At 36.6% G+C, this 72,089-nt stretch overlaps 2 protein-coding genes across 2 annotated transcripts; both read left to right on the top strand.

The window, feature by feature from the left end:
- Positions 1 to 13,577: 13,577 nt before the first annotated feature.
- Positions 13,578 to 17,196, top strand: LOC145802171 (uncharacterized). Its single transcript, XM_082894839.1, has 5 exons — positions 13,578 to 13,882; positions 13,979 to 14,955; positions 15,241 to 15,533; positions 16,026 to 16,263; positions 16,712 to 17,196. The coding sequence occupies exons 1-5, from the start codon at positions 13,578 to 13,580 to the stop codon at positions 17,194 to 17,196; spliced, it is 2,298 nt and encodes a 765-aa protein (XP_082750965.1).
- A 27,957-nt stretch (positions 17,197 to 45,153) lies between these two features.
- LOC145803071 (lignin-forming anionic peroxidase-like) lies at positions 45,154 to 47,447 on the top strand. The gene is made up of 4 exons (XM_082896422.1): positions 45,154 to 45,342; positions 45,674 to 45,865; positions 46,062 to 46,227; positions 46,653 to 47,447. The coding sequence occupies exons 1-4, from the start codon at positions 45,154 to 45,156 to the stop codon at positions 47,021 to 47,023; spliced, it is 918 nt and encodes a 305-aa protein (XP_082752548.1). The 3' UTR covers positions 47,024 to 47,447.
- Positions 47,448 to 72,089: the final 24,642 nt, after the last annotated feature.

The following is a 72,089-nucleotide window of genomic DNA, read 5'->3' as shown; positions in this document are numbered from 1 at the left end:
CAAAAACGGTGCACGGGAACGTAAGGAAGCAGTTCAAAGGTGCACAGATCTGAGCCAGTGAAGCCAATCATGAAGAAAGTTCAGAGCAAAGAAACTAAGTCTGTAGAGACTATGCCAGTGAAGAAGAGAGTTTCTTTTGCTCCCGTGTTAGAGACATTTTGCAATGCACTCCAATAAGGGGGTGCGAGCACTATGCACGGAGTTGCATAGTGGTAACTTGTACAGACCGGTGGAAGTTGTCTTGGCAGAAGGGCTAACTGTCAAACATCAGTACGGACGTACAAGTGAGACAGAACCGAACATCAGGGATTGCAGCACAGACAACGGGCGTATGAGATCGCTGGGAAGTTGTTCTGAAGTGCAGAAAGCAAAGGCTGGTTGTTCAGAAATAAGCTCCGAGCAAGGAAAATTGAGGATGTTGATGTGTCAAACTCTGAAGTTTTCTAGTTGCTCCCGTGTTCATCATGCAAGGAGTTGCACGGTAATGCATGACAGTCAAGGGCATCCCAGCAGGGGGTGCAGGACATCCAATCAGGGGGTGTCGGATATCTTGGTTGCGCAAGTTCAAGCATAGCAGGTATAGACATCCGAGACAGAAGCGTGGAAGAGATCTGTGAGAGATAGGAGCAGAGGCTCTCTCCAAATCAGAGAGTGGTGTGAGTTAAGTTGAGGATGTAAGATTCCCTCCTCCTCTTATATCTCTGGTGTATTATCTCTAGCTTCAGGGGTGCAAGCATCTCAGTGAGGAGATGCAGACTATGCTGAAGACATCCGAGATAGGAAGCGTGGAAGAGATCTGTGGGAGATAGGAGCAGAGGCTCTCTCCAAATCAGAGAGTGGTGTGAGTTGAGTTGAGGATGTAGGATTCCCTCCTCCTCTTATATCTCTAGTGTATTATCTCTAGCTTCAGGGGGTGCAAGCATCTCAGTGAGGAGATGCAGACTATGCTGAAGACATCCGAGATAGGAAGCGTGGAAGAAATCTGTAGGAGATAGGAGCAGCAGTTCTCTCCAAATCAGAGAGTGGTGTGAGTTGAGTTGAGGATGTAGTATTCCCTCCTCCTCTTGTATCTCTGGTGTATTATCTCTAGCCTTCAACGGATGCGGCGTCTCAGTGAGGAGATGCAAACTGTGTTAAATTTGGGCGTGACAGGATTAGCAGCAATGTGTGTTGTGGATCACCTCACATGGGTTGAGGAGGTGATTTGTGGGATATCATCACCCCATGTGAGGGGTGATTCTCCATGTGCTGCAAGAGTTGGCAATGTGCAAAGCCAACACACATGAGCTGGCCATGTTAGGAAGCCAACGCAAGAAGAACCTTTAGCCATGTGAAGAAGGAGTTGGCACAAGCTGGCCATGTGCTGGCCAGCCCCTCCATCCACCATTCTGAAGTGTATAAATGAAGATGGGTGAGAGGAGAACAGTGAAAGAGAGCAGAGCAAGCCACAGAGAGTGAGATATGTGAGGCGGAGAGACCGTCTCCCTCGGTGTGAGCGAGGGAGACGGGTGAGTGGGTAAGTGAGGAGAGTGTGAGCTCCTCCTCTATTGTAATCTTTCTGTAATATCTCCATTGTTATAGTGATAACCGGCTACTCTCCCGTGGACGTAGGCATTGAGGCCGAACCACGTTAAATATTGTGTCTCCTTGAGTGTGGGTGTGTTTTTCTACATAGAATAATTTCTATAAGGTCTTGGGCGGGATCCCAGATCCCAACAGTCCACATAGAAGCATAGAAATGATTGTGTTTTTAATAGTTCCCAGCCAAATTTTGAGGAACTATGTGAGGTTGTCAAAGCAAGAATTTCTTTGCGGGCCCAATTCTCCCCAGCTAAAATGGAGTTCTCTATCAATGATGTAGTCTTCAATTTTCCTCAGGTTCAATACTGTATTAGGAATGGGAGTTGAGCTAACCATCTGTTGGGTAGAACATAGTATGGCTGCTGTTGGTGTGTTTGTTGCTGCTGGGTGTTTGATTCTCGGCTGCCCAGCTACGCTCAGGCTCTTGGCGGATAGGCTTATTTTTTGTACAGCAAAAATGGTGCATGAGCATATGTAAGGCCTGGTTTCTGAGGTATGATCTAGTCTACTTAAACAGATGGATTGAGGTCTGTTTTATCCTTGTGTAAGATCTGTTCTGTTTCTTCTAACTGTTATATTTGTCCTGTTTCTAGGATTATTTGGATTTCATATGGATTGAGGTCTTGCTGTTCTTTTGCTTCTTCAATGGTAGCTCATTGATCTTGTTTTTGCTGGAGCTGGTTATTGTTGATCTACTTTGTGAGCAGAAGCTGTTGTTGCTTGATCTGTAAACTGTTTTTCTGATTAGATGGAGTACAAAAGAGCTGTGGTGTTGAGTCTGTTTTGGTGTTGAGTACTGTGTCAGGAATGGTTGTTACTGGCAGAAGGCGGTTAATCTATTTTTATTGGCCTGCTCTGCAGAGGTGCTTCTGTGCTGGTGTGGATTGGTGCTGGTGTTGCTTACTTGTTTGGTGTTGTTGGTTGCTCTCTGGTTTGGTGCTAGTGTGCTGACTTTGAAGCTCTATGTGACATTATGAACATGAGATCTGGTTTATAATATACAACTTCTGTATGCAGCATTGATGTTCCAACTTATTGTAGTGAATATATGAATTGATGGTTGATCTGATTTTCGTATTTGAATTGATGCAATAGGTGTTAGATCTAGTTTCGGGGATGAATCTGATTCTGGTATCTGAAGTGAATTGATGGCTGATGTGCATTCATGATTTGGACTGAGGCCTTGTTTGTTTTTCTGATTATGAATGTAGAATGGTCTTGTTTTGCATTCATGAACTGTGATGAGTCTGCACTGTTGCACTAATGTTTTGGAGGATGAATCTGCACTAATGTGATGCTTTGTTTTTCTGTTGGTAATCTGCATCTATGCTCTCCTGCTCTTGCTGGTGGGCTGTTGGTGGTAGTTGGTGGTTGTTTTTGTTTTTTTTTGTTTCTTTGGTTTGTTGCTCACCAACTCTGAGGGAGCTAACAAATGATAGAATGGACTTTTTGGTATCAACATAGTTGGGATGATTTAGGCCATTCTGATGCTTTTGCACTTGCCTTTCTTTATTGATGTATTTTGTTTTGTACTTTGTATTATGCTTTACATCAATAAAGTTTCTTTATTTTGCCCATCAAAAAAAAAATGACGACCTTGACTTCAACTTGCAGAGCTGGTGACAGAACCTCTCGAAGTATGGGTGGTGAATCAGCTAGTCTTGTCTCCACTACCATTAACTTTGACTCTCCTCTTTGCTAAGCCGACCGACCTCCCCCTTCAAAACCCCATCCCTTTACATTACATAAACCACTAAGCACTGGCTACAGACTCACCCTTCTCTCTCTCTCTCTCTCCCTCTCTCTCCAGCATTTCCATTTTTCTCATGCAAAACTCTCTTTCACCTTCAAAAATGGCAAGCAGAGCACTTTCGCTGCCTCCGGCATCCCTAGTCTATTGCTTGACTCAAGCGACGGTTGGAAAGACGATAAAGAAGAGGACGAAACAAAGGCAAGGTCACGTTGTTATAAAAAACTTAGGGAATTTGGTTCAAGTAGTTCGCAAGGACATTGAGTTCTTGACAAATCTAATCAGTAATGGCGCCGATTAGGCGAACCAAGCTCCTCGCATCCCTCAGCTCTCTAAAGAGGGACTAAATTTACGAAAATCGATGTATTCAACATCCAATATGATTTGTTTACCAAGCACAATTGACGGACCTAGGAACTACCTGAACCAAATGCCACATTATTAGACGTCGATGTTTGTAGAGACTGGATTTGGAGAGAAGAAAAGTGTGAAGAGAGAGAAATTCAACAGATCATGGAATTGGGCATGGGGGGAAATGATGTATATGTTTCTCGTTTTTCAATTAATTTTCATCAGATAAAACAAAAGATCAGATCTGTTTCAACAGATAAAAAAAATTAAATTGCTATATATTTTAACAAGTAAAAAAAATTGTACAGATAAAAATTGAATTGATAGAGAAAAGAATTGAAAAGATAGATATAAATTTAAACAGATAGGTTCGCAAAAAATTGAACAGATAAAAAAAATTCAACAAATAGGTTAAGGGAAAAAATTATAAACAAAATGTCCTTCAAAACTAAAAAAAAAAAACTTCTCACCGAACTATTTCACAATATGTGGACCTCTCACTGACAAAAAAATATCCACTGGACCTAATGTCGTATACCCTCTTCAAATTGATTTGTTGACAATTTTCTCTTTTCTAAAAACATTTTTGCTTTTAGTGAATTTTTTTTTTCAAATTTTTATTAAAATTTTTTACTTTTTAAATCTGTCTAACATAGGATCTAAAATGTAAGGGAAATATTTTTAAAAATCCAAATATATATATATATATATAAAACAAAAAGCCAATCTGAAAAACACCCTTAATTACAGGTCAATGCTAAAGTGTAAAATATTAGTTGCTAAAAATATTCATTTCCTCACAAAAAGTAGGTTTTTAAATTTCAGTAGAAGAATTTTGGCCAAGAGCATGTTTTTTTTTTTTTTTTTTTTTGGGTGCACAGTACTTTACCTCCTATGATTTGGCCTATGTGTAATTTATCTTTCTAACATTTAGAAATGACCACATAACCCATCTTATGTTTTGTAGATTGAAGTGTACCGTTAGTCCATTAGCGATTTAAAAAAAAAAGACTAAAATACCCATGCATTTTCGTCATTTATTTAGAACATAGAGTGCATTTTAATTCCCATGTGTCATTTTATCTCCTTAAAATTTGTAAATAAGCATATAACACTCTTAGTCTTTTTTTGGGTGAATATAACCCTCTTAGTTTGTCATGTGTTTCACACGTACTGTTAACTTAGACGAAACGTTTAACGATACATTTCGGTCCATAAACCATGTGGGAGTTATGTGATCATTTTCAAATATTATCAGGTAAACCGCAAATAAATCAAATCAGATGAGGTAAAGTGAAGTTTGTCCCCATTTTTTATAAGAAATATGTACCTTGCTAAACATACCTTCAAGGTTTTTTTTTTTTATTTTTTTTGGTAATTTTTCCTATAAATATATTTTTGAAGAATATATACCTCCAAAAAAAAGTTTACAATGCTAGTTCAAAATTGCTAATGTATATTGGGTAAAGCTTAAAGCATACTTCTTCAAAGTCGGCTTCAAAATAAAGAACAAAAGATTATAATAAATGCAAAACCTTCAATGCTTTGGATTCACATCAATTAACCAAATTTGACTTCATCAGAATTCTATCCAAAAGTTAGAATAACTGCAAAAGGATTGATTATATTTTTAGTTTTCAAAGTTTATGTTTTGTGTCATTTAAATTTCAGATGTTTAAATTATGTCAATTTAATTTTTAATGTATATAAAGTGTTTCAATTAAATTCATAATGTATATAAACTTTGGATTGAACCTTCGTTGAGCCGGACCGGGCCAATACAGCATAATATAAAGGACTTTGTATTAACTAAATCAAAATCATGTTTTAAAAATTAAACCAAACATTACCAAACTTCTCTATTTTTGGTCTCTCTCTCGGTTCTCTACTGTTGCTGCTGTGATGTTGAATTGAATGAGAAAAGTCTCTTTTTCTTCCTTTTTGTCTTGCAGGTACAAAAGCTAAGCTTGCAAGAGACGCTTTACAAACTATAAATGAAATAAATAAAAAAAGGATTTTGATAGGCCATCTGGTTTTTTTTTTTTTTTGAACATGAAAAAAAGAGCTCTATGGTGTCATCATGGCCCGTTGGGCCTTAGCCCCGGGGTAGCTGATTGCCAGCTCGGAATTAACTCCCACCAAGTGAGAGATCCACCACCAGGGCACCAATGGAAGGCAACCATACGCCGCAGCAGAGGACAGGATTCGAAAGGAGTATGAGCGTATTCTCAAGAGAGATTTTAAACGCCCCTCCTAAGAATCGACCCTGGCTCTCGTCTAGGGAATGTGCTGCATCCTCCACTAGGCCACCAACCCTGGTGGTCTAAGGATGCTTTAAATTATCTAAACTAATCTCACTATCATAAAAAATTATAAATGTTATATTGTTAGAGACCAAATTACCCTTTTCTTAATTCCTTCTATTTTAATATTTTTATACTTTTAATAATGAATTTTTTTTTAATTTTTTTTTATTATAAAGGTGAATGCCCTTTTATTTTTAAATAACATTTCCTGGGATTTTTTTTAAAAAAATTTAAATGCCTTTTATTTTTTATAATTTTTAAATTTATTTTTCTTACACTGTATAGTTTAATTATAATTGAAAATAAAGGACATTTAAAAAAATCACGAAATGTTATTTAAAAGTAAAATTCCTTTGCTGATTAATATTATGAATTTTTTTATATATTTTTTATAATTTTTAGATTAATTTTCCTTACACCATATAATTTAATTATGATTGAATTTTAAAAATTAAAAACAAAAAAGACACGAAATGTCATTTACAAAAATAAAGGGCATTCATTTTCATGATTACAAAAATGTTTAAAAAATTTCATTATGAAAAGTATATAAAAATATATGCAATTAAAGAAAAATGTAGTTTGGTCTCAAACAATATACTTCATCCGTCCCAAAATATTATTCCATTTAAGAAATTTAACTTTTTTTGATAGTATAATTATTATATTTTAAAAATATTAACTTTTCAAAATTACCCTTTAGACGGTACATTTTTTTATAAACATCAGTTGTACTTTTTGTGTTTATGAATTTAAAACAATGGCAAAATAGAAAAATTATGTTATTTCAGTCCTTAATTTTTGAAAATTGACTAATATTTTGTGACAATAAAAAATAGAATAAAAAACTAATATTTGAGACAAACGAAGTAATATATCTATAACCTTTTTAATTTTATATGATAGTGAGATTAGTTAAAATTAATATATTCTTAACAAGTGCCCTTAAAGAACTTATTAGTAAAACCTATAAATAAATGAACATTTGACTCCAAAAGAGTCTTTGAGGGGAACCCTAATTGAGGGAACCACCAAACACTTTTTGGGGACCAAAATGTGATTAACCCATTGTGAAATTTAGAAATTTTAATTTTTTTTTTTAAATTTGAATAATAATGCATTTTCTTTTTAATTTAGTTGGAAAGTTCTAATTTCTAAAAATGTTGATCAGATGCGGTCAAAAATCATAAAAGAATAAAAGGAAAAATTAATTTAAGGTCCCTCTCTCATTTTTAGTAATAGAAGAAATCCACAATATTATTTTATGATGTCTTTGATTCCTCAACCCCACACTCATATATCACAGAGAAATTTGACTTTCTCACATCAAACCTCACTTCACTCCCTTCAATGGCCACTGTCACCACCACCACCACAAATACCATCATCGTCGGAGTCAATTTCATCGCCGTTGAAGTCGCCGCCAATGTAGATCAGCTCAGATCTCTGTCTCTCAATGCTGGAAAATGATGTCGACACAATGAAATGTGTTTCGATTGCTGGTGCTAATCTACAAATCCGTACGTAGGGTGATTTCGACTGTTAGATGCTTACATCGATTGCAGAAGGTTGGAGATTTATAATAGTACAATCTAATGAAAAAAAAAAAAAAAAAAAACACTCCTTAAATTGTTTCAACAATGCAAGAAGTTTTTGTAATGATGTTTTTATGACTTTGTTGAATTAGTTTTTTTGGCCTTGGATACTAATGAAACTTTGAAATTCTGAAATCACCTGTCTATGTCTATAATTTTTTGGGAATATTATTGTGAAAGTTTTTTTAAGTTAATTTTTGGTGAGAAAATTTTCCAGTGTCCTTTTTTTGTTTCGTATCTGGTTTGCCATTGGAGTGTGAAAAAAGAACCTTCGGCTTCGATGGGTAAGACTTTTTTATTTTACCTTGTTTTTTTTTCCCCTGTTTTTACAGATTAATGAGCATGTGCAAAGGGACAACATGAACCACAAATACTTGAAACAAGGTGATTTCGGCGAGACTAACAGAGACTTTCCCTGGGTAATTTTCTCTGCATTATTTAATTTTTTCTATATTGTTCAATTTTCTTTGATTTGAACTCAGAGAAATTTCAATTTTCTTTGGGTAATTTTCTTTACATTTCTCTAGTTTGAACTCAAAGAAATTTCAATTTTCTCGAGTTTGAAGCTAGAGAAATTTTCGGGAAGTCCAAAATTTTTCTGCAGAGAATTTCTCTGGGAATAATTTCTCTGGATTAAAATCTCTCTGAATCAATGTTGAGGGACCGTAGATATTATGAAAATATTGAATGTTTTTTATGTTATAAAATCTTAATGCTAGGAACCTTAAAAAAAATCCTCAAAATAAAAATTAATTTCCCAAATTTGGTCTAAAAAGGAGAATTATGTAAAAAATATAAAAAAGATATCCAAAAAAAAAAAAAAAAAAAATCGGTTTGGAGAAGTTCACAAAAATCGAAGAATGTCCATGTTCTTAGAATTTTCACCAGTCAAACTAGAATACGAAGTGGTTTATATTGTTGTCCTGATCTTACATTTCAACTTCAGAAAATTCCCAGCATGTTTTTCCAACAAACAAATATTAATAATGAAAACCCAACCAACTAATCTATTACCTTATTTTTTTTTTGAATTATACTTTTCATACTTCAACTTTCATTTGAAATTTACATTAAATTCTTCATTTTTTCAGTTGCAACAATTAAGTCTTTAGATTTCAACTCAAGGTTTAATGTTAGAGTGCTGCTATTAGCACCTCATAAATTATTTTGAAGTTCTCAATTTTTAGCTTTTTTTATTACAATAATAACCTCAAATAAAATTACTAGAAAGGACATCATTAATTTTAAGACATCCCATCTCACAATTAAATCTATATACCCATTACATCATGAATTGGGATTTATGAGAGTACCCACCTCCATCACCACTCATCCATCTTTCCCAAATCCCACCTTCAAAACCTACACAATCTTAAAACCTTGAAAATCTTTTGGCGGCAATATTCCGGCGGTAACGGTGGCAACTATTTGATTACCTACACTTCTTCGGCAATGACAATGAGTTAAAATTTTTCTGACAACCACAACTTCGTAAGATGAGAGGAGTACAACAATAAAAACTTAGATAAAATTCATAGCTTTGATGTTGTTCTTAGTTCAGAAGATATTGGCCTTATAAGAGTAAGTTTCTTGAAAAAAATAGTAAAAATAATAAAATTTGCTCGACATTTTTTCGAGACTGAACTCCCGAACATATGATTGAAATTAGGAAACACAGACCCCGAACATTGTTTATTTGTTCGAGAACTGGTAACCGAACATTTATTATTTGTTTGGAAACAAGTAATCGAACATTATTCATAGGTTCAAACCTGTTTTACTGAGAAAACTAAACCAATTATTATAATTTTTTTTCCGCAAGAGAAGATTATTATGAGAAAACTAAGAAATTATGTATATATATATATATAGAGAGAGAGAGAGAAAGAGAGAGAGAGAAAGAGCATACCAACTATGACAATAGTAGATGAGGCAGCAGAGACAGTAATCACATTGCTTCTTCTTCTTCGTGGGCTTTGTTACCATTTTTTTTGTGGTGTGGGGGGCATTCAATGGGTGTAAGTTTTCACAAGGTTAATTTTGGTATTCTTTGAGGAGGGAATTTTTTTTTTTAAGGATTTCAAAATTTATAAGTGGGGTTCCAAATAAATTCATAGGATGTTAATAGCACCACTCTTAATGTTATCCTACTCTCACCCAACATTTAAAATTTAAGTAAAAAATTAAAAATTTTCATTAATTACACTATTAACCCATGTAATTAGACTTAAGTTTTACTTTGGCTTCTAATGTTTTAAAATGAAGAGTTCGGTTCTTATATTTTAAATCCAGTTTCAGTCTCTCTTTCCTTATGCACAAGTCCTCCATGATGTGTGTTTAGGGTCTAATCATTGTCCTCTAATTCTAAATTGTTGCATATCGCCAAAATCCTAAATGTTTCAAATTTGAGTCTATGTGGGCAACTAGCCCGAAATGTGTTCTAACCATCCAACAGGCTTGAGAGGGTGTTTAGATGGGGTCTCCAATGTTCCAACTCACTCAACGACTCAAGAGTTTGCAAGCGGGGACTACAAAAAATGAGCAAATAGGAGTTTAGGAATGGGCAGGTTCAATTGGCAGCTCTACAATATCAGCTAGCTAGCTATAGTTCTGGGGCTACAACCGTCTGCGGAAAGTTTGGCCAAGTAGTCACAGTTAGTCCGAAATCGAGGTAGTGTTGCTTAGGGAAGAAATGTATCTTCACCAACGTTCTAGGCTTCGTTGGTTACAATTCGGGGATAAAAACTCAGTTTTCTTCCATGCGACTATTACCCAGAGACAACAAAGAAATCAACTGCTAAAACTGCAAACGGAAGATGGATTGTGGTTATCCTAAGAGAAGGAAATTGACAAGCATCTTTTTAAGTAATTTTCTTCAAGACACAATGCCAACCCGAGAAAGCTCTTGATGTCCTAGATCTCGTTATTTCAAATGATATGAATGAAGGCTTGGTTCACGAAGTTTCAGATATGGAGATTAAGGGTGCAGTCTTTCAGCTTGGCTCTCTAAAGGCATCTAGATTGAATGGTGTCCTGGGGTTTTTTTATTAGCAATATTGGAATGTCGTGGGTATTGATGTGTGCAACGTAGTAAGGAGTTTCTTTGGAAGGCCTTTATGTTGAAAGAGATAAACCACACTACTCTTGTAATAACCCGACCCTCGTATGTGATTCTGAGATATTTTAAATCTTTGATTATGCCCTTTCAAATGCTTACTGTGAAACTTCATGGGAAATTAAGTTTAAGTATGTATATTTTATGAATTGAACTTGGATCTGTTAGGTAAGGATAGTATCTATGACAATTAGAAACGGAAATTGAGGGCCTTAGAGGCTTAATAATCCGAAAGTGATTACACAATTGGAATCAGCATAATTTTTAAGTAATATTGAGCATTTTTGTGAAATTTCAATTTGGGACAATTAAACGATTAATTTTTGTCCTATTTCCTCCATATATATATATATATGTATGTGTGTGTTCCTTGACCACTTGATAAAACAAAAACAACTTCCTAACTCAATACATGGCTCCGGAGAGAAAAGCTTAGAGGAGAGAAAGGTTGAAGGGTAGAAGGTGGGGAATTGAGAAACTTTAGCACAAGGTATGTAGATGTTATATTAATTAACTCCTACAACTCTCCTTCTTCTTCTATAGTGAGAGGTATACTCAAAATCATGGCGCTCAAGGGTTGGAATTGTGGTTCTAAGGGTGTGTAAGAAGTTAATGTGAATGTTTTGACTTAATTTAAAATAGCTATGACTCAATTGAGTTGCTTGACTTTTATTATTTGACATGGCTTTGTGTATATGTGTCTATATATGTGTGTAAAGTTAGGAATCTCATGAAATGGGGAGTGTTTATGAGTGTGGATTAATGATTTAACTTATATTCAAATGAAGTATGTATTTTGATGCTTATTCACATGCATTTGAGTCTTTACATTAGCAATTTATAGTTAAGTTTTGAGGCCCTAAACATATCTGCAAAAGGATGGAATTGTGCAGAATTTTCGGACCTTTTTGTGCAGAATCGCCGCACGTGCGGGGTCCAAGGCCGCACGTGCAGGAGCCCCAGCCGCACGTGCGGGAAAAATGGCAAATTTTGGAGTTCAACACTGCTAAAAAGGCACGTGCGGGGCATCACTGCCGCACGTGCGGGAGGTTTTGCCGCACGTGCGGGAATCCTAGCCGCACGTGCGGCTCAGGCTGGGAAACACGGGTCGCTCCGTTTTGCGTGTTGGACCCTCTAATATTGTCACAACCTGCAATTGATATTGTTATGATGTTCGTTAAATTAATCGAAGAAAAATGAGTCAAGAATTGATTTAACAAGAAAGAGGGAAACTAATGTGTATCTTGTGCATGTCTAGGACACGTTTCAAGAGGATCAAGTGCCCCGCCGCAACACAGTGAGTAATAGTACTAGATGTACTTTAATCTCGCTAAGTATTATTGTTATTAACATTGTACTTAATATATATGCCACGTGGAAAGAAATGTGAGGTTATAAAATTAAGAAACAGTGTGAAGTTATGAAAGTACCAAAAGAACTTATGAAGTCATAAAATTGAGACCCAGTGTGAACTATGGAAACATCGAAAGAACTTGTGAAATGTGAATCCATGAGGTCGAGAGCCAACTTGTGAAATATGGATTTAAGAGGCCGAGGGCCAAATTGTGAAACTATGATTCTAAGTTATGGAATTATGAAGCCATGGGCTAAGTTGTGAACGTGTGAACCCATTAGACCAAGGGCCAATCTGTGAGACTGTGAACTGATAAAGTTATTCGGTAAATGTGTACAAATTCAGACTCGCTACATGATCTCCGCATTACTTACTCTTTTATATGTATTACAATGTTAATAATGTATCGAAGCACTTAAATACTATTGTTCACTGAGCCTGGCTCACTCTATGTTATGACTATTTCTGTAGGTAACCAAGCTGGAGGTCGGTCCTAGCCGGCCACCGTCACACTTTTGTCAGCCTAAGCATAGCCAGGCCCTTGGTCGCAGCCGTTCTTTTATGTAATGTTTTGCTAGATCATGGCGTATACTTTCGTTATTGGCTTAGGGGGTAATGTATATAATATTTTTGTTCTATGCCCAATCTTGGGGCTGGTTCTGTATATGCTTATGTATGTATATATATATATATATATCTAGTTCTCAAATGTGTGATCCTTATATCTATTCGTCTTATGCGATATTTGTGATCCTGGCATGATAGTGGTAGCTCAATAGATGTCATACTTTCTTATATTATCTTTGTCGGCAATGCTTCCGTTCAGGCCCCTATGTTATATATATTTATACCAGGTTTAGTGTCTACTTCCGCACAGGTCATGCCCGATCTTTTAGGGGCCGGGTTGGGGCGTGGCAGAGTGGTATCAGAGCACGAGTTGCTATCTCACACACGAATCCATTGAGCCTTAGGATGTCTAGAAAAGACTTAGGCATCATGCATGACATCCTAGAACGTATGAGAGATCAATGGCAACGTTTAGTGTACTCTACTAATGCTAACAATTTGAATTATGTTTATTGGATATACTTGAATGATATGCCGGTTATGGTGAGAACAAGGGCAGAAGATCCAGAAGATGCTACTGCAGCACGGTTAGACCGAATGGAAAGAATGATGATGGAAATGGCGGAGACCTTAAGGCAACAACAGCAACAACCGCAACCGCCACTGCCACCGGTACCTCCACCTGCAGTACAAGACTTCCGTGTTAAGGACCGAACCATTACACTCACAAAGGAGTTTAAAAAGATGAAACCACTGTCATTTAAGGGAGGAATAGAGCCGATGAAAGCTGAAGCATGGGTGCTGGGAATAGAGAAATTGTTCGAAGTATTTCCATGTACTGAAGTCCAGAAAGTGAAACTTGCCGCCTTTACTCTTGAAGACGAGGCGTGAAGATGGTGGATGCTTACGAGAACGTTGCATCGGGACTTAACATGGGATAGATTTTTGGAGTTGTTCTATGATAAGTACTTCCCCCAAAGTAGGCGAGATAAAAAAAGTGACTGAATTTGAGACCCTTAGACAAGGAAGTAAGACTGTTGTTGAATATGAAGCCCAATTTGCAGAACTAGCTTGGTTTGTGCCTCATATGGTGGATACGGACTATAAGAAGGCACGGAAATTTGAAGGGGGATTACGGAGTGCTATTTTAGACCGGGTCAATATGTTAAAGCTACCTACATATGTTTATGTATTAGAAAGGGCCGTTATAGCAGAAGGAAATCTTACTGTGCAGAATCGGATTTCCGAGTGGAAAGGGAAGAGGTAGAACAATCAATGGTCAAAGGGAGCAGTTACGCCACCACATAAGGAGCTTAATTCAGGGAACTCTAGCACCACCACCCCTGCTCAAAACTCCAGTCCTGTGTGTCCAGACTATGGAAGGCTGCATCGTGGGACTTGCCACTGGAAGACTGGAGCTTGTTTTAAGTGTGGTAAAACGGGTCATTTGGTAAGGGATTGCCCACAGTGGACTCAACAAAAGGGCACTAGGACTGCCACTAGTTCCGCGAGATCTACACCAACCCCTAACGCAAAGGCAGCCGCTAAACCTACGAATAATCAAGATACTGCAAGGCAAGGTAGGGTGTTCGCATTAGTTCCAGGTGATGTACAAAACGCGGCAACAGTGGTGTCAGGTACATTTATTGTTCATGGTCATTCTGGGCATGTATTGTTTGATTCTGGCTCCACCCACTCTTTTGTGTCGAAATTATTTGCTCCTAATTTAGACAAAACTGAGGAGAATTTGTCTTATATGTTGTGTGTGTCTTCTCCTTTGGGAGATTCTATGCTCTGTGCTTCTGTGTACTTAGCTTGTGAACTTCAACTTGGGGATATTCGGGTGTATGCTAATCTATTACCTCTCGACATGACCTATTTTGATGTTATTCTGGGAATGGATTGGCTGAGTGATTATGGTGCAATTATAAACTGCTTGACTAAGCAAATCAATTTCTACCCTCCGGGCCAAGCAGAGTCTATTGTTCAGGGACAGGAAGTAACTTCGCCACCTTATCTGATTTCGGCAATAAAGGCTTGTAAGTTGATTCAAAAAGGGTGTTGGGGGTATTTATGTAGTATTTTGGAGGGGCAAGTGATGAATGGGGATATTGACGTGATTCCAGTGGTTCGTGAATTTCTGGATGTTTTTCCCGAAGAATTGCCAGGACAATTGGTAGACCGTGAAATTGAGTTTATCATTGATGTGGCGCCAGGAACTCAACCTATCTCCAAGACTCCGTATAGGATGTCGCCAGCTGAAATGAAAGAATTAAAGATTCAATTACAGGATTTGCTTGATAAAGGATTTATCCATCCGAGTGTATCTCCTTGGGGTGCGCCAGTTTTATTTGTGAAAAAGAAGGACAGAACACTTCGGCTATGTATCGATTATAGGGAACTCAATAAAGTAACAATCAAAAACAAGTACCCCTTACCACGGATTGATGATCTATTTGACCAGCTACAAGGGGCACAAGTTTTCTCAAAAATTGACCTACGGTCTGGATACCATCAATTGAAGGTTAAAGCTGATGATGTGGAGAAGACAGCTTTTCGCACTCGGTACGGCCATTACGAATTTCTAGTTATGCCCTTTGGAGTTACTAATGCACCAGCAGCATTTATGGATTTAATGAATCGTGTTTTTAAACCTTACCTGGACGAGTTTGTGGTGGTCTTCATCGATGATATTCTTATATACTCAAAGAGTGCAGAGGCTCACGAGGATCATCTTCGCCTAATCCTTCAAACACTCCGGGAGAAGAAATTGTATGCAAAGCTAAAGAAATGTGAATTCTGGCTACAAGAGGTGGCATTTCTGGGGCATGTAGTAACCAAGGAGGGAGTCTCTGTTGATCCGCACAAAATTGAGGTGATTGTGAATTGGCCAACTCCTACCAACGTAACTGAGGTGCGTAGTTTCATGGGATTAGCTGGGTATTACAGAAGGTTTGTTCAAAATTTCTCCAAAATCGCTGTGCCGCTTACACAATTGACTCGAAAGGGAGTTGCGTTTGAATGGTCAGAGGGACGGGAATCTGCTTTCCAAGAATTGAAAACAAAGTTGACTACAGCACCAGTTCTGGCCTTACCATCCGGTACCGAAGGGTTTATCATTTACAGTGATGCTTCACACAAAGGGCTTGGTTGTGTACTTATACAAAATGGACGCGTTATCGCTTATGCCTCCCGACAACTAAAACCCCACGAGAGGAATTATCCCACACACGACCTAGAGTTAGCGGCAGTAGTTTTTGCTTTGAAAATATGGCGGCACTATCTCTATGGCACGACCTGCGAAGTCTACACCGATCACAAAAGTCTCAAGTACCTTTTTACCCAGAAGGAATTGAATATGCGGCAGCGGCGATGGTTAGAGTTAATTAAAGATTATGACTTACAGATCCATTACCATCCTGGTAAAGCCAACACACTTGCAGACACACTTAGTCGGAAGAATACGAGAGATTTGGCAAACCTATTGACGGAGAAAAAGGAGCTGAAGATTGAATTAGATAAAATGAATGTGACCCTTGTAGTACGTGGACAGGAGGCAGTACTAGCAGCATTAATGGCTCAACCGACTTTATTGGAAGAGATTAAGTTACATCAAATGGAGGATGACATTCTAAGGAAGATATGTAATGAGTTAGAGATGAAACCAAAACTGGGGTTCAACTTTATGGATTCGGTGCTTAAGTTTCAAAACCGAATATGTGTCCCCAATGTGCTGGAACTTAAACGAAAATTGATGGAAGAAGCACATGCCTCGAGATTTTCAATACATCCGGGAAGTACTAAGATGTACCGGGATTTGAAGCAAAATTTTTGGTGGCCAGGTATGAAAAAAAAAAATCGCAGAGTTTGTTTCTAAGTGTTTGCAATGTCAGCAAGTAAAAGCGGAACATCAAAGACCAGCAGGCTTATTACAACCCCTTCCAATTCCGGAATGGAAATGGGAACGTTTGACCATGGATTTTGTCATGGGGTTACCACGGACACCTCGAGGCATGAATTCGATATGGGTCATTGTAGACCGGTTAACTAAGTCTGCTCATTTCTTGCCAGTGAAAACTCAATATAATGCAGATAAGCTTGCAATACTTTATGTAAATGAAATTGTAAGACTTCACGGCGTTCCAGTTTCAATTGTGTCGAATAGGGACCCCAAGTTCGTTTCGAGATTTTGGCAAAGTCTGCAAGAAGCCATGGATACGGAACTTAAGTTCAGCACAGCCTTTCACCCTCAGACCGACGGTCAATCCGAGAGAATGATACAGACTCTAGAAGATATGCTCCGAATGTGTGTGCTAGATTTTCAAGGAAGTTGGGAAACCTATCTACCGTTGATAGAATTTGCATACAACAATAGTTACCATTCGAGTATCGAAATGGCACCTTATGAAGCTCTATATGGAAGACCATGTCGTTCCCCGGTATGTTGGGCCGAAGTTGGAGATAGAGCATTGCTAGGACCTGAAATTGTGCAATTAACGACTGAAAAGGTTAAAATTATCCGGGAAAGATTGAAAACGGCTCAAAGAAAACAGAAGAGTTATGCGGATAACCGATGAAGGGATTTGGAATTTGAGGTGGATAGTCATGTGTTCGTGAAAATCACCCCATTGAAAGGACATCCGAGATTTGGAAAAAGAGGTAAGTTAACACACCGGTATGTTGGTCCCTTTCAAATTCTGGAAAGAGTAAGCCCGGTAGCTTACCGAGTGGCCCTCCCACCGAACATGAGTCAAGTACACAACGTATTCCATGTCTCTATGCTTCGAGGATACCTGCCCGATCCATCTCATGTCATAGATCACCACTACATTGTGTTAGACGACAAACTAAACTATGAAGAAAAACCACTTCGAATTTTAGATCGACAAGTAAAGCAGTTACGCAATCGAGAAATCTCAATGGTAAAAGTAGAGTGGCAAGAACATTACGGGACCGAGGCAACTTGGGAAAAGGAGGAGGAAATGCAACATCAATACCCGCATTTGTTTCCGTTTTAAGGTAAAAGCAAGTTTGAGGGACCAAACTTATTTAAGGGGGGGAGAGTGTAATAACCCGACCCTCGTATGTGATTCTGAGATATTTTAAATCTTTGATTATGCCCTTTCAAATGCTTACTGTGAAACTTCATGGGAAATTAAGTTTAAGTATGTATATTTTATGAATTGAACTTGTATCTGTTAGGTAAGGATAGTATCTGTGACAATTAGAAACAAAAATTGAGGGCCTTAGAGGCTTAATAATCCGAAAGTGATTACGCAATTGGAATCAGCATAATTTTTAAGTAATATTGAGCATTTTTGTGAAATTTCAATTTGGGACGATTAAACGATTAATTTTTGTCCTATTCCCTCCTTATATTTATATATGTATGTGTGTGTTCCTTGACCACATGATAAAACAAAAACAACTTCCTAACTCAATACATGGCTCCGGAGAGAAAAGCTTAGAGGAGAGAAAGGTTGAAGGGTAGAAGGTAGGGAATTGAGAAACTTTAGCACAAGGTATGTAGATGTTATATTAATTAACTCCTACAACTCTCCTTCTTCTTCTATAGTGAGAGGTATACTCAAAATCATGGCACTCAAGGGTTGGAATTGTGGTTCTAAGGGTGTGTAAGAAGTTAATGTGAATGTTTTGACTTAATTTAAAATAGCTATGACTCAATTGAGTTGCTTGACTTTTATTATTTGACATGGCTTTGTGTATATGTGTCTATATATGTGTGTAAAGTTAGGAATCTCATGAAATGGGGAGTGTTTATGAGTGTGGATTAATGATTTAACTTATATTCAAATGAAGTATGTATTTTGATGCTTATTCACATGCATTTGAGCCATTACATTAGCAATTTATAATTAAGTTTTGAGGCCCTAAACATATCTGCAAAAGGATGGAATTGTGCAGAATTTTCAGACTTTTTTGTGCAAAATCGCCGCACGTGCGGGGTCCAAGGCCGCACGTGCGGGAGCCCCAGCCGCACGTGCGGGAAAAATGGCAAATTTTGGAGTTCAACACTGCTAAAAAGGCACGTGCGGGGCATCATTGCCGCACGTGCGGGAGGTTTTGCCGCACGTGCGAGAATCCTAGCCGCACGTGCAGCTCAAGCTGGGAAACACGGGTCGCTCCGTTTTGCATGTTGGACCCTCTAATATTGTCACAACCTGCAATTGATATTGTTATGATGTTCATTAAATTAATCGAAGAAAAATGAGTCAAGAATTGATTTAACAAGAAAGAGGGAAACTAATGTGTATCTTGTGCATGTGTAGGACACGCTTCAAGAGGATCAAGTGCCCTGCCGCAACACAGTGAGTAATAGTACTAGATGTACTTTAATCTCGCTAAGTATTATTGTTATTAACATTGTACTTAATATATATGCCACGTGGAAAGAAATGTGAGGTTATAAAATTAAGAAACAGTGTGAAGTTGTGAAAGTACCAAAAGAACTTGTGAAGTCATAAAATTGAGACCCAGTGTGAACTATGGAAACATCGAAAGAACTTGTGAAATGTGAATCCATGAGGCCGAGAGCCAACTTGTGAAATATGGATTTAAGAGGCCGAGGGCCAAATTGTGAAACTATGATTCTAAGTTATGGAATTATGAAGCCATGGGCTAAGTTGTGAACGTGTGAACCCATTAGGCCAAGGGCCAATCTATGAGACTATGAACCGATAAAGTTATTCGGTAAATGTGTACAAATTCAGACTCGCTACATGATCTCCGCATTACTTACTCTTTTATATGTATTACAATGTTAATAATGTATCGAAGCGCTTAAATACTATTGTTCACTGAGCCTGGCTCACTCTATGTTATGACTATTTCTGTAGGTAACCAAGCTGGAGGTCGGTCCTAGCCGGCCACCGTCACACTTTTGTCAGCCTAAGCATAGCCAGGCCCTTGGTCGTAGCCGTTCTTTTATGTAATGTTTTGCTAGATCATGGCGTATACTTTCGTTATTGGCTTAGGGGGTAATGTATATAATATTTTTGTTCTATGCCCAATCTTGGGGCTGGTTCTGTATATGCTTATGTATGTATATATATATATATATATAAATATCTAGTTCTCAAATGTGTGCTCCTTATATCTATTCATCTTATGCGATATTTGTGATCCTGGCATGATAGTGGTAGCTCAATGGATGTCATACTTTCTTATATTATCTTTGTCGGCAATGCTTCCATTCAGGCCCCTATGTTATATATATTTATACCAGGTTTAGTGTCTACTTCCGCACAAGTCATGCCCGATCTTTTAGGGGCAGGGTTGGGGCATGACAACTCTAGTTTTGATCCCCAAAACCAATGCACCAGAGAAGCTATCATATTTCCGACTAATTAGCCTATGCAATTTTAGTCTGAAGATTGTACCGAGGATTTTGGAAAATCTAATAAAAAGGGTGTTGGGGGCTATTGTATCACCAAGTCAATCAACCTTTGTACCTAGTAGGCTCATCCAAGATTATATTTGTTACGACCCAAACCCACCTCTATAGGTTTAGAATCATAACCGGCCAATAATCCTGGAATTACCAAAGGCCTCTGAACGAATTAAATAGAATACAGGAGCTAGCGGAAGCAAATACAAACATATAAGTGACAGAAATTTTAAAACTTTATATACATATCAGTGACATCATATTTACATTAGTCTTACGCCACCAAAACCCACATAAATACAACTTACAAAAACTTGTTCAGACAAACAAAAGAAAGCCAAAAACTCAAAACTCGATAATAGAATACGACCACATCAAAACGGGAACCTCCTCGGGAGACATAGTGGCTGGCCGACACACAAGAATCCAGGTAGCAGCTTGGGCCTGATCACGCATCTGATCATCTATATACATAAATAATATGGTGAGCTGGAACCTAGTGAATAATAACAGAGTAAAGGTTTTAATGAATAATGTCCATAACACTTTTAGAAATCATAAACAAATTCATATTCATATTCATGTTCATATTCAAAGTTCACATATTCCATATGATCATATACGTTGTACATCTGCTGGCGCTAACAAATCTGATGACCCATAAAGGGACGGCCATAAAGGCATTCCGATGACCCATAAAAGGGACGGCCATAAAGGCATTCTGATGACTCATGTGCACAAAGACATTTCCGATGACCCATAAAGGGACGACCATAAAGGCATTCCGATGACCCATAAAAGGGACGACCATAAAGGCATTCTGATGACCCACAAAGGGACGCATATCATATGATGCTAAAGATGCCACGAATACATTTCAGAAACTTAGACAATCATTCATTCATACAAAACATAGCATTTCAGAAAACTGATCATTTCATATCATCAGAAAATAATTAAAGTTAAATATAACTTTACAGAGTTATTACTCACAGATGGCTCCGATAACAAAGTAGACGAATCAAACAACTAAGCAGCTAAGGCGCGTGACCTACACAAACACATAGCGGATACACAATGAGACGCACATTTTGAAAACACTTAACTTGCTTCTTTTCTATCTTTGTGTGTTTCTAATCCTTATCCTCATTATTATGTCTTAGTTAAGTCTTAGGAATGCCTAAGATGCAATGAGAATACCAAAATATATGTTGTAACACTTAGTAAAATTTCTGAAAACAGGGTCTTCGCTTGAGTGTACTTTTGATCGCTCGAGCGGACTGCAAAATTCTGTAAAACTTTTGGGAGCTCTCATTTTACGCTCGAGCGCAACTTGTGGTTGCTCGAGCCAAGGTTCAAAAATAGACGCGATAGCTCGAGCGTAGGTTCCCTCGCTCGAGCGGAGACTCATGTCTACAAAAGTACTGGGAGCATGAGTTTTATGCTCGAGCCAACTTTTAGTCACTCGAGTGGAAGTGCAAAACAAATGGTGGTCGCTCGAGCATAGGTTCTGTCACTGGAGCGATGATGTAGAATTCTAGAATTTCTAGATTAATGTTCAAGATGCAAAACTCAAATTCAAAGCTTTAAAATACATCATTTGGGCCAATAACTTGAGAAAACATGTCTAAACTTGTAAAACATCAAGAATTAAGGATCATTTTGCAAAATCAAGTCCCAAAAGTATGTCCAAAATTCAACTTGAACCTTCCAAAACATAACATGCATGTAATGATATGAGCTTTAACTTTTCAAACCATGATCAATTGAAATGTTTGGTACAAAAACATATTGAAGTCTCAAAACACAGCCAAGGTAAGGTCATGCACGTGAAATTTTTTGGGTAAACAACTTCAAAATACCATGATATGTACGTGTATGCTTGATATGGTCTCAATTCTACTTCTATACCTTATTTCTTGCATCTCCTGGCTCAATTCTCTTGAATTCATGCATTAACCAACTCAAGTACAACCTAAAGGTTTGAATTCATACCTTAAGTGTTCAATTGGGCTCTAAATGACCAATTTTCAAAGTCTCCAAGCTAGTTCCTCCAAAATTCCTAGTTAATCTCCATTTTCTAACTTTGATCTCAATTTCTTCCTTCTCCCTCTCTCACTCATGTTTTTCTCCTCAAAAAGATGATGAACCAAAAGAGTTCTAATGTGTGTATAAGCCTTATATAGGCTTGGTTAGTGGACTTAATCAAACTGAGCTAACCACTAATCAAATGGGCATTATTTTATTCTAATTATTTGGTTCCGAATCGAATTCCAATTAAACCTACCATAATGTTCTAAAAATTCCAAACAATACATCTAAGTTAATTTCGTGATTGAATGCCGATAAGGCCTTCAATTTGCATATCGAATTGAAAATACAGACAGATCTTTCTACAACAGACAGATATAAATGCAAATACCATATAACACATGCAATTAATACAGAATTTCATCTTAATTACTTACTAGACATTCTGAATCATAGATTCTAGGTTAATCACATGTCAGGGTTACAATATTATAGTGGCTCATGAAGCTTTTCATACCTCAAAAATTCAGAGGGGAAGGCAAAGGACTTGGCTTTGAAATTAGAGTTTCGCAAGGCTTATGATACAGTTCCGTTGGACTTTCTACGAGCTGTCTTGATTAAACTGGGCTTTTGCGGTAAATGTTTATAAGGGGTCATGGAATGTGTTTCTACAATTACATTTTCGATGGATGTAAATGGGGCCAAAAGAGCTAGCTTTAAACTATCAAGGGGACTGCAATAAGGGGATTCTCTATCACCGTGTGCCCCCAGTTCTATTCCTTTTCTTGTTCGGTTAATTCAGAGAAGTGTCCAAGAGGGGTGACTGGCGAGCCTCCATATTCGTAGCACCTGCTCCGTCCTATCACGCATATTCTTTGTCGATGATTCTATATTGTTCTTTAAAGCAAAGAGTAATTAATGTGAGGCTTTGCATTCTGAAAGTTTATGGGGATGCTTCGGGCCAACAGATTAATTTTGCAAAGTCGGGAGTGCAATATTTAGCAAATGTGGATCTGGTCACTCAACTTCAGCTGGGTAGGGTTGTAGACACCCCATTTTGACCGGCCCTAAGACTTGGGCGCTTTCTTTTGATTACTCAATGATGAAAACAGGAATATGCTATATCACAAAATTCTCAGTAAAAAGATGGAATATAAACTTTAATCCTAGTCTTACACCTGTTTTTGCCAAATTATTTTAGACTCCTTCTCTATTTTCTTTCCCTTTATTATGTATTATATATATATTTTATTAAATTTATTCAGTACCCTGGTTTCACCCACGCACCATACTTTTGTATATATATATATATATATATTATATTATATAAGGGTATTATTCCTCCTTTGAAAAAAAATTCACTACACTCCCATCGTGCGTCTTTTTGTTTTCTGTGCCTTTAGACCCGCTTTGGTCAAATTATGTTGCATATTTGGCCTACTAAAATATATTTTATTAGTCCATGTATTTTAATTTTACGTATTTGTGTGTTTTTATATATTTTTCTGGGTATTTGTACATGTATTTATGCTAATAATCTCTTTTATATATTATTATATTATAAAGTGCATAGTAATTTTACTGTGCATCTTTTGAAAACAACTCCTACCACCGTTTCTTCTTTTGTCCTTTTCTTACAATTATTTTCTATAAAAGGGGGAAGATCAGAGAAGGAATGGAGGATTTTGGCAAGGGGAGAGATGAGAAGAGTCAAAAAAAATTGGGAGAGAGAATAAAAAAAAAGGGAATTGGTGCGAGGGAATTTTGAGAGAAAAAGAATCAGAAAGAAAGGAACCGTTAAAGTTGTAATTCCAAATTTTGACTGAGAATTGAGAACACATTCCACAGACTTGAGGATAATCAAAAGAAAGTTTGTGAATCAGAAAATTCATCATGTCCCTGAAAGGTGAGTTTTCGCAAACTTTCATTTAATTTCAAAATGTGATATAATTTGTTTAAGTACTTTATTTATTGTTTTTCATAATTTTTTTTATCGCTTTAAATGGTCGGTTGAACCACCTAATTTTACTACTTTATCTGCTGTAATTTACGGTTGTATATAAACTGTTGTAATTTACATAAAATGTTGTAGTTTACTATTTATAAATTGTTGTAATTTTATCGCTTTAAATGGTCGGTTGAACCACCTAATTTTATTACTTTATCTGCTGTAATTTACGGTTGTATATAAACTGTTGTAATTTACATAAAATGTTGTAGTTTGCTATTTATAAATTGTTGTAATTTTATCACTTTAAATGGTTGGTCGAACCACCTAATTTGTTAAAAGATGTGACCCCGCCAAATGAATAGTGATCGGTGGTGAATAGTAACCTCCGGCGGTAAATAGTAACTTCCGGCGGTGAATAGTAACTCCGACGATGAATAGTAGCCCCATCGATGAATAGTACCTCCGGCGATGAATAGTAACAGCGGATGAAAAAATGCCCGGTAAGATGAATAACGATCAAGAAAGGTGAATAGTAATTGTCATGATGAATAGTAACTTCCGGCAATGAATAGTACCTCGGGATGAATAGTGCTCCCGCAAAAAATAAGTTTCCCCAAACAGAACGGAGCAGTCTTCCTACGTCAAGCAAAACATTTTCCGGCGCACATGAAGTTTCTTTATTTTATTTTATTTTATTTTATTTTATTTTGAGAGTTTGTGAGGTTTTTATTTTGTTGTAATATTCCTTTCTCTCTCTCTTATCTGGTTTGTAATAATTTATTCAGAGCGTTGTAATAATTCCCCGCCCCGCTTCTTTCTATCCCGTTCTTTTACTTGCTTTCTTTATTTGTACATAAACATCATATTTATTTTTCATCATAGTTATGCTTTGCATCCATGTTTCATGCATCTTGATTCGGCTAAGTTTGCATTTGTGGATTTAATCAATTCCTATGTGATTATGTGCGCTACCTCATGTTCTTGAGATGATTCACATATCATATTTTAGAGGCTGAATCATTAGTTGCATCTCATGAGTGAATTGCATTAGGATTTTGTATATAAGATCATGCATGTTTTACTAACTTTGTTTTGTAGCTTGTTCGCGGGTCGTCAAACATGTAAGTTTTTATGCTTTAGCATCCCGTTTGTGTATGTTTTTCTTACTATGTTTAAGCATTCTACCATGTGGCTATTTGCTTATGTGATATAATTGTATGAATGCCAGTGGATGGAGGTTGTGTCGCTTAATTTGGAATGATGTTGATTTTCATGTTTGTAAACTCAATTTATTTGGGTTATACATTTTCGAAACTCTTTCAAAACTACATGAAATCAAGTTGTTCCAAAATGGGTGACATAGTCTATACTTGTATGCCTCACATAGTAAATTTTAGGATTTATTAACTAATCAGAACATGAACATATAAATAAAATAAAATTCATATCATGGTTAGTAAAGGCCGATCTTTGATCGGGTGGGCGGGGGTGCTCATTATTGACCTTCCCCTCTCATACCTAAGGTTCCGAGCCAAGCATCCTTGGTAACGACGAACAGTGGCCTTGGTACGAGTCATGGGTTTCCTAATTTTCCCAAAATAAATATTAGGTGGCGACTCTGAGATCTGATGACGCAGTCCATTTTTGACAAAATTGCAACAAAATGAATTTTCAATAAAAGTTGCCAAATCTGGACTCTCATCTGCGTTTCACATTGCACTCGTGAGAATAGATCAAAGGGATCTTGGGGGTCCGAACTGTTTAACGCGCGCGGGTACCCCCCGGGCATGTTACAGTTTCTGGCGACTCCACTGGGGATTTTATGAAACCTTGACTCGAACTCCATGATATGACCTTTATTTTCAATTATATGTTCATTGCATTGCATTCATTGGTGCACTTCAGTCCTTGTGTTGCCCAGATACTGGTGGGAGCACAGGTAAGCTTTTTGTGACACTCCACCTATTTTTACGATACTTTAGAGGCCTTGTGTTGTAACCTTTTGAGATTTGTCAAAAGGGTAGCTTTGTTATGTAGCCCTGCTATCTAGCTTTGCTATCTAAGGTTCTCAGACTCCGAAGAGAGGCTATTTGACTCTTCTGATTTCCTGGGATCTTTATTGGTTATGACCTGAAGGACTCTTTGGTAACGTCACCTTGGCTTCAACCCGTAAAGTAGAGCCAACCTTGTACATATGGTGAGCTATAGTACCTTTCAAATTAGGACAGGATGCTTTCCCGTTTCTAGGATGTATGATACCGCTTGTGTGAATAGTGAAACCCTAGATCATTCCAAGCTAGGACAGGATAACCCTACCCTCTTTAGGGGTGTTTGTTCTCTTTCCTGCTTTATGTGTAATGTATTGGATCTATACAGGGGTTCTCAAATTCGAATTAGTGGCTCAGGCTGTTCAGTTTAGCACCATTACTTCAAAAAAAAAAAATAACAAAAACATAAAATCAAAAAAAAAAAAAAAAAAAATTTGTTAAAAAAAAAAAAATGCCGATATCCCACAAAGTCGACCATCTCTGTGCTTGGGGAGTGACCACCTGTTGATTGCATGAGCTTTATTTTGAATGTTGTGGCTGGCCCACACTTTGACTAGCAAAATTGAGAATGGTTTTATTCTGAGTTCTGAATTGAGTATTGAGTGTAAGTTTGACTCCACCAAGTTTGTAGAGTTAGAGTCAGGCTCGAGTCAGCCTAATAAGTCAGAGTCTGTTGATTTCGATAGTGCTAACCTAGACATTTCTGTTCTGTCTAGGTTCTCTTTGTCATTTTCTTTTGAGTATGTTGTCAAAAGTCTGTTGTCATTGCTGAGTCATAGTCTCTTTTCAATAAACAGAAAAACAAAAAAATAAAATGCCATAGAGTCTGCCTACTTCTCTGTGCCTTAATTCATTGCATTGACCAAAGTTTTTCAAAACTTTTTCCAAAACTCTGATGAAAACAAAGAGGAAGAATTTCCTCGGGATTTGCAAATTTTGATCAACTGAGAAGAAGAGAGGTGTGCTAAGCCTTTGATGAATAAAATCATTTTTGTTAATGTGGGTACTGAGAATGATCCTAGTTTGGTCCAAATTGGTTCTATCCTATCTTCATAAGAGTACGGGTGATTAGTCACTTTGTTAAAAGATTTCAAAAACTGTTTTTGCGTGGTCCTACGAAGACATGCTTGGAATTGATTATACAGCATAAGATCCCTCTTGACTCATGGTCCGACCTCCTTAGCTCCTTAGCTTTCAAACCTTGCTTCGAAGTATTCAATGATCATTCAAAGTGTAAGGCTAGCATAGCCGAATTGGAAATAGCCCTTGAACTAGGGGCCATGATGTGATTCAAATGGAGGCAGCCCTTCAACTAGGGGCAATAAGGTCGAATATGATTTAGATTGGAAATAGCCCTTGAACTAGGGGCAATGATGTGATCTAGATTGGAAACAGACCTTGAACTCAGGGTAGAGAATGTGATATCAATTTGAAATAGCCCTTGAACTAGGGGCAAAAGTATGAGGCTTGCATAGCTGAAATGGAGGTAGCCCTTGAACTAGGGGCAATAAGGTACCACCCTTGAGAGGCTCGCTGGGCCGAAAACCCGAAAGGGCGACCTAGGCAAAAGTTAGAGCACAAAAAAAAAAATAATAATAATAAATAAATAAAAAAAAAGAAGGAAAAATAAAAAGAAAAATGAAAAGCTCGCAAGGTTGAAAACCCGAAAGGGCGGCTTTGGCAAAAGTTAGAGCGTAAAATGAGAATGTCAATACCCGAGTGAACCTTAGCCAAAACTATGTAGGGCTTGTGATTCAGATTGGAAACAGCCCTTGAACCAGGGGCAAGAAGGTCGGATGTGATTTAAGATTTGAAGCAGTTCTTGAACTAGGGGCAAAAGGTTGGATGTGATCAAAGAGTTAAAACTGAATCGTTTCCCAATGAAGATCACCCATAAAGGCAAAACCCAGAATTTGAGAGAATGAATTTTATTATTGAAGGACAGTCGAGTTCCTATCCATTACACTAGGGGAAAATTCAGACCCAATTAGCCTAGTCCCTACATCATCATATCTACTAGTCAAGTGTAGCAGTCATTGGCCTAGAGATTTCACACCCAATCAACATGGACAAGCTAAAATAAAAGTATCATCCTTGAGAGGCTCGTTGGGTTGAAAACCTGGAAGGGCGACCCAGGCAAAATTTAGAGCAGGAAAAAAAAAAAAAAAAAAAAAAAAAAAAAAAAAAAAAAAATCAAAAAAACAAAAATAATGAAAAACAAAAAAAAGAAATGAACAAAATGAAAAAAAATAAAAAGAAAAATGAAAAGCTCGCAAGGTTGGAAAACCCAAAAGGGCGGCTTTGGCAAAAGTTAGAGCACAAAAGGAGAGTGTCAATACCCGAGTGACCCTTAGCCGGAACTACGATGGCCTGATTCCTATCTTGAGGATACGTAGGTAGCTTCATCTTGAAGTTCGGCCCTAATAATTTTTCAACTCATTCATCTCGTCCATGTTTGCTTGGTGTGTCTTTAGTCGACTTGGTTGTCCTATCCGTGTTTGATTGGTGTATCTTCGTTCTGCTCAGTTCAATTGGTTTGATTTAACTTGGTTCAGTTCGGTTCGATTCGATTTGGCGGTTCGGTTCGGTCTGGTCCAGTTTTGCTCGACTTCATTCGGTTCGGATTGGCTTGGTTCAGATATCACCTTTGATTATCTGGTTTGGGACTATGCACCCCAATGGTTGATTCCATGTTAGTTGAGTAGTGGCCATTTGCAAAAATAGGTTTTGATTAATTTGAATGAATCTGACTAATTTTTCTCAAAAATTGTTCCATTTTTTGCAAAACTTAGACCATTCTTTGGATTTGAAAAGGGAAAATTTACAGTGCTCACAGTTTAGCTTACATGATTTTAAACAGAAAATGGAATAAGTATGCTAATCTAACTGTCATGTTGATCAAAACATTTTTATGAAAAAAAAATAAATAAATAAAAATTTCAAGGAAATGAATTAGGGACATAGTCGAGTTAGAGATTCTGTCTTCTCCACCACTCGAGTCAACTCGTCGGTGTATATGAGTGTGTATTCATACCAGTCAAGGAATTCATACCAGTCAGTGTATATAAGTGTGTATTCATACCAGTTAGTGTATTCATACCAATCAGGGTATTCATACCAGTCAGTATATATAAGTGTGTTCCTTTCATACCAGTCAGTATATTTATACCAGTCGGTGTATTCATACCAGTCAGTGTATATAAGTGTGTTCCTTTCATACCAGTCAGTTTATTTATACCAGTCGGTGTATTCATACCAGTCAGTGTATATAAGTGTGTTCCTTTCATACCAGTCAGTGCATATAAGTGTGTTTGGATTTTTTTTTGCTTCGTTTTTCTTTTATTAAGTCATTCTTTGATTCAGGTCAGTATAGAATCAATGTTCAATTCAGAGTTCAAAATTCAATCACTCTCAAATTCAATCAAACAAAAATGTTTTCAAGTTCAAAGTGATATGCCAGTTACGCCATCGATGTGCAAAAATTAAACTGATTTTATTGCAGTCAGGGGAGGACATCCCCGATCACAGAGACACAAAACAAAACAAAACAAAAAACAAAAACAAAACACAAAACACAAAAAAATAAAAAATAAAAACAAAAACAAAACAAAAAAAAAACAAAAAAAACAAAACAAAACAAAACAAAACAAAAAAACAAAGAGAGAGAGAGAGAGGGATCTTTTTCTTCTTTCTTCTCCGGCAACAGCCCGGCGGCGAAGATTGCAACCGACTTCATTTGCACACAACTTCGTTGCCTGACTTTACCATCAGCTGCCTCGCTTCATCTTTACTTCTTCGAAGCTTTTGAAGACTCTGCCTCAGCCTTGGCAGAGTTTCCAAAGGAGATTATTCCCCGCCGGCCATCAAATTGGTTGTGCGAAGAAACTCCGAATCGAGTCACGGAGGTCGTCAGTCGTTTCAATTCTTTGTTCTGCTTTTTCAGCACACCAATTTCTACCCGAGCGTCTTTGTACATACGTTGGAGGAGGGAGAGTTGTGCATTTAACCGATGTACCTCACACAGCCTGTTCTGCAGCCGACGGGACAAGTTGGAGACCGCTGTCACGGTCTCTACACATGACCTCAGCGTATACGAGTTTGCCTCGATGTCAGACTGTGCCGCCATGATTTGTTCAACTGACATCGCTGGAAAGTTAAAAACAGGGGAAGGAGGAGGAGCTCGTGGTTGAGGTTCAAGAGAGTCAGACTCGGTCATCTCTATCGTGGACTCGTTCAGGTCTGGAAAAAGAGTGAGAGAACCGTGTGAAGAAGCCATGGCAAAGGAGAGTAATGCAAAAGAAAGAGGTTGCAGAGTGGTGGCAGAGATAGTTTGCAGGCTTTTGCTCTGCCTCTCTCTTTCACAGGCCTCAACTTAAGAAGAGGATGAAGCCAAAGAAGAATACAAAGAGGACGGAAGGCTCGAGACGATCATTGACAATCGGGGCAAGATGGGATAGCCTGTCGGTCAGGCGCCGCGATTGTTGAAATCGTGTGCCAGATACAACGCTCGAAGAAGATGACGGAAGAGAGAGTGAGACAAAAACAGAGAGAGAGGCGGGAGAATTGTATATTTATACATATATGTGTATATATTGTATATCTATGTATTATATATATTTGTTTGAACGTTTTGGTCACAAAAGTGGCTTAGGTTTAGTGGTTTGGCTCAGTGATTGAAGGCTGGAAGGCTGAGCCCAAGGTCAGGGGTTCAAACCCCACAAACAAATGTTTCTTTTGTTTTGTTTTGGTCTTATGTATATATATGTCTCGTATACCTATATATATATATATATTTGTTTGAATATTTTGTCACAAGAGTGGCATGGCTCAGTGGTCGAGGACTCGAAGGCCAAACTTGAGATCAGAGGGTCGAACCCCTGTGTCTATGCATTTTGCATTTTTCCTTTCTTTTTTGCGTGTTTTGCGTACGTGCATTGACGTCAGCAAACGGAATATGCCTTCTCAGTAACGGTATCTTTCCGTTGATGGCTGCAAACAGAATATTCCCCGAATCTATGTATGTATACCGTACATGCATGTCTGTATATTGCCGTATTTGTATGTATTTTGTCTGTACATAGTATATGTATACGGTATTTGGTTCGAGCATACAATTCATTCTTTCATTCTGTGCATCTATCGCACAATAATCTCATTTCGAGCATCTATGACACAATTCCAATTCAATCGCGCTATCTTGCGCATCGCACTGTCTTGTGTACCAATTTTAATCACATTATCTTGGGCATCGCACTGTCTTGTGCATCAAATTCAATCGCCCTGTCTTGCGCATCGCACTATCTTGTGCATTCCTACATCGCACTATCTTGTGCACCCCCCACTCGCACTGTCTTGTGCACCCGTATTGTGCTATCTTGCGCATTCACCCATATCGCACTGTCTTGTGCACCCGCATTGTGCTTCATTACGCTATTCTGTGCATTCACTCAAATCGGTTAAAAATAGTCAGGTGAGTCTGTCTGTTTACACCACCCCGGTTAAAATACAGTCAGGTGACCCTGTCTGTTTACACCACCCCGGTTAAAATACAGTCAGGTGACCCTGTCTGTTTACACCACCTCGGTTAAAAATAGCAGGTGAGCCTGTCTGTTTACACCAACCATCCTCCTCTCGTGTGAGACGCGTTAGGATTGCAAATCGGTTAAAAATAGCAGGTGTGCCTGGTGTTTACACCATCTTTCCTCCTTACATTCTGTGCATCTAACGCATAATAAAACATCTATCGCACAATTTCGATTCCATCGCACTGTCTTGTGCAATTTCAATTTAATCGCGCTATCTTGCGTATCACACCATCTTGTGCACTCCCTAGGTCTAGGAGACCTTAAATCCTCTAAAGGTGCAATTCCTTTGGTGTTTGTCGTGCCCGAACGACTTCAATGGTCTAAGAATGGTCTAGGAGACCTTAAATCCTCTAAAGGTGCAATTCCTTTCGTGTTTGTCGTGCCCGAACGACTTCAGATGGTCTGGTATAGCCACCTGCCTGTGATTGCAATGAGTTCCTAGGAGACCAACTGCGACGGTGGAAACTAGAGTTCGAATGGCGATGCCTAGAACGCAAAAGGTTTGGAATTTCCGAGACTAAAGTCTGGTTTAAATACCCAGGGGTGTATCCTCGGCTTGAAATCTGTATGGCAGCCCCATAGGTTGAGGTAGCGTGTATGCGCCTCAATTCTGGATACTGAACCAAACTAGTCTGTCACCCCGTTGGAGAATAGGGAAAGTTGTGAATATGATCAAGAAGAAAAGCAGTATCGGTGGCTTCTACATGTAGAGGTTACCCCTTGTCATTCTACCATACCTTCTTCCACTTGCGTGAGACGCGTTTGGATTTCGAATCCACCTTTACTCCTTTCACGTGAAACGTGATGTTTACATGGTTAAAACCTTCCCTCTCTCCGTATAAAATACGTTGAGATACGCCTGTTGGTTACACCATTGTCATTTTTCACTTGGTTAAAACCTTCCCCCTCTCCGTATAAAATACGGTTAGGTACGCCTGTTGGTTACACCATTGTCATTTTCTACTTGGTTAAAACCTTCCCCCTCTCCGTATAAAATACGGATAGGTACGCCTGTTGGTTACACCATTATCATTCTCGTTGGTTAAAACCTTCCCTCTCTTCGTATAAAATACGTTGAGATACGCCTGTTGGTTACACCATTGTCATTTTCTACTTGGTTAAAACCTTCCCCCTCTCCGTATAAAATACGGATAGGTACGCCTGTTGGTTACACCATTATCATTCTCGTTGGTTAAAACCTTCCCTCTCTTCGTATAAAATACGTTGAGATACGCCTGTTGGTTACACCATTGTCATTTTCTACTTGGTTAAAACCTTCCCCCTCTCCGTATAAAATACGGATAGGTACGCCTGTTGGTTACACCATTATCATTCTCGTTGGTTAAAACCTTCCCTCTCTTCGTATAAAATACGTTGAGATACGCCTGTTGGTTACACCATTGTCATTTTCTCATTGGTTAAAACCTTCCCTCTCTTCGTATAAAATACGTTGAGATACGCCTGTTGGTTACACCATTGTCATTTTCTTTGGTTAAAACCTTCCCTCTCTCCGTATAAAATACGTTGAGATACGCCTGTTGGTTACACCATTGTCATTTTCTACTTGGTTAAAACCTTCCCCCTCTCCGTATAAAATACGGTTAGGTACGCCTGTTGGTTACACCATTGTCATTCTCATTGGTTAAAACCTTCCCTCTCTTCGTATAAAATACGTTGAGATACGCCTGTTGGTTACACCATTGTCATTTTCTACTTGGTTAAAACCTTCCCTCTCTTCGTATAAAATACGTTGAGATACACCTGTTGGTTACACCATTCTCATTTTCTACTTGGTTAAAACCTTCCCTCTCTTCGTATAAAATACGTTGAGATACGCCTGTTGGTTACACCATTGTCATTTTCTACTTGGTTAAAACCTTCCCTCTCTTCGTATAAAATACGTTGAGATACGCTTGTTGGTTACACCATTGTCATTTTCTACTTGGTTAAAACCTTCCCCCTCTCCGTATAAAATACGGTTAGGTACGCCTGTTGGTTACACCATTGTCATTTTCTCTGGTTAAAACCTTCCCCCTCTCCGTATAAAATACGGATAGGTACGCCTGTTGGTTACACCATTATCATTCTCGTTGGTTAAAACCTTCCCTCTTTTCGTATAAAATACGTTGAGATACGCCTGTTGGTTACACCATTGTTGTTCTACTTGGTTAAAACCTTCCCCCTCTCCGTATAAAATACGGTTAGGTACGCCTGTTGGTTACACCGTTGCCATTTTCTACTTGGTTAAAACCTTCCCCCTCTCCGTATAAAATACGGTTAGGTACGCCTGTTGGTTACACCATTGTCATTTTCTCTGGTTAAAACCTTCCCTCTCTCCGTATAAAATACGGTGAGATACGCCAGCTGGTTACACCATTGTCATTTTCTCTGGTTAAAACCTTCCCTCTCTTCGTATAAAATACGGTGAGATACGCCAGCTGGTTACACCATTGTCATTTTCTCTGGTTAAAACCTTCCCTCTCTTCGTATAAAATACGTTGAGATACGCCTGTTGGTTACACCATTGTCATTTTCTCTGGTTAAAACCTTCCCTCTCTTCGTATAAAATATGTTGAGATACGCCTGTTGGTCACACCATTGTCATTTTCTACGTGGTTAATACCTTCTTCCTCTCCGTATGAGATTGTTGGTTATACCGCCATTCCTCCTTTCGCGTGAGACGCGTTAGGCTGTTGTTTCACTCGGTTAAAATTATGTTGTGACACATTTGTATGTGATCTTGTGGCACATTTAATGCAATGCACCCCCTGTTATGTTTCATATCATTTGCACGAAGCTTACCTTTTCATTGTTGTCATCTTCATATCTTTATCATCACTCCATGGCATTGTATTGCATTGCATAATCATGAATTTTCAAACAACTGGCTTCGCGAAGCGTGTAAGTCCAACCTTCAAACTGCATTTTGAGCATGTCACTTCCATTCTGCCCCTGAACTACGCTGGTTTGATTCCTTGCAAAAGGATACGTAGGCAACCTTCGGGTTCAACCACTTGCATTGCATCTTGTTTGCTTGCCCAAGTCTTACGGCCTTGTCAAAAGGGTCGTCTTTGGGCTTTGGCATTCACTCACGTCATGAAATGACTTTGAGCTCTGTCAAAGAGGGGCAACTGTAGACACCCCATTTTGACCGGCCCTAAGACTTGGGCGCTTTCTTTTGATTACTCAATGATGAAAACAGGAATATGCTATATCACAAAATTCTCAGTAAAAAGATGGAATATAAACTTTAATCCTAGTCTTACACCTGTTTTTGCCAAATTATTTTAGACTCCTTCTCTATTTTCTTTCCCTTTATTATGTATTATATATATATATTTTATTAAATTTATTCAGTACCCTGGTTTCACCCACGCACCATACTTTTGTATATATATATATATATATTATATTATATAAGGGTATTATTCCTCCTTTGAAAAAAAATTCACTACACTCCCATCGTGCGTCTTTTTGTTTTCTGTGCCTTTAGACCCGCTTTGGTCAAATTATGTTGCATATTTGGCCTACTAAAATATATTTTATTAGTCCATGTATTTTAATTTTACGTATTTGTGTGTTTTTATATATTTTTCTGGGTATTTGTACATGTATTTATGCTAATAATCTCTTTTATATATTATTATATTATAAAGTGCATAGTAATTTTACTGTGCATCTTTTGAAAACAACTCCTACCACCGTTTCTTCTTTTGTCCTTTTCTTACAATTATTTTCTATAAAAGGGGGAAGATCAGAGAAGGAATGGAGGATTTTGGCAAGGGGAGAGATGAGAAGAGTCAAAAAAAATTGGGAGAGAGAATAAAAAAAAAGGGAATTGGTGCGAGGGAATTTTGAGAGAAAAAGAATCAGAAAGAAAGGAACCGTTAAAGTTGTAATTCCAAATTTTGACTGAGAATTGAGAACACATTCCACAGACTTGAGGGTAATCAAAAGAAAGTTTGTGAATCAGAAAATTCATCATGTCCCTGAAAGGTGAGTTTTCGCAAACTTTCATTTAATTTCAAAATGTGATATAATTTGTTTAAGTACTTTATTTATTGTTTTTCATAATTTTTTTTATCGCTTTAAATGGTCGGTTGAACCACCTAATTTTACTACTTTATCTGCTGTAATTTACGGTTGTATATAAACTGTTGTAATTTACATAAAATGTTGTAGTTTACTATTTATAAATTGTTGTAATTTTATCGCTTTAAATGGTCGGTTGAACCACCTAATTTTATTACTTTATCTGCTGTAATTTACGGTTGTATATAAACTGTTGTAATTTACATAAAATGTTGTAGTTTGCTATTTATAAATTGTTGTAATTTTATCACTTTAAATGGTTGGTCGAACCACCTAATTTGTTAAAAGATGTGACCCCGCCAAATGAATAGTGATCGGTGGTGAATAGTAACCTCCGGCGGTAAATAGTAACTTCCGGCGGTGAATAGTAACTCCGACGATGAATAGTAGCCCCATCGATGAATAGTACCTCCGGCGATGAATAGTAACAGCGGATGAAAAAATGCCCGGTAAGATGAATAACGATCAAGAAAGGTGAATAGTAATTGTCATGATGAATAGTAACTTCCGGCAATGAATAGTACCTCGGGATGAATAGTGCTCCCGCAAAAAATAAGTTTCCCCAAACAGAACGGAGCAGTCTTCCTACGTCAAGCAAAACATTTTCCGGCGCACATGAAGTTTCTTTATTTTATTTTATTTTATTTTGAGAGTTTGTGAGGTTTTTATTTTGTTGTAATATTCCTTTCTCTCTCTCTTATCTGGTTTGTAATAATTTATTCAGAGCGTTGTAATAATTCCCCGCCCCGCTTCTTTCTATCCCGTTCTTTTACTTGCTTTCTTTATTTGTACATAAACATCATATTTATTTTTCATCATAGTTATGCTTTGCATCCATGTTTCATGCATCTTGATTCGGCTAAGTTTGCATTTGTGGATTTAATCAATTCCTATGTGATTATGTGCGCTACCTCATGTTCTTGAGATGATTCACATATCATATTTTAGAGGCTGAATCATTAGTTGCATCTCATGAGTGAATTGCATTAGGATTTTGTATATAAGATCATGCATGTTTTACTAACTTTGTTTTGTAGCTTGTTCGCGGGTCGTCAAACATGTAAGTTTTTATGCTTTAGCATCCCGTTTGTGTATGTTTTTCTTACTATGTTTAAGCATTCTACCATGTGGCTATTTGCTTATGTGATATAATTGTATGAATGCCAGTGGATGGAGGTTGTGTCGCTTAATTTGGAATGATGTTGATTTTCATGTTTGTAAACTCAATTTATTTGGGTTATACATTTTCGAAACTCTTTCAAAACTACATGAAATCAAGTTGTTCCAAAATGGGTGACATAGTCTATACTTGTATGCCTCACATAGTAAATTTTAGGATTTATTAACTAATCAGAACATGAACATATAAATAAAATAAAATTCATATCATGGTTAGTAAAGGCCGATCTTTGATCGGGTGGGCGGGGGTGCTCATTATTGACCTTCCCCTCTCATACCTAAGGTTCCGAGCCAAGCATCCTTGGTAACGACGAACAGTGGCCTTGGTACGAGTCATGGGTTTCCTAATTTTCCCAAAATAAATATTAGGTGGCGACTCTGAGATCTGATGACGCAGTCCATTTTTGACAAAATTGCAACAAAATGAATTTTCAATAAAAGTTGCCAAATCTGGACTCTCATCTGCGTTTCACATTGCACTCGTGAGAATAGATCAAAGGGATCTTGGGGGTCCGAACTGTTTAACGCGCGCGGGTACCCCCCGGGCATGTTACAAGGGTGCTTGGAGTTCCTCCGGTTCAAGATGGAGCGAAAGACTTGGGCCTACCTTCTTGTTGGGGTAGGACCAAGTTTGAAGCTTTTAATTTCTTAATCGAGCGAGTGTTGTCCAAGCTCCAAGGTTGGAAAGCCCATTTGTTATCACAAGGTGGCAAGGAAACTCTCATCAAATCAGTGGCTCACGCAATCTCAACGTATGTGATGGCCTGTTTCATGTTTTCAAACAAGGTTTGTGACAAGCTGAACTCACTCATACGTAATTTTTTGTAGAAAGGAAATCTGGATGGAAGGGCTATTCATTGGGCTAGATGGAGTAAATTGGTGCTTTCAAAATGATGTGAGGGGGGTTGGGCTTTCATGACTTGAAATCTTTCAACAAGGCTCTGCTAGCTCAACAAGGGTAGAGGCTCATGAGTTCCCCAAACTCCTTTGCTCAAATGAGGAAAGGCGTCTATTTTCCAAACACTGATTTTAGATATTAGAGGAAAGCTCAAGATGGCAAGTGTTCAATTGTATTTTTATTTATTTTTGGAAGGACAAGTGGGTGCTGACAGTGAAGGGCTTTCAAGTGCAATCTAGGAGACAAGTTGGTTGTGATGTCGAACTAGTCCAAGATGTGATACTATCGCTCACTAGATCATGGGACAAATCTAAGCTGAGTGGTCTATTTACCTCAGCAAAAAGAGATGTTATTGTTGCAATTCCAATATCTTTGGAAAGCAATGAAGACTCCCTAGGCTGACTTCATCACCCAAAGGGCTCCTACTTTGCGAAATCTAGTTACCCAATTGCTTTGAATCAAGGTACTGCCTCTTCCCTTGAAATTTCATCCTCTTCTTTTGGTTGGTCTAAAAAGGAGTTGAAGTTCATGTGTGGTTTAAATGTTTCCCCTAAAATCAGGCACTTCTTATGGCGAGTGTGTAATAATTGTCTTGCCACTCGCCTGAATCTTTTTCGCAAAAATGTGCTACAGAGAACTAATGCCAAGTTTGCCATCATACGGTGGAATCAATAGAACACTTGTTAGTTGGGTGAGTAAACACAGGTTGTCTGGTTTAGGAGTGGGCCTGGATTTCAGATTGACTTCTCTCATTTTCAATCGATTCAAATATGGCTTAGTGGGATTATGTTATGGTTAACTTAGATAGTTCTTAGGACTGTCATGAGGTTATCAGCAGGGCTGCATAGATCTGTTGGCATATATGGAAAGCGCGTAATGATCAAGTATTCAACCAAGTGCCAGTTGATCCGAAGTTGGTGATTGATAAGGCAGTGAGGGAAGCTATTGAGTTTGAAATAGCTCACACCACGGTGATACCTCCATCTCCTGTTTCCAACCCAATTAGTGCTGCTCATGGTACTTGGATTCCCCCAGCTCAAGGGTCACTCAAAGCAAATTGTGATGTAGCCGTTAACGTGAGATCAAAAGTGAGAGCTACTGCTGTTCTACTGTGCAACGATGAAGGAAAGCTTGTTGATGGGTTGGCTCAGGAAGTTAAGGGTTGTTTAGGGTGTTCTAAATAAGTGTATTTTTTGTCTTTTTAGACTAAAAAGTTGAGGTTGAAAATATGAATGTTTGGATTAATTTTTTGACTTTTTATGAAAAAATGTGTATTAAAAAATTGTATAAATTAATGTGTAGGGGAAAATTAGTATTGGGAGTTGTGCAGCCGTAATTGTTGACTTTTGGTGAATAGTAGTAACTTTTTAACTTTTTGAGTAACTTTTTGACTTTCTGACTTTTTTGAGACTTCCCAAATTTGGCCTTAATATCACTTCGGTGTTCCAGGGTGAAGCCTTAGCAATTCGGCTTGCTTGTGTCATGTATGCTACTCTGAATCTAAGTAGGGTGGAAATAGAAGGAGACAACAAGAGCGTGCTTTAACTTTGCGTCTCTGAAGATGATCCTCCATGGAAGTGTGCTACTATATTTGCAGACATTAGAGTGTGTTTGGTTTTGTGTTTGTAGAGTAATTTTTGAGATAAAAAGTATGAAAACTTATTTGGTTTACCTTTTTCAGAAATGGTTTTGAAAAATTATTTTGGGAAGAGAGTTTTAAAAAAAAGAGTGATTGATTTGATGTGTATGAAAGAGAGTAATTTTGAAAAGTAGGTAACTAAATAAAATTTTGAGATTTTTTTTTAAAAAAATTGTTTAGTTTGATTACTATTTAAAATTTATTTGTAGAAAATAAAAATTCTTCAGAAAAACAAACCAAACAGGAACTTTGGCTCAGCGCCTCATGCTAACCTTTAGGTGGTATTCAAGACGTGCCAATGAAGCGGTGCATTGGATTGCTAGAGCTAGACTAGGAGGGCCTCTGCCTTAAATTGGGTGGCTTGCCCTCCTTAATATATAATCGGCCCATTTGATCCAAAAGAACAGACAAGGACTAAAATGTGGGAAGTGTAATTTATTTGAACAAAATTATTTAAATTAAAATTATAAGAATTAAAGTAAAATTTGAATCAAACTATTAAAATAAAGACTATAATTAATCAAATTATAAATCTATTTTTATAACGGTGAGTGACGAAAGAATTATAACACAAATAAAGAGACAAAGTATAAGGTTGTTAGTTTCAATCCATGCATAGAGTTCAAGCTGGTCGTCTAAGCATTGCATTTGACTTCAAATCACTTTTTTTTTAACCATAAAGACCATTGGGCACACATGATGCCCAAATTCTTGTAGGTCTCAACAATCCTAATCCCATTGATTTGAATAAAACCAAAAGTTAAAGCCCCTATTAGAACACATTAGTGGCATATTTTTACCATTTTCTCACAATTGGTTTTAAATAATTATATATGATTTGAATAAATCCAAAAGTAAAGCCCCAAATAGAACACATTTTTGGCATCTTTTTCTCATTTTCTCACCTTTGGTTTTAAATAATTATATATTTATCATAACATTTTTTTTACTATTTTATTTCTCTTTTTACATTTATTTGTGTCAGAAATATATGTAAAAGTCATTTAAAAATAATAATAAATTATACTTTGTTGTCCCAAGCTTTCACCTAAATTTCTGTTTTAGCTTTCTTCTTTTTATTATAATAATTAAGTTCTTAAATTTTAAATGTGCTTCAATTTGATTTTTTATTTTTTGTAGACGGAAGTTTCAATTTGATCCTCGAGTAATTTATTCTTAAAATTTTAGATAGAAAGTGCTCTTGTGATTTGTTTCAATTTAATCCCCCAGTCACTTACCATTAAAAATTTAGACCAAAAGTGGTCATGTGGCCAAGTGATCATATTTTAGGGCTTTAGAGGAAATAATTTGTATGAAAAATTATACTCTTCACCCTTTAATTTTCATTTAAATTCCACTTTGGTGTTTTATGTTTTAACTTTCAATTAAATGATGGAATGATGGGAGGACCACATTAAAATACAGATTGAAGTCAAAATATTTAATTGTTTTAATTAAAAGGTAGGACCAAAGCAAAATCTAGGGAAAAGACTGAGGATGAGAGTGTAATTTAACCACCCAAAAAAAAAAAAAAAGAAAAAAGTAGAACCTATCATATTCTATATGTATATGAGGTGAACAATTTTGATGAAATGGCTTGGCCACTTATAACATCTATCTAAACTTAATTTAATTATGTTATAAAATCCCACTATTCATCCTCTACACTTTCAAGAAAAATCTTACTTTAATTATTTTACTTTTAGTTGAGCTCTTAAAACAAAAAAAAAAAAAAACAAAAAAAAAAAAAAAAAAAAAAAATCACTTGTGCCACATGTATCACTAGAGCCGCAAGAGATGATTACGAGCATAACAAATTTTCGATCTTGAGACATGTGTAATATTATCATTATTTAATTTAGTTTTTTTGCTGCAAAATAATTTTTTGTGTTGCTATCATTAATATCCCCTGCGCATTTGTTTACTCTGTATGTAGAAATGGCTGCTAAGACAGTGGTGGTAGACTTAACTAAGGGAGAGAAATTGGATGGCGACAATTATGATATATGGCGCCATAAGATCCAATACCTCCTCAATGAGCAAGAAGCGTTGACCACACTTGAACAAGTGATGGTTGAGCCAGAGCAGGGCAATATAGCTCAACATCATCGTGATCTTGAAGTCTTTCAGACTTGGCGTAACAAAGATCGGTGTGCGCGCTTTACTATGTTGAACAGCATGCACAACGACTTGATTAGTGAGTTTGAGCATTGCCCGACTGCATTTGAGATGTGGGAAGCTCTCAAGCAAAAGTTTGGTATTACCTCTTTGGCAAAGCTACGTGGGCTGACTATGAAGTTTGACTCCTATCAGAAAAGGGCGCATCACTCGATGAAGCAGCATTTGAGAGTCATGTCAGCCATGATACGTGAGCTTGCGACTGCTGGGCACAATTTGACTCAAGAGCATCAAGTACAAGCTGTGATTCGCTCTCTGCCAAATTCTTGGGAGCAGATGAAGCAAAACATGGATGCATAATGAGAGTGTGAAAACATTCGAAGACATATATCGTCATTTGAAGCTAGAGACTGAGCGCCTTGAGGAGGCTAAGTCTAATGGTTCTGCTATGGTGGTTAGTCGAGCTCATGTAGGACTTCTCAGTTCAAACGTTGAAAAGCAAAAGGTGCCCCTAAGAAGCAAGCAGCAGCTGCGCTAAAGCCCAATGGCGCTACAAATTTCAAGCGTAGGGGCAAGAGAGGTGGCAAGAAGGTAAAGGCTAAATTGACATGCTGTAACAAAGAAGGACACTTCACTCGGGATTGCCCTGAGCAGAAGAAGGTACTCCCTTACTTAATTTCTCGTATTCAATGCTTTGTGTCTAGTCAAGCATTAATTGCTCATTCTCCTTATTTTTGGGTTGTAGACTCCGGAGCAATAGACCACATCGCGAGGGACAGAGTAGGGTTCGTTGAGTATCGCCGAGTACCTGCTAGGAGCAGAAAAGTTTACATGGGGAACGAGACCAGTGTGGAGGTGCTTGGCATTGGCACATACAAGCTGGAAATGCGACGAGGGCGCACCTTGTATCTTCATGATGTTCTTTATGCTTCGAATATTCGGCGAAACTTAGTTTCAGTTATTAGCATGATGAGCCTTAGTTTTAGCTTTTGTTTTGAGAATAATGGTGTTAGCATTTATTTGGGAACAATTTTTTATGGTTTTGGTTATCTTTCAGATGGTTTTTTAGTTTTGGATGTGGATGATTCTAGTTATAATAAAAATGCCAATGGCTCTGTTTCGAATATTGCATCTTTTTGTGATAATGATTCTATGAGATGGCATGCTAGATTAGGCCATATAGGGCAAGACAAGATGACTAGATTGGCTAGAGAAGGTCTTTTAGGCCCACTCGCTAGAGTCACTTTGCCTACTTGTGAGCATTGTCTTGCTGGTAAGGCAACAAGGAAACCATTTGGGAAAGCCATAAGGGCATCTATCCCATTACAACTTATTCATTCTGATATATGTGGACCAATGAATGTAAGGGCAAGGCATGGAGTCCCTTATTTCATCACATTTATAGATGATTGCACGCGTTTTGGTCATGTCTATTTGATTTCTCACAAGTAAGAAGCATTGGATTGCTTTAGACAGTATGTTAATGAGGTTGAGAATCAATTAGGAAAGAGCATTAAGGCTCTAAGGACTGACCGAGGACGTGAGTATCTATCTGAGCAATTTAAAGTGCTCTGTGAGGAAAAAGGAGTCATCAGGCAATTGACAATTCCTAGGACTCCGTAGCAAAATGGTGTAGCGGAGAAAAGGAATCGCACATTGCTTGACATGGTTAGATCAATGATGGCGCAAGCTAATCTTCCCATTTCTTATTGGGAGATGCTTTGTTGACTGCTGCCTACGTCCTTAACCGTGTGCCCTTCAAATCAGTTCCTTCCACCCCGTATGAGATGTGGACTGGCAAAAAGCCTGATTTGGGCAATTTGCGGCCTTAGGGTTCGGCAGCTTACATACACAACGCTTCTCATAAGTTTGGGAAGTTGGGCCCTAGAGGAAAGAAGTGTATCTTCATTCGCTATAGTGAGCATTCTAAGGGCTATGTGTTTGTTGGGGAGCATCCGCATGGAAGTGTAACTGAAATTGAGTCACGAGATGTGGATTTCCTAGAGAAGGATTTCCCTAGCAGAGGTGAGGTAACTAGAGAAGTAGAACTCTATGAGATGGAAGATCTACTTGAAGGCGCACCTAGTAGCCTAGTAGAGAATGAGGAGATAATTCCTCAAGCTCCTAGGGACAATGGAAGCGATCTACCTGCCCATGGATTAGATCCAATGGATGAGGATTCTCAGGATTCTCAACTACGTAGAAGCAAACGTGGAGCTATACCCCGTCGTCATTTTGAGATTGAAGGGAAAACATTAATGATTGCTCCGAGTGATGAGATAGAGCCTAAGAATCTCAAAGAGGCTCTCTCATCCCCTGTTAGTAAAGAATGGAGTACTGCAATGGATGAAGAAATATAGTCTATGAAGAAAAATCACAATTAAAAATAAAAAATATGATAAAAAAATTTGGTCAAAGTGTAATTAACATCAAGGAGTTTCACAATCACTTTCTATTGTAAATATTAAACACAAGGAACAAATTCCAATCAATCAAAATCACAAGGGCAAAATTGCCACAAAAAGCAAATCACAGGGACCATTAGTGCAAATACTATTTTTTTCATGTTTTGTTTGTTATGCCCATGAAAAATGGGCACATGTGCAGCACATGGAAATTTTTTATCTTCTTGGTAATTATCAATTAGACTAATTTGAAAAAAAATATATATTTATATAAAATCAAATGGTAAAATTATTACTATGGGCACCAAATTGGTAAAAGGGATAAACTACAAAACTAATTTGCACTAAATATTGTGTTACGTTATTAAAAATTTGAGTATTGTAGTAGGTAAATATGTATTAATAAATGTATATTTTTCAAGGCATGTAGCCAATCAAGACCAGGTCATATTGCAACTATAGATTGAACATTGGCTACACGGTTTGGCAGATCCATTGCATTGCATTGTATTGCCCCATAAATTGATACATGTCCCTTACACTTTCTCAATCATCTTCATTCCTAACATCTACATTTCTCTTACTTGCATTGCATTGCATTTTGACAATAATGACTTTTAAAGCTTCATTGAACCATTTCCATTGCATTGCATTGCATTGTATTGCCCTATAAATTGATACATGTCCCTTACACTTTCTCAATCATTTTCATTCCTAAAACCTACATCTCTTACTCACTTGCATTGCTTTGCATTGCATTTTGACAATAATGACTTTTAAAGCTTCATTGGGCCACTTCCATTGCATTGCATTGTATTGCCCTATAAATTGATACATGTCCCTTACGCTTTCTCAATCATCTTCATTCCTAAAATCTACATATCTCTTACTCACTTGCATTGCATTGCATTGCATTTTGACAATAATGACTTTTAAAGCTTCATTGAGCCAATTCCATTGCATTGCAGTGTATTGCCCTATAAATTGATACATGTCCCTTACACTTTCTCAATCATCTTCATTCCTAAAATCTACATATCTCTTGCTCACTTGCATTGCATTGCATTTTGAGCTTGTATTTGTATTGCCTTGTATTTCTAGGCTATCTATTAAATTACTAGAAATGAGTTCTTCACCAATGAATTTTTCTACCAAATTTTCTGCAACTATTGCTTCTTTCATGCTTCTCATGCTTTTGATTTTGAATTCAAACGCACCTTGTAATGCACAACTATCTTCCACCTTTTATGACCAAACATGTCCAAATGCACTGAGCGCTATTAGAACTTCTATTCAACAATCGATTTCGCTTGAGCGTCAAATGACTGCATCACTTATTCGCCTCCATTTCCACGATTGCTTTGTTAAGGTAATTCACACTTTAACCCACTGCGGTAAAATACACTATTAATCCCCAAAGTAGCATGTGCTTTGATACTTTAATTGCATAAATTTGATCTCCAATTTATCTAGTTTGTTGTAAATGATTCTCAACCACATAACCCTGCATCTATATATTTGTTCATATTTTGACAAAAATACCCCTACGCCCATTTTTGACAAAAACGATCATGATTATTTAAAACCTTGTCTATGTAATTTTGACCAAATTTGGATATGTCTTCTGTGCATTTTTTGTCCAAATTTAGTTTAGTTTGTCTACGGGTATTGTATTAATTATAATGTTCTTGGCTTTAAAGGGTTGTGAAGCATCAATCTTACTTGATGAATCGGCTACCCCCACGAGCGAGAGGAGTGCAGGGCCTAATAAGGGTTCCATAAGAGGTTATGAAGTGGTGGAAGCCGCTAAGTCTGCGGTGAAGAAAGTATGTCCAGGAGTTGTTTCTTGTGCAGACATACTTGCAGTAGCAGCACGTGATGCCTCCGTTTATGTAAGTAAATACTACACTAACTAACACAGACACACAAATTTTTTAAAAACTAATCTATTTTATTATATAGATATAGGTAAATACATTTCAAAATTAATTCCATTCCATGCCAATTCTTGGCTATTTACATTTAATTAAGAGAGTGTGAATATAAAACTTGTACTAATCTTTGTTTGGTTTTGTGTTAATCAATCAGGTGGGTGGACCGTCATGGACAGCGAAGCTTGGAAGAAGAGATTCTACAAAAGCAAGTCGTAGTTTAGCAGAGAGTGATCTTCCAAGTTTTACAAGTGGCCTTGGCCAACTTATCCCCAACTTTGCTAGGAAGGGTCTCAATGCAAGGGACATGGTTGCCTTGTCAGGTATTACAAAATGTTTAGATCTAATCTTCTTTATATAATAAAAAAAATTTATTGTAACCAAAAAAAATAAAATAAAATTGTGATAATTTATTTTGAAAAAAAAAAAATTGTTTATTATTACTACTTTTGGTACCCATTGCCTAAAAGTGTTTCTGGCCACCCCCATCTTCTACCACCACCTCTTTTCGACAACCACCTTCAATTGTCAAAAACCACCTCTTGCTGACAACAACCTCCTCTGGCTACCATTTTCCAATGACAACTACTTCTAACCACCACCTTTGGAAGTTGACATCCACCTTTAACCATCTCCTCTAATTGCTGGCAACCACCTCTCATCATCCCTCTCTCTACTTTTCAAAATAAGTTTTATAAATTTCCTTTTGTGGACCAACAATAATTAAAAAGGTTTATTCAATATGTAGGATCACACACCATCGGCCAGGCACAATGCTTCACATTTCGCAACCGGATATACGACAATGGGAGCAACATTGATGCCGGCTTTGCTAGCACCCTCAGCCGTGGCTGCCCTGCCTCTACCAGCAGTGGAAATAGCAATTTGGCACCTCCTGATTTGGTGACACCCAATTCTTTTGACAACAACTACTTCAAAAACTTGATTCAGAAAAAGGGTCTGCTTCCAAGTGATCAAGTACTTTTCAATGGAGGATCAACGGACAATATTGTCTTGGAATATAGCAAAAACCCTTCAACCTTCAATTCTGATTTCGCGTTGGCCATGATCAAAATGGGAGATATTAAAAGCCTCTCGCTGGACAAGATGGGGTCATAAGAAGGATTTGCAGTGCTTTAAATTAAGATTGGTTTGGAAAATGCTTTTTTATTAGATTTTTTTTATTTAATTTTGTCGGATGAAGTCATAAAAAATTTAATGCGTGTGACAAATGTCAAAAAAATGGGTTTGGGCTTTTTGCTTTTTATTTCTTTCATTTTATTTCATTTTTGGGAGTTAGGTTTGCTCTTTGATAATTGTATATGAATTGGTGTTATTTCTTCAACCTGTGAATCAATAATTAATATATGGCCTGGTTTTGTTATGTTTGATTTCTAATCCAAATGAAAAAACAAAAAAAAAAAAATACTAATATGATGAAAGTTGTTAAATTGTCTAATTTTTTGAAAGGACAAACAAAAATAGAAGTCCAAAAATAAACATGGACTTTTTTTCTTTCTTTTTTTGTTAACACCCATCTCTCTCTTTCTCTCTCTCTCTCTTCCCCTTCCCTCCCCATACTCTTATTTTTACTTTAGTTTGAAAACTTAAATAATTTTAAAATGTATTTAAATTTAGTTTGTTTACCTTTCGAGTCTTTTTTAAAAGAGTTTTAATCAAGTCGAATTTAATTTGATTATCTATAATGTATATAACGGAAATGATATTTTACAACCATATATAAAGAGGACCAATAATCCCATGGAATGGGAGTGGAATTAGATAATCCTCATATAAAAAAGGATTAATCTAGTCAAACAAACACAGGACCACGAGTCCCTCAAATGATAAATTTTCAGCTATGAACCCCCCAGATCCAATCCCCTTTACACACTAATTCCTCCAAAAAACACAACCAATTTCACGAACATTGATTATTTTAGCAACAAATATTCATGAAGACACAAATAAAACACACAAGATGATATTTGAACTTTCAGCAAAGAACTTTTTTTTTTTGGGGGAGAGGAAAGAAAAAAGTATGACAGGGCGACAAATTTGCCAATTCATTGTGATCAAATTATCTTTTGCAAAAAATATTTAGGGCGAGAGTTTGAGACCAGTAAAAATCGTTGTATTTTTTTAACTTTTTAAATTTTAGTTTATTCTTTTTAAAATTCGTATTATTTATTTATATTTCTTTTTACTTTTCAAGTCCAACTAATATAGAAGGATCTTAAAAAATAAATAAATAAATAAATAATAATAATAATAAAAAATTCACAAAAAAAAGCTAAAAAAAGGCTTATCTCAAAAACACCCTTAATTACCTGCTGACGCTAAAGTGTAAAGTAATACTGGCTAAAAGTGTTCATTTTCTCAAAAAAAGTAAGTTTTTCAATTTTGGAAGCCGGATTTTGGCCACAAGCATGTTCTTGCCCAAAAAAGTGACATCGTTTGATAATATTATTTTCTAATTTAAAAATTAAAAATTATTAAAAAAAATTAAAAAATCAATAAATTATACTAAAAAATTAAATATTCTCTTGTCTTCTTATTTTTTATATATTTTTTCATAAAAAATTAAAAAATCATCCCAAATAAGCCAAAAAATCAAAAAAATTGACTTTTAGATTTTTAGCTTTTTTAGTCAAAAAATTCAAAAAAAAATTAGAAAAGCCAAAAAGTCAGCTTTTAACCAACTTTTCAAATACCTAATACTATTTTTTCTTTACGTTGTATTTTAGACAAAAAGTTAAAAAAATATTAAAAAACATGCTCCCAAACGAGGCTTAATAAGGAATAATAATCTCTAACTATACTACTTTTTTTTAATGATGGTACTATATACACCAACTAATATATTAATTAGTGTTATAATATTATTATTGACATAACCTATTACACAAATTATAAATATTTAAAATTTTTAAAATTATATCACATAATCTGTTAATATATTAATTAATAAATTAATTGATATATATAGTATTATTCTTTTCCTAATAAGACTAGCTAGCCCCACGCACTTTGAGCATTGGGTCGCGTTACAGTTTTGATCCAAATACTTTTACGTGTAATGCGAATAGGAGTCGCATTGCTCTTTCAATCCAAATGTTTTTAGGGTTATAATATGAGCTTCTTCTGGTGTATGTATTATTGTCTACTGGGTCAATATAATATATATATATATATACAGGGGCGGAGGGCCCGGGGGGTCACGTGCCCCCTGAGTTTTGAATTTTTTTTTTTTTTTTTTTTTGTACAAACATAAAGGGAAAATTTTATGAAAAATGCCTCAGACCCCAGTGGGGGTCACTGGGGTCATGAATGGAGCCTTCCTATTGGTAAAAAAAAACTGTTTTTTTTTTTTTTTTTTTTTTTTGTGATTTGGACGAAAGAGGGGGCTGCCACCTCACTGGGGGTCGACCCCCAGTGGGGGTCTGTAGCAAAGTTGAAATTTTATATAAAAAAATTTATAAAAATATTATTTAGAGTAAAATGTCAATAATATTTTTAAAATTATAAGAACAATAAAGATTGTTTTGATTGAAAATAAAGAGACTACGATATTATTATCTATGAAAATTTCAATATAATGGTGACCTCTATCACAATATATGTAAATATAATTAATCTCAATGAAAATATAAAATTTATTGAGTTGTTAGTTACATTTAATATGCAGGGTTCATCCTCTATGTGTTTCTTTATTATTAGTTGGTAATATCACATGTCAATGATTGCGTGATATGACTATTATATTGCATTTTTATGCATATTTTGTATAAAAAATTATGTTATCATTATATAATTTATTTTAAAACTTCATATCCATGACTTTTTTTAATATTGTCCATAATACACTAATTACAAATAACATATTCACTTTGTTTTGTTTGAGTTTTCTAAAAACACTTTTCAAAAAATTCAATGTTTTTGTTTTTCGTATTTTTTTGTTTTTATTAAATTTTTTTAATATTTTAAGCAATGTTTTTAATTTTTAGACACACCAAACATAAATATATTTAAAAAGTATAATTTTTGCAAAAAAATCTTTAAAAAATTCAGTAAATACCAAAAATATAAAAAAAATACAAAAAAATAGTACATTTTTGTTATTTTTATGTATTTATTAATTTTTTAAAATATTTTTTCACAAATATTTTATTTTTTTTAGATACATCTTGCATCTAAAAAAGTAAAAAAAAAAATGCTTAAAATTTTAAAAATATTCACTAAAAAAATAAAATAAAATAAAAAATAAAAAACTTAATTCAAAAAATTCAAACCAAACACACTGATTATTTATTTATTTATTTTTATCTTTCTCAAAGTCAATCGTAAAAATTTATGTGAAATATTTTTATAAATATTTTCAATATTATAATTAAGAAGTGCCCCTCTGATTTATTTTCTTGACTCCGCCACTGTATATATATATAGAAATAATTTCTAATACATCCAGTATAGAAATATGAAGATAGCTTTGAGTTATTTGAATTTTTTTCTATTTTGTTTAATCTTATCTTTTTTAATTATATTGAATCCATTTTCTATTTGAAAATGAATCATTTATTTTCAAACTAACCCATTTACTATGTATTATTTGATTAACTAATTCTTTATATTGGAATGGTTAAAGAATCAGATTTAGGATTTATAGTTCACCTTTAAGAAATTTTCTTAATTAGACTGCTATTAACTATATTTTGTTTGGTTTGTGAAACATTGGTTGAAAGTAATTCAAACAAATTGATTGGTATAAGTCCAAAATTAGTATTGTGATCCATAAAGTTTTAGGCTTTGATCCATCTTATTGTGTTTATAATTTTATATGTAGTATGGAGATGTAAGGCCTTTTTTAAGTTATTTGAGTTTTTTAATGAGAGGACCCCATAATTGTTTTGTTTAAGCTTAGTTCCCTCTCCTAATGTATTAAGGTTTACATATATGTAGATCAAAGGATTGTGAGTCCCATTAAAAGACAACATAAAGATTAGGAAAATGAGAGGAAGAATCATGCTAGAGTTTTTCAATTGTGAAGATCATTGTTTAATATCTCATGGCATTGGCGAGAATAAAGGTACGTATTTAAACCTATTAAAGTTGTTTAGTTTAATCAGATTATATATGATGTTTTAATTTGAAATTTTTATTAATAAATCCCATTTAGAAGTGTTTTAACCCAATAAGTTCATAAAAGAATTTTTTAACCCACTTAATCTCATGTATTTATATTTTTATTTCATATAGTCTTTTTTCTTGATCTAGACTATTTTGTTACACTTTTATGCACTTATATTTAATATTGATATTTAAACAAAGCCAGGCGATATTTTGTGAGGTAACTTACTATTTTGACCATCTTTTCACTTTGTTTATATTATAGTTATGATCATTTTTAGATCTTTAATTTTTTTTTATTTGTTTTTATTGTTTTATAACTTTAGGGAACTTGTGGAATAACAGAATCAGTGCTTTGGGACAATGGAGTTGAATTGGCGAAGTTCTTAGAGCATGCTGTAGAATCAGGGACGATGCTTTTTCAAGGAAAGAAGGTCATTGAATTGCGATCTGGCTGTGGATTAGTTGGGTAATAATAACAAGTATTTTTAAGTTCCATCTTTGTCATTATACCGTACCATATGAACAAATAGAGTCAATTTATTTTCCAGTTGGTGAAATGGCTTTCAAATGAGGGAAACAAAAAACTAAAAATAAAATTACATGGTCAATGAAATAGGACTTTTATTCTAAATCTAAGCTGATGAGATGGTAGACAAACTAGTATGGGTTTGATGTCTGAAATATGGTTTGATTTTACTAGGTTCATATATTTTTCCCCCTCTTTTTCCTTTCTCTTTCATTAGTTTGAGTATGAATTTGTTGCTGATATATGCGCTTTCAAATTGTATTTGTAATTTTGTTTTGAAAGTGCTCCATGTTTAATGTATTTGGATAGAATGGATGCATTTGTTTGATTTCTAAAATTAGAATCACAACTGGGCTAAATTACAAATACACCTTTGCAAATATTTTGTAGTTTTGTACTGTATAATTTTTTGTATCATTTGCTGATAAATAAGAATTTGCAGTAGGTGAAAGGATATTTGGGTTGACTGACCTATGGAATTGAATGCTTATCAAAACTTTGATTTGGCTAACGGCTCCCTCAAAAAGAATACCAAACTTCCATATCTTATGCATTAAATTATAATTACTCTTCAAAAAATATATATAATTTTTTTTATTTAATAAATTTGTTATAAAATTCCCGAGCCTTACAATCCCACTTTATTCTTTATAGCTATTATTTGGAAAAAGTATTTTGATGGGCAAGGTGCATATCATATGCACTTGCATAAGTTCTCAGAAATATACATAAGTTACCTCACAAAATCACATAAGTTCTTACAAATATATGTAAGTTATCCCACAAAATTATGTAAATTTTTACACCTTATGTATATTTGTAAGATTTTACGCAAGTGCAGATGGTATTCACTTGCAAACTTAAGAATTGCCCTTTGGGCTATTGTTACAAATACAAGTGTCTAATGTGTGTATGAGTAATTATTCAATAGTTTTGAAATATCATATGGTATTATTTGTATGATATATTTCAAACGTATAACACAACATAAAATTTTAGAGATTAGCTCTCCTCTATATTTTCATCTCTCCAGACTCCTCTTGTAGACTTTAATTTGAACCTGCACAAATAATTCGAACCGTCTATCTCATGGCACTTTAAATCCATGCAAAAAAGCCAACTTCATCAGACAATTATAAACTTGGAAACAAATCACATTTTATTTTATAAAATGAACTACAAATATGATTATATACTTAGAGTATTTATTTTATAAAACAAAATGCAATTTGTTCATGTGTTTAATTGTCCGCTGAAATTTATTTTTTACATAGATGACCTTTATTGTGGAACTTATGAGATATACTGTTTAGATTATCGGTGTGGATCTAGATTAGGGCCTACAAGAATGGTATGAAGAGGTATGAATAGATGAGGTATGGAAGAGAGCATATCTCAAAATTTTACAAGTGAGATATGCTATGCGGACTCACCTTTGTTAGGAAAATTGTGAGACAAAGGAACTCACTTAATCTAGAGGAAATAACTATACAGCGACACAGTAAAAAATAATAATAATACATAATCATGAAAAAAATATAACATTTTAATTGTTAAAGTGTATAAACTTTACCATTAATTTATAATTTTTTTTTTCTGCTACCACTATGCTATTATTCCCCTATTGCCCCCAGAAATTCTTAGATTTTTCACAATATGAGATTGAATGCCATAACTCTTATTGTATTGTACTTCTTGTTGGTGTCGTTGGGAAATCTGCACAGATAGGATCACCGCTAAAGAATCACCTAAGGGAAGAATGGAAATGAGGTCCTTAGATTAGAGTTACATCCTAGCTGCCTCACCTTCTTGTTATTGTGAGGTAGTGGCATAAACTCGGACTGGGCAAGCGCTCAAAAAGGGTGGATGCTTGCACACCCTGCCTTACCAATTTTCTCAAAGTCAATCTCTCGCTAGTTCTTCTTTTTCTTTATAGAGCTAAGAAAAGGCGTGGTTTGGGTCTCAGTTAGAAAGCTTGTCATCGATCAATCGGGTTTCTGTCACTATCTATGAGATTTCAATCTACATGTCGAGATTATACATGATATTCCGAAAATATCTCATATTTTATTGACGATGCTACCAATTTCAAGAAGATTCGTTATTTTAGTTGCAAATATGTCACGAAGACACAGAGACACGTAAAACACACAAAATTATATTTGAATTTTTGGAAGAGAACTATTGGAATTTAAAAAAACAAAAACAAAAACACAAAAGGAAAAAGCATAATAGGGCAACAAATTTTCAGATTTTTTCATTCAAATTTCAAGCTATTTTTGGTTTTTAGTGAGGAAAAATATTTATTATTAATTACCACAAATTTCAAGGTAAAGAGTATTTATGCAAGGAAATTTACCAATTCATTACAAATGGGCCCCCTCAAATTATCTTTTGGAATAAAAATTTAGGGTCAGTTTGGGATCAATAAAAAAAGTCATTTTTCGATAAATTCAATTTCAAATTTCTTCGGTCTAAAAGTGTTACTAAATTGCTATGTTCATAAGGACATACTTCTGTAAAAAGACCAAACTTCCAATATATATATATATACCTATCAATTCATGTGTGTCTTATCTGTTCAGATTGAACTCTCTACAATCAAACCCCCTCATATCTGAAAGATAGATTTACGTAAAATGATTCATGGACGGATGGCCAATAGCCAATATTGTTGACCAGAAAGGAGAACATATGAACTAACTGTATATTTGTGCTTCAAATCACTAACCTCTCTCATCAAAACCCTAAAAATGGTTGACCCATACTCCTCTTCTACAACCACCACCACCGACTTCAATTCCCCTCAATCTCACTCCTCCATCTTCGCCGATTCCTTCCTCGACGACAAACGACGACCTTGACTCAGTGGGCTATGCCAAACTAAGTGGAAGGGCTGCTGCAATGGTGGTCGCTTTCCAAAAAGAAAAAGACTGAGAACTTGCTGTGGAAGGTTGTGCCTTTGGCTGTTTTGTGGTCCATGTGGGATATCATCACCCCATGTGAAGGATGATTCTCCATGTGCTGCAAGAGTTGGCAATGTGCAAAGCCAACACACATGAGCTGGCCATGTTAGGAAGCCAACGCAAGAAGAACCTTTAGCCATGTGAAGAAGGAGTTGGCACAAGCTGGCCATGTGCTGGCCAGCCCCTCCATCCACCATTCTGAAGTGTATAAATGAAGATGGGTGAGAAGAGAACAGTGAGAGAGAGCAGAGCAAGCCACAGAGAGTGAGATATGTGAGGCGGAAAGACCGTCTCCCTCGGTGTGAGCGAGGGACACGGGTGAGTGGGTAAGTGAAGAGAGTGTGAGCTCCTCCTCTATTGTAATCTTTCTGTAATATCTCCATTGTTATAGTGATAACCGGCTACTCTCCCGTGGACGTAGGCATTGAGGCCGAACCACGTTAAATATTGTGTCTCCTTGAGTGTGGGTGTTTTTCTGCATGGAATAATTTCTATAAGGTCTTGGGCGGGATCCCAGATCCCAACAAGTGGTATCAGAGCTTCGTCGGCGGCGTTTTGAAACAAAAACAGTGCGATGTTTGAAACTGCCCAGAAATCGTATTGCTCGAAATCAGATTTTGAGCATACTAGGAGCAAGGGCTCGACGAGAGGAGTCCAGAAATATAAAGCAGACACCCAACGGAGGCCGAATGCGCCCTCACGCGCCACTGGAAGTTGGCGCGTGAGTCCCAGTCGCGTCATGTGCCAACACGCGCCATGCAGGCACCCGGCGCGTGGTCCCAATCTCACCCACGCGCCACACGCGCGGACGAAGGAAGAAGACGAGTGGGCAGGCAGCGCGTGTCCACCCACGTTCCTGGAACACGCGCAGGCCGCGTCAGCGTGCCACGTCGTCAACACGTGGCGACATGTCAGCAAAGGGTGCCACATGTCCGTCCACGACGCGGTCCAGGTCAGCGCCACGTGGCCATCCACGTCACCGGAACGTGGCCAACTGTCAGTGACACGTCAGCAAAGGTATTCCACGTGTCTGCCCCGTCAACTAGAGGCAGGGAGGGATCCAGTGCTACGCGGCAATGGTGCAGCCGCAGGAGGAAGGATCCAGTGCTTTGCGGCGAAGGTACAGCCGCAGATTTGAGGCGTACAAAATGTTTTGGCTAGATCGAAGCCATTTCATTTGGAGTCCGTTTTTGGTGATCCAATAGTGGTTTCCGACTATTTGGAGTATTCCGGACACATCCGTATGGTCAGATTTTGGAGACAGAGTTTCTGTAAAAAGAAGTAAAAGTAGAGGGCGTTCACAGTCCAGACAGGACAACACGAGGAGGTGTTTTTACTGTGATCAAGAGGATCACGTAATAAGAGATTGCCCAGAGAAAAAGGCAGACAGACAAGCCAAAGAGAAGGCTAAGGGACACGGAGGTCCCTCAACTACAGCAGTTGCAGTGAATTCCTCTGACGATGAAGAGGTGATGCTTACAATCTCGTCAGAGTTGGAGACACCCGGCTGGATTTTGGATTCATGGTGTACGTTCTACATATGTGCGGATAGGAAGCTTTTCTCCACTTACCGAAGAGTCAGCGGTAGCATTATCCGGATGGCCAACAACACAGTGAACAGAGTTGTCGGCATAGGGACAGTGCGGTTCCTTACTAAGGATGGAAGAAAAGTAATTTTATCTGAGGTCCGACATGTGCCAGGAGTACGGAGGAATCTAATCTCCCTGAGTATGCTAGATCTAAAAGGAAATTGTTTCTCATCTAGTGGCGAGGTTCTTCATGTACACAGAGGTGATAGAGCAATGTTGCAAGGCAAATTGTGCAACAAACTGTACAGACTGGAAGGAGAAGTTTTGACAAAGATGAGTGTTGTCAAATGCCAGTCGAAGGGTACAAAGAGAGAACATACGCAACCAAAGCGTATGATTGAGCATGGGTTTCATCAGGAATGGCAAAAATGGTGCACGGGAACGCAAGGAAGCAGTTCAAAGGTGCACAGATCTGAGCCAGTGAAGCCAATCTTGAAGAAAGTTCAGAGCAAAGAAACCAAGTCTGTAGAGACTATGCCAGTGAAGAAGAGAGTTTCTTTTGCTCCCGTGTTAGAGACATTTTGCAATGCACTCCAATAAGGGGGTGTGAGCACTATGCACGGAGTTGCATAGTGGTAACTTGTACAGACCGGTGGAAGTTGTCTTGGCAGAAGGGCTAACTGTCAAACATCAGTACGGATGTACAAGTGAGACAGAACCGAACATCAGGGATTGCAGCACAGACAACGGGCATATGAGATCGCTGGGAAGTTGTTCTGAAGTGCAGAAAGCAAAGGCTGGTTGTTCAGAAATAAGCTCCGAGCAAGGAAAATTGAGGATATTGATGTGTCAAACTCTGAAGTTTTCTAGTTGCTCCCGTGTTCATCATGCAAGGAGTTGCACGGTAATGCATGACAGTCAAGGGCATCCCAGCAGGGGGTGCAGGACATCCAATCAGGGGGTGTCGGATATCTTGGTTGCGCAAGTTCAAGCATACCAGGTATAGACATCCGAGACAGAAGCGTGGAAGAGATCTGTGGGAGATAGGAGCAGAGGCTCTCTCCAAATCAGAGAGTGGTGTGAGTTAAGTTGAGGATGTAGGATTCCCTCCTCCTCTTATATCTCTGGTGAATTATCTCTAGCTTCAGGGGGTGCAAGCATCTCAGTGAGGAGATGCAGACTATGCTGAAGACATCCGAGATAGGAAGCGTGGAAGAGATCTATGGGAGATAGGAGCAGAGGCTCTCTCCAAATCAGAGAGTGGTGTGAGTTGAGTTCAGAATGTAGGATTCCCTCCTCCTCTTATATCTCTGGTGTATTATCTCTAGCTTCAGGGGGTGCAAGCATCTCAGTGAGGAGATGCAGACTATGCTGAAGACATCCGAGATAGGAAGCGTGGAAGAGATCTATAGGAGATAGGAGCAGCGGTTCTCTCCAAATCAGAGAGTGGTGTGAGTTGAGTTGAGGATGTAGGATTCCCTCCTCCTCTTGTATCTCTGGTGTATTATCTCTAGCTTTCAAGGGATGCAGCGTCTCAGTGAGGAGATGCAAACTGTGTTGAATTTGGGCGTGACAAGATTAGCAGTAATGTGTGTTGTGGATCACCTCTCATGGGTTGAGGAGGTGATTTGTGGGATATCATCACCCCATGTGAGGGGTGATTCTCCATGTCCTGCAAGAGTTGGCAATGTGCAAAGCCAACACACATGAGCTGGCCATGTTAGGAAGCCAACGCAAGAAGAACCTTTAGCCATGTGAAGAAGGAGTTGGCACAAGCTGGCCATGTGCTGGCCAGCCCCTCCATCCACCATTCTGAAGTGTATACATGAAGATGGGTGAGAGGAGAACAGTGAAAGAGAGCAGAGCAAGCCACAGAGAGTGAGATATGTGAGGCGGAGAGACCGTCTCCCTCGGTGTGAGCGAGGGAGACGGGTGAGTGGGTAAGTGAGGAGAGTATGAGCTCCTCCTCTATTGTAATCTTTCTGTAATATCTCCATTGTTATAGTGATAACCGGCTACTCTCCCGTGGACGTAGGCATTGAGGCCGAACCATGTTAAATATTGTGTCTCCTTGAGTGTGGGTGTGTTTTTCTACATGGAATAATTTCTATAAGGTCTTGGGCGGGATCCCAGATCCCAACAGTCCACATAGAAGCATAGAAATGATTGTGTTTTTAATAGTTCCCAGCCAAATTTTGAGGAACTATGTAAGGTTGTCAAAGCAAGAATTTCTTTGCGGGCCCAATTCTCCCCAGCTAAAATGGAGTTCTCTATCAATGATGTAGTCTTCAATTTGCCTCAGGTTCAATACTGTATTAGGAATGGGAGCTGAGCTAACCATCTGTTGGGTAGAACATAGTATGGCTGCTGTTGGTGTGTTTGTTGATGCTGGGTGTTTGATTCTCGGTTGCCCTGCTACGCTCAGGCTCTTGGCGGATAGGCTTATTTGTTGTATAGCAAAAATGGTGCATGAGCTTGTGTAAGGCCTGGTTTCTGAGATATGATCTAGTCTACTTAAACAGATGGATTGAGGTCAATTTTATCCTTGTGTAAGATCTGTTATGTTTCTTCTAACTGTTATATCTGTCCTGTTTCTGGGATTATTTGGATTTCATATGGATTGAGGTCTTGCTGTTCTTTTGCTTCTTCAATGGTAGCTCATTGATCTTGTTTTTGCTGGAGCTGGTTATTGTTGATTTACTCTGTGAGCAGAAGCTGTTGTTGCTTGATCTATAAACTGTTTTTCTGACTAGATGGAGTACAAAAGAGCTGTGGTGTTGAGTCTGTTTTGGTGTTGAGTACTGTGTCAGGAATGGTTGTTACTGGCAGAAGGTGGTTAATCTATTTTTATTGGCCTGCTCTACAGAGGTGCTTCTGTGCTGGTGTGGATTGGTGCTGGTGTTGCTTACTGGTTTGGTGTTGTTGGTTGCTCTCTGGTTTGGTGCTAGTGTGCTGACTTTGAAGCTCTATGTGACATTATGAACATGAGATCTGGTTTATAATATACAACTTTTGTATGCAGCATTGATGTTCCAACTTATTGTAGTGAATATATGAATTGATGGTTGATCTGATTCTGGTATTTGAATTGATGCAATGGGTGTTAGATCTAGTTTCGAGGATGAATCTGATTCTGGTATCTGAAGTGAATTGATGGCTAATGTGCATTCATGATTTGGACTGAGGCCTTGTTTGTTTTTCTGATTATGAATGTGGAATGGTCTTGTTTTGAATTGATGCACTGTGATGAGTCTACACTGTTGCACTAATGTTTTGGAGGATGAATCTGCACTAATGTGATGCTTTGTTTTTCTGTTGGTAATCTGCATCTATGCTCTCCTGCTCTTGCTGGTGGGCTGTTGGTGGTAGTTGGTGGTTGTTTTTGTTTTTTTTTTTTTGTTTCTTTGGTTTGTTGCTCACCAACTCAGGGAGCTAACAAATGATAGAATGGACTTTTTGGTATCAACATAGTTGGGATGATTTAGGCCATTCTGATGCTTTTGCACTTGCCTTTCTTTATTGATGTATTTTGTTTTGTACTTTGTATTATGCTTTACATCAATAAAGTTTCTTTGTTTTGCCCATCAAAAAAAAATGACGACCTTGACTTCAACTTGCAGAGCTGGTGACGGAACCTCTTGAAGTATGGGTGGTGAATCAGCTAGTCTTGTCTCCACTACCATTAACTTTGACTCTCCTCTTTGCTAAGCCGACCGACCTCCCCCTTCAAAACCCCATCCCTTTACATTACATAAACCACTAAGCACTGGCTACAGACTCACCCTTCTCTCTCTCTCTCTCCCTCTCTCTCCAACATTTCCATTTTTCTCATGCAAAACTCTCTTTCACCTTCAAAAATGGCAAGCAGAGCACTTTCGCTGCCTCCGGCATCCCTAGTCTATTGCTTGACTCAAGCGGCGGTTGGAAAGACGATAAAGAAGAGGACGAAACAAAGGCAAGGTCACGTTGTTATAAAAAACTTAGGGAATTTGGTTCAGGTAGTTCGCAAGGACATTGAGTTCTTGACAAATCTAATCAGTAATGGCGCCGATTAGGCGAACCAAGCTCCTCGCATCCCTCAGCTCTCTGAAGAGGGACTAAATTTATGAAAATCGATGTATTCAACATCCAATATGATTTGTTTACCAAGCACAATTGACGGACCTAGGAACTACCTGAACCAAATGCCACATTATTAGACGTCGATGTTTGTAGAGACTGGATTTGGAGAGAAGAAAAGTGTGAAGAGAGAGAAATTCAACAGATCATGGAATTGGGCATGGGGGAAATGATGTATATGTTTCTCGTTTTTCAATTAATTTTCATCAGATAAAACAAAAGATCAGATCTGTTTCAACAGATAAAAAAAATTAAATTGCTATATATTTTAACAAGTAAAAAAAAATTGTACAGATAAAAATTGAATTGATAGAGAAAAGAATTGAATAGATAGATATAAATTTAAACAGATAGGTTCGCAAAAAATTGAACAGATAAAAAAAATTCAACAAATAGGTTAAGGGAAAAAATTATAAACAAAATGTCCTTCAAAACTAAAAAAAAAAAACTTCTCACCGAACTATTTCACAATATGTGAACCTCTCACTGACAAAAAAATATCCACTGGACCTAATGTCGTATACCCTCTTCAAATTGATTTGTTGACAATTTTCTCTTTTCTAAAAACTTTTTTGCTTTTAGTGAATTTTTTTTTTCAAATTTTTATTAAAATTTTTTAATTTTTAAATCTGTCTAACATAGGATCTAAAATGTAAGGGAAATATTTTTAAAAATCCAAATATATATATATATAAAACAAAAAGCCAATCTGAAAAACACGCTTAATTACATGTCAATGCTAAAGTGTAAAATATTAGTTGCTAAAAATATTCATTTCCTCACAAAAAGTAGGTTTTTAAATTTCGGTAGAAGAATTTTGGCCAAGAGCATGTTTTTTTTTTTGGGTGCACAGTACTTTACCTCCTATGATTTGGCCTATGTGTAATTTATCTTTCTAACATTTAGAAATGATCACATAACCCCTCTTGTGTTTTGTGGATTGAAGTATACCATTAGTCCATTAGCGATTTAATTAAAAAAAAGACTAAAATACACATGCATTTTCGTCATTTATTTAGAACATATAGTGCATTTTAATTCCCATGTGTCATTTTATCTCCTTAAAATTTGTAAATAAGCATATAACACTCGTAGTCTTTTTTTGGGGGAATATAACCCTCTTAGTTTGTCATATGTTTCACACGTACTGTTAACTTAGACGAAACGTTTAACAATACATTTCGGTCCATAAACCATGTGGGAGTTATGTGATCATTTTCAAATATTATCAGGTAAACCGCAAATAAATCAAATCAGATGAGGTAAAGTGAAGTTTGTCCCCATTTTTTATAAGAAATATTTACCTTGCTAAGCATACCTTCAAGGTTTTTTTTTTTTTTTTTTTTTTTGGGAATTTTTCCTATAAATATATTTTTGAAGAATATATACCTCCAAAAAAAAGTTTACAATGCTAGTTCAAAATTGCTAATGTATATTGGGTAAAGCTTAAAGCATACTTCTTCAAAGTCGGCTTCATAATAAAGAGCAAAAGATTATAATAAATGCAAAACCTTCAATGCTTTGGATTCACATCAATTAACCAAATTTGACTTCATCAGAATTCTATCCAAAAGTTAGAATAACTGCAAAAGGATTGATTATATTTTTAGTTTTCAAAGTTTATGTTTTGTGTCATTTAAATTTCAGATGTTTAAATTATGTCAATTTAATTTTTAATGTATATAAAGTGTTTCAATTAAATTCATAATGTATATAAACTTTGGATTGAACCTTCGTTGAGCCGGACCGGGCCAATACAGCATAATATAAAGGACTTTGTATTAACTAAATCAATATCATGTTTTAAAAATTAAACCAAACATTACCAAACTTCTCTATTTTTGGTCTCTCTCTCGGTTCTCTACTGTTGCTGCTGTGATGTTGAATTGAATGAGAAAAGTCTCTTTTTCTTCCTTTTTGTCTTGCAGGTACAAAAGCTAAGCTTGCAAGAGACGCTTTACAAACTATAAATGAAATAAATTAAAAAAGGATTTTGTTAGGGCATCTGGTTTTTTTTTTTTTTTTTTTTTGTTTGAACATGAAAAAAAGGGCTCTATGGTGTCATCATGGCCCGTTGGGCCTTAGCCCCGGGGTAGCCGATTGCCAGCTCGGAATTAACTCCCACCAAGTGAGAGATCCACCACCAGGGCACCAATGGAGGGCAACCACACGCCGCAGCAGAGGACAGGATTCGAAAGGAGTATGAGCGTATTCTCAAGAGAGATTTTATAGCGATCCCGGGTTTACCCTTGTTGTATAGTGATCCGGACATGTGTCCGTGGATGTTGGTAGTTGTTTATTATCTTGTTTACATCCTTTCTTACTTTGTATTTGAGTTATAGGATGTGTTGAGCGGGTTTGTTACAGGTTGGTTGAGTTTAGAAACCAAAATTAGTTGCCCAGATTTTTGGCCTGTACGCTCGAGCGGAGGTGTTGGCGCTCGAGCGTAGATTACATCCATCCAGTATCTTGTTGTGCAGTGTTGTGAGCTCGAGCGTAGGGATTGGGAGCTCGAGCGGAGGCCTGGTTCTGCAAAAGTGCTGGGCGAGTGCATTCTGCGCTCGAGCGGGAGGTTGGCCGCTCGAGCGGAAGTCTGTGAGTGGCCGCTCGAGCGGGGTGTTTTACGCTCGAGCGGAAGACTGGGTTTAAATCCCGAATTTGTGACATTCCAAATCACTTTTTACTTTCTCTTCTCTCTCTTACTTTCCAAAATCACCATTGTTGAGCCTCTCACTCTAGACTCTACCTTCTCTCTAGGTTTTGATCTAGTAGGAGTGATTTACTCACCTTTGGCCTTTACAAAAAGGTTGTTGATCGTCGAGGGCTACATTTTAATCTGAAAATCACGGGTTTTGGAGCACGTTGGGTTTTGTTGTCTTCTCCTTTGGGACTCCGAATTTGAGGTAGGGATAACCTACTCCTCTCTATGGGTTTTGTCTTTAAATTTTGGTATTTTGAGATGTTGGGCTTGGTTTGATAATTTTGTGAGAGTTTGGGGCTTTTGGGTAATTTTCACAAAAGTTGGGGTTTTATTCATAATAAACCTAGATGCATGTTTGGCATAGAAAAATGGAATGATTGTTGAATCATTGATGAAAATGGAACCTAAGGGTTGAAATGGTAATTATGGAAAGTGGCCTAATTACATTGTTTAATTAATTGGGATAATTAATTGGTGAGAAATGAGGAAATGAAATGTTGATTGAATATCTATTTGTGCAATTATTTTCTGTTTTAGAAATAACTGCTTTGGGCTATCGGTGGAGGATAGTCGAGATTGTTGTAGACAATGCATGATGATTAGGTAAACGGAAACTAATCAATGGAACGTGTCATGGAACTTGACGGTTGATAGAATACATTAATTGTGTGTATTGTGTGATTGTATATAGAACCAATGTGTTTATATACGTTATGTGTAGAGGAGGAGATAGGGGATGTACTCCGCGGTTTAGGGGAAGATAGGGGATGTACCTCTAAACCGGATAGGTATTGGGAGGAGATAGGGGATGAACTCCGTAGACAGAGCTCATATGCTTGTCTAGAGAAGTGAAGATAGAGCTCATATGCTTATCTTTGTGAAGTGTGGATACAGCTTGTATGCTTATCTGTGGATATTGTTGATATACATATCTGTTGTGAAGTGTGGATACAGCTTGTATGCTTATCTGTGGATATTGTTGATATACATATCTGTTGTGAAGTGTGGATACAGCTTGTATGCTTATCTGTGGATATTGTTGATATACATATCTGTTGTAGAGTGTGGATACAGCTTGTATGCTTATCTGTGGATATTGTTGATATACATATCTGTTGAGAATGTGGCTATAGCTTTTATGCTTATCTGAATGTGAGATATAGTTTTTATACATATCTGTGGAAATGATGATAGAGCTAGCATGCTTATCTGTTGAAAAAGGGAAAATGAAAAGTAATTGGGACTTGTAAGTCGTTGACATAAATATGTAATTTATGTGATTGTATCAGTGTTGACCAACTATCAATTGCTAATGTTTTAGTCATTGTCCATGGTTGGTTTAGTGCATTTCTACTGGGCTGTGGCTCACCCTATATGGGAATATCATTTTCAGGTGCAGGAAGCATGCCACCTCCAAGGACATAGCTGGGAGGCTAGTGGCGGGCATAGTTTTGTCGTTTTACTTTTGATGTATTACATGTAATTTCAAGCCAATGGCTTAATGTGTAAACGAGTTAGAACTCTTTGTTGTAACCAAGTGTTAACTTGGAAAGCTGTAAGCCCGTAGGGCATTTTGTTTTGATGTTAACTTGTAATACTTATGTAATGAAACTCAATGAAATAAAGGAATGTGGTTAGTTTATATGTAAATGCTTGTCTTATCTGATGGGTTTAATGTTATTATTTTGAGGGCGTTACAGATTTCAAACGCCCCTCATAGGAATCGACCCTGGCTCTCGTCTAGGGAATGTGCTGCATCCTCCACTAGGCCACCAACCCCGGTGGTCTAAGGATGCTTTAAATTATCTAAACTAATCTCACTATCATAAAAAATTATAAATGTTATATTGTTAGAGACCAAATTACCCTTTTCTTAATTCCTTCTATTTTAATATTTTTATACTTTTAATAATGAATTTTTTTTAATTTTTTTTATTATAAAGGTGAATGCCCTTTTATTTTTAAATAACATTTCCTGGGATTTTTTTTAAAAAATTTAAATGCCTTTTATTTTTTATAATTTTTAAATTTATTTTTCTTACACTGTATAGTTTAATTATAATTGAAAATAAAGGACATTTAAAAAAATCACGAAATGTTATTTAAAAGTAAAATTCCTTTGCTGATTAATATTATGAATTTTTTTATATATTTTTTATAATTTTTAGATTAATTTTCCTTACACCATATAATTTAATTATGATTGAATTTTAAAAATTAAAAACAGAAAAGACACGAAATGTCATTTACAAAAATAAAGGGCATTCATTTTCATGATTACAAAAATGTTTAAAAAATTTCATTATGAAAAGTATATAAAAATATATGCAATTAAAGAAAAATGTAGTTTGGTCTCAAACAATATACTTCATCCGTCCCAAAATATTATTCCATTTAAGAAATTTAACTTTTTTTGATAGTATAATTATTATATTTTAAAAATATTAACTTTTCAAAATTACCCTTTAGACAGTACATTTTTTTATAAACATCAGTTGTACTTTTTGTGTTTATGAATTTAAAACAATGGCAAAATAGAAAATTTATGTTATTTCAGTCCTTAATTTTTGAAAATTGACTAATATTTTGTGACAATAAAAAATAGAATAAAAAACTAATATTTTGAGACAAACGAAGTAATATATCTATAACCTTTTTAATTTTATATGATAGTGAGATTAGTTAAAATTAATATATTCTTAACAAGTGCCCTTAAAGAACTTATTAGTAAAACCTATAAATAAATGAACATTTGACTCCAAAAGAGTCTTTGAGGGGAACCCTAATTGAGGGAACCACCAAACACTTTTTGGGGACCAAAATGTGATTAACCCATTGTGAAATTTAGAAATTTTAATTTTTTTTTTAAATTTGAATAATAATACATTTTCTTTTTAATTTAGTTGGAAAGTTCTAATTTCTAAAAATGTTGATCAGATGCGGTCAAAAATGATAAAAGAATAAAAGGAAAAATTAATTTAAGGTCCCTCTCTTATTTTTAGTAATAGAAGAAATCCACAATATTATTTTATGATGTCTTTGATTCCTCAACCCCACACTCATATATCACAGAGAAATTTGACTTTCTCACATCAAACCTCACTTCACTCCTTTCAATGGCCACTGTCACCACCACCACCACAAATACCATCATCGTCGGAGTCAATTTCATCGCCGTTGAAGTCGCCGCCAATGTAGATCAGCTCAGATCTCTGTCTCTCAATGCTGGAAAATGATGTCGACACAACGAAATGTGTTTCGATTGCTGGTGCTAATCTACAAATCCGTACGTAGGGTGATTTCGACTGTTAGATGCTTACATCGATTGCAGAAGGTTGGAGATTTATAATAGTACAATCTAATGAAAAAAAAAAAAAAAACACTCCTTAAATTGTTTCAACAATGCAAGAGGTTTTTGTAATGATGTTTTTATGACTTTGTTGAATTAGTTTTTTTGGCCTTGGATACTAATGAAACTTTGAAATTCTGAAATCACCTGTCTATGTCTATAATTTTTTGGGAATATTATTGTGAAAGTTTTTTTAAGTTAATTTTTGGTGAGAAAATTTTCCAGTGTCCTTTTTTTGTTTCGAATCTGGTTTGCCATTGGAGTGTGAAAAAAGAACATTCGGCTTCGATGGGTAAGACGTCTTTATTTTACCTTGTTTTTTTTCCCCTGTTTTTACAAATTAATGAGCATGTGCAAAGGGACAACATGAACCACAAATACTTGAAACAAGGTGATTTCGGCGAGACTAACAGAGACTTTCTCTGGGTAATTTTCTCTGCTTTATTTAATTTTTTCTATGTTGTTCAATTTTCTCTGAATTTCTTTGATTTGAACTCAGAGAAATTTCAATTTTCTTTGGATAATTTTCTTTAGATTTCTCTAGTTTGAACTCAAAGAAATTTCAATTTTCTCGAGTTTGAAGCTAGAGAAATTTTCGGGAAGTCCAAAATTTTTCTGCAGAGAATTTCTCTTGGAATAATTTCTCTGGATTAAAATTTCTCTGAATCAATGTTGAGGGACCGTAGATATTATGAAAATATTGAATGTTTTTTATGTTATAAAATCTTAATGTTAGGAACCTTAAAAAAAATCCTCAAAATAAAAATTAATTTCCCAAATTTGGTCTAAAAAGGAGAATTATGTAAAAAATATAAAAAAGATATCCAAAAAAAAAAAAATCGGTTTGGAGAAGTTCACAAAAATCGAAGAATGTCCATATTCTTAGAATTTTCACCAGTCAAACTGGAATACGAAGTGGTTTATATTGTTGTCCTAATCTTACATTTCAACTTCAGAAAATTCCCAGCATGTTTTTCCAACAAACAAATATTAAATAATGAAAACCCAACCAACTAATCTATTACCTTATTTTTTTTTTGAATTATACTTTTCATACTTCAACTTTCATTTGAAATTTACATTAAATTCTTCATTTTTTCAGTTGCAACAATTAAGTCTTTAGATTTCAACTCAAGGTTTAATGTTAGAGTGCTGCTATTAGCACCTCATAAATTATTTTGAAGTTCTCAATTTTTAGCTTTTTTTATTACAATAATAACCTCAAATAAAATTACTAGAAAGGACATCATTAATTTTGAGACACCCCATCTCACAATTAAATCTATATACCCATTACATCATGAATTGGGATTTATGAGAGTACCCACCTCCATCACCACTCATCCATCTTTCCCAAATCCCACCTTCAAAACCTACACACTCTTAAAACCTTGAAAATCTTTTGGCGGCAATATTCCGGCGGTAACGGTGGCAACTATTTGATTACCTACACTTCTTCGGCAATGACAATGAGTTGAAATTTTTCTGACAACCACAACTCCGTAAGATGAGAGGAGTACAACAATAAAAGCTTAGATAAAATTCATAGCTTTGATGTTGTTCTTAGTTCAGAAGATATAGGCCTTATAAGGGTAAGTTTCTTGAAAAAAATAGTAAAAATAATAAAATTTGCTCTGCATTTTTTCGAGACTGAACTCCCGAACATATGATTGAAATTAGGAAACACAGACCCCGAACATTGTTTATTTGTTCGAGAACTGGTAACCGAACATTTATTATTTGTTTGGAAACAAGTAATCGAACATTATTCATAGGTTCAAACCTGTTTTACTGAGAAAACTAAACCAATTATTATAATTTTTTTTCCGCAAGAGAAGATTATTATGAGAAAACTAAGAAATTATGTATATATATATATATAGAGAGAGAGAGAGAGAAAGAGCATACCAACTATGACAATAGTAGATGAGGCAGCAGAAACAGTAATCACATTGCTTCTTCTTCTTCGTGGGCTTTGTTACCATTTTTTTTGTGGTGTGGGGGGCATTCAATGGGTGTAAGTTTTCACAAGATTAATTTTGGTATTATTTGAGGAGGGAAATTTTTTTTTTAAGGATTTCAAAATTTATAAGTGGGGTTACAAATAAATTCATAGGATGTTAATAGCACCACTCTTAATGTTATCCTACTCTCACCCAACATTTAAAATTCAAGTAAAAAATTAAAAATTTTCATTAATTACACTTTTAACCCATGTAATTAGACTTAAGTTTTACTTTGGCTTCTAATGTTTTAAAATGAAGAGTTCGGTTCTTATATTTTAAATCCAGTTTCAGTCTCTCTTTCCTTATGCACAAGTCCTCCATGATGTGTGTTTAGGGTCTAATCATTGTCCTCTAATTCTAAATTGTTGCATATCGCCAAAATCCTAAGGCTCTGTTTGTTTGTATTCTCAAATCAATTTTCTACGTGTGTTTTGGCGCATGATGTTTGGTTCCGTTTTCAAATCAATTTTCTACACTCCCTGCAGAGAACTCTGTGCACACAGGCGTGTTTTCTGTCCAAAGGAAGACCACCCGGTAGACCACCCGGATGACCACCCGGATGTCCACCCGGATGTCCGGTTAATTTCCAGATTTTTTTTTTTTTTTTTTTTTTTTGCAATTGATTTACATAATCGGGACAAATATTTTCTGAAAATTTTTAAATTTTTTATGTGCTTTAAAATAATTTTGAATTGTATGTTTAGTTATGAGTTGTAAATTTTTGTATCACATATCAAATGTCACATCAATAATTTCCCACTCAAATCAAACCTCTTTTCCAAAACTATTTTCAAAACTCTTTACCAAACAAATTTTCTACACTCAAATCATAATTCCACAACACACAAACTCAAAATACAACTCATACTCTCAAATCACATTTACAAAACTCTACCAAACACTACCTAAATGTTTCAAATTTGAGTCTATGTGGGTAACTAGCCCGAAATGTGTTCTAACCATCCAACAGGCTTGAGAGGGTGTTTAGATGGGGTCTCCAATGTTCCAACTCACTCAACGACTCAAGAGTTTGCAAGCGGGGACTACAAAAAATGAGCAAATAGGAGTTTAGGAATGGGCAGGTTCAATTGGCAACTCTACAATATCAGCTAGCTAGCTATAGTTCTGGGGCTACAACCGTCTGCGGAAAGTTTGGCCAAGTAGTCACAGTTAGTCCGAAATCGAGGTAGTGTTGCTTAGGGAAGAAATGTATCTTCACCAACGTTCTAGGCTTCGTTGGTTACAATTCGGCGATAAAAACTCAGTTTTCTTCCATGCGACTATTACCCAGAGACAACAAAGAAATCAACTGCTAAAACTGCAAACGGAAGATGGATTGTGGTTATCCTAAGAGAAGGAAATTGACAAGCATCTTCTTAAGTAATTTTCTTCAAGACACAATGCCAACCCGAGAAAGCTCTTGATGTCCTAGATCTCGTTATTTCAAATCATATGAATGAAGGCTTGGTTCGCGAAGTTTCAGATATGGAGATTAAGGGTGCAGTCTTTCAGCTTGGCTCTCTAAAGGCATCTAGATTGAATGGTGTCCTGGGGTTTTTTTATTAGCAATATTGGAATGACGTGGGTATTGATGTGTGCAATGTAGTAAGGAGTTTCTTTGGAAGGCCTTTATGTTGAAAGAGATAAACCACACTACTCTTGTAATAACCCGACCCTCGTATGTGATTCTGAGATATTTTAAATCTTTGATTATGCCCTTTCAAATGCTTACTGTGAAACTTCATGGGAAATTAAGTTTAAGTATGTATATTTTATGAATTGAACTTGTATCTGTTAGGTAAGGATAGTATCTGTGACAATTAGAAACAGAAATTGAGGGCCTTAGAGGCTTAATAATCCGAAAGTGATTACACAATTGGAATCAGCATAATTTTTAAATAATATTGAGCATTTTTGTGAAATTTCAATTTGGGACGATTAAACGATTAATTTTTGTCCTATTTCCTCCTTATATATATATATATATATGTATGTGTGTGTTCCTTGACCACTTGATAAAACAAAAACAACTTCCTAACTCAATACATGGCTCCGGAGAGAAAAGCTTAGAGGAGAGAAAGGTTGAAGGGTAGAAGGTGGAGAATTGAGAAACTTTAGCACAAGGTATGTAGATGTTATATTAATTAACTCCTACAACTCTCCTTCTTCTTCTATAGTGAGAGGTATACTCAAAATCATGGCACTCAAGGGTTGGAATTGTAGTTCTAAGGGTGTGTAAGAAGTTAATGTGAATGTTTTGACTTAATTTAAAATAGCTATGACTCAATTGAGTTGCTTGACTTTTATTATTTGACATGGCTTTGTGTATATGTGTCTATATATGTGTGTAAAGTTAGGAATCTCATGAAATGGGGAGTGTTTATGAGTGTGGATTAATGATTTAACTTATATTCAAATGAAGTATGTATTTTGATGCTTATTCACATGCATTTGATCCTTTACATTAGCAATTTATAGTTAAGTTTTGAGGCCCTAAACATATCTGCAAAAGGATGGAATTGTGCAGAATTTTCGAACCTTTTTGTGCAGAATCGCCGCACGTGCGGGGTCCAAGGCCGCACGTGCAGGAGCCCCAGCCGCACGTGCGGGAGTCATGGCCGCACGTGCGGGAAAAATGGCAAGTTTTGGAGTTCAACACTGCTAAAAAGGCACGTGCGGGAGGTTTTGCCGCACGTGCGGGAATCCTAGCCGCACGTGCGGCTCAGACTGGGAAACACGGGTCGCTCCGTTTTGCGTGTTGGACCCTCTAATATTGTCACAACCTGCAATTGATATTGTTATGATGTTCGTTAAATTAATCGAAGAAAAATGAGTCAAGAATTGATTTAACAAGAAAGAGGGAAACTAATGTGTATCTTGTGCATGTGTAGGACACGCTTCAAGAGGATCAAGTGCCCCGCCGCAACACAGTGAGTAATAGTACTAGATGTACTTTAATCTCGCTAAGTATTATTGTTATTAACATTGTACTTAATATATATGCCACGTGGAAAGAAATGTGAGGTTATAAAATTAAGAAACAGTGTGAAGTTGTGAAAGTACCAAAAGAACTTGTGAAGTCATAAAATTGAGACCTAGTGTGAACTATGGAAACATCGAAAGAACTTGTGAAATGTGAATCCATGAGGCCGAGAGCCAACTTGTGAAATATGGATTTAAGAGGCCGAGGGCCAAATTGTGAAACTATGATTCTAAGTTATGGAATTATGAAGCCATGGGCTAAGTTGTGAACGTGTGAACCCATTAGACCAAGGGCCAATCTGTGAGACAGTGAACCGATAAAGTTATTCGGTAAATGTGTACAAATTCAGACTCGCTACATGATCTCCGCATTACTTACTCTTTTATATGTATTACAATGTTAATAATGTATCGAAGCACTTAAATACTATTGTTCACTGAGCCTGGCTCACTCTATGTTATGACTATTTCTGTAGGTAACCAAGCTGGAGGTCGGTCCTAGCCGGCCACCGTCACACTTTTGTCAGCCTAAGCATAGCCAGGCCCTTGGTCGTAGCCGTTCTTTTATGTAATGTTTTGCTAGATCATGGCGTATACTTTCGTTATTGGCTTAGGGGGTAATGTATATAATATTTTTGTTCTATGCCCAATCTTGGGGCTGGTTCTGTATATGCTTATGTATGTATATATATATATATATAAATATCTAGTTCTCAAATGTGTGCTCCCTATATCTATTCGTCTTATGCAATATTTGTGATCCTGGCATGATAGTGGTAGCTCAATGGATGTCATACTTTCTTATATTATCTTTGTCGGCAATGCTTCCGTTCAGGCCCCTATGTTATATATATTTATACCAGGTTTAGTGTCTACT

This window comes from Camellia sinensis, chromosome 11 (genome assembly GCF_055761805.1).
Source record: "Camellia sinensis isolate YWXY chromosome 11, ASM5576180v1, whole genome shotgun sequence".
NCBI lineage: Eukaryota > Viridiplantae > Streptophyta > Magnoliopsida > Ericales > Theaceae > Camellia > Camellia sinensis.
This window is presented reverse-complemented; position numbering and strand designations above follow the sequence as displayed.

Excerpts from the sequence above, each read along its gene's own strand:
- LOC145802171 (XM_082894839.1), top strand. The coding sequence starts at position 13,578 with ATGATAAGTACTTCCCCCAAAGTAGGCGAGATAAAAAAAGTGACTGAA. Across the intron at positions 15,534-16,025 it reads CTCCTACCAACGTAACTGAG|ATCCATTACCATCCTGGTAA; the intron begins GTGCGTAGTTTC and ends TATGACTTACAG. Across the intron at positions 16,264-16,711 it reads TGACATTCTAAGGAAGATAT|ATAAGCTTGCAATACTTTAT; the intron begins GTAATGAGTTAG and ends AATATAATGCAG.
- LOC145803071 (XM_082896422.1), top strand. The coding sequence starts at position 45,154 with ATGCTTCTCATGCTTTTGATTTTGAATTCAAACGCACCTTGTAATGCA. Across the intron at positions 45,343-45,673 it reads TCCACGATTGCTTTGTTAAG|GGTTGTGAAGCATCAATCTT; the intron begins GTAATTCACACT and ends TTGGCTTTAAAG. Across the intron at positions 46,228-46,652 it reads GGACATGGTTGCCTTGTCAG|GATCACACACCATCGGCCAG; the intron begins GTATTACAAAAT and ends TTCAATATGTAG.